Source organism: Oncorhynchus mykiss, chromosome 3 (assembly GCF_013265735.2).
Source record: "Oncorhynchus mykiss isolate Arlee chromosome 3, USDA_OmykA_1.1, whole genome shotgun sequence".
NCBI lineage: Eukaryota > Metazoa > Chordata > Actinopteri > Salmoniformes > Salmonidae > Oncorhynchus > Oncorhynchus mykiss.
This window is the reverse complement of record NC_048567.1, coordinates 38222313-38294401: the sequence shown is the minus strand read 5'-3', so window position 1 is coordinate 38294401 and position 72089 is coordinate 38222313. Positions and strand designations below refer to the sequence as shown.

Here is a 72089-nt window from a genome sequence, read left to right as displayed (position 1 = left end):
TACTTAAATGTCTGAATTTATAAACAGAAACACAGGCCTAAAAAGGTCTGTGTCACGCCCTGACCTTAGAGAGCCATTTTATTTCTCTATTTGGTTAGGTCAGGGTGTGATATGGGGTGGGCATTCTATGTTTTGTATTCTATGTTCTTTATTTCGATGATTTATATTTCTGTTTGGCAGGGTATGGTTCTCAATCAGGGACAGCTGTCTATCGTTGTCTCTGATTGGGAATCAGACTTAGGCAGCACTTTTTCCCACCTGTGATTGTGGGTAGTTGACTTTTGATAGTGGCACTATAGCCCTGTAAGCTTCTCGGTTGTTTCTTTGTTTGTTGTTTTGTTGGCGACATTTTAAATATAAAGGAAAATATACGCTCACCATGCTGCACTTTGGTCCACTTCTTTAGATGGCCGTGACAGCCTGTCAATAAAACATTCCGCCATCTCTGACTGTAAAGCACATTTTCTATATTTGCGGGTTAGGGTCGGGCCTCAGATTTTCACTACATTACATAGAGTTGGGTGGTTACGGATGGGTTAATAACAACTGCGGGCAGCTGCGGGTGAACAAACAGCTGACCCGCGCATAGCTACCCCACACACACACACACACAGACACACACACACACACACACACACACACACACACACACACACACACACACACACACACACACACACACACACACACAGACATAAGCACGGAAATATGCCTGAACACAGACAGACAGACACACACACATAGGGGTTCACACAGTGTCTACCCTACAGGATGTACTGGGTATTTTCAGAATCTATTGTGGTCTGCAGACAGGGTGGAGGGCAAGAGGGCTGCAGCTTTGATGGCTGTTAGATGCAGTATTCACACTCTGAAAAGCATTAATCACATTTTCTATGCGTGTAGTGATGTGGCATTCAGCTAGCTGACATTTAAATGAAATTCAATTAATGGAATTAAGTACAGTGGAGTCTGAAATTATTGACACCCTTGATAAAGATGAGCAATGATGACTGTATAAAAACATATAATTCAAATACTGTGGTGTATTGTATGCTTAAAAAAATGGGACATTTATATTATTTTACACTAATACAATTGCCCAGAAATTGAGATTTTGTTTTTTTCTTAAAAAGGTATGGGTACAAAATTATTGACACCCCTAAAGATTCTTATAAATAAAGTTGTAAAAAGTTTAGTATTTGGTCCCATATTCCTAGACTCTATAAACTTGTTGGATGCCTTTGCAGTTTATTTTGGTTGTGTTTCAGATTTTTATGTAATCGAAGTCAATAATTGGTAAATAATCCAATCAATTCAGATTGTATTTGTCACATGCGCCGGATACAACAGGTGTTACAGTGAAATGCTTACTTACAAGCCCTTAACCAACAATGCCGTCTCAAGAAAATACCTAAAAAAAGTAAGAGATAAAAGTAACAAATAATTAAAGAGCAGCAGTAAAATAACAATAGTGAAGCTATATACAGGGGGTACCAGTACAGAGTCAATCTGCGGCGGCAACCCGTGTCGAGGTAATTGAGGTAATATGTATACATGTATGTAGGTGGAATTATTTAAGTGACTATGCATAGATGATAACAGAGAGTAGCAGCAGCGTAGAAGATGGGGGTGGGGCAATGCAAATAGTCTGGGTAGCAATTTGATTAGATGTTCAGGGGTCTTATGGCTTGGGGGTAGAAGTTGTTTAGAAGCCTCTTGGATCTAGACTTGGCGTTGCCAGTAACGCTTGCCGTGCGCTAACAGAGAGAACAGTCTATGACTAGGGTGGCTGGAGTCTTGACAATTTTTAGGGTCTTCCCCTGACACCGCTTGGTATAGAGGTCCTGGATGGCAGGAAGCTTGGCCCCGGTGATGTACTGGGCCGTACACACTGCCCTCTGTAGTGCCTTGCGTTCGGAGGCCGAGCAGTTGCCATACCAGGCAGTGATGCAACCAGTCAGGATGCTCCTGATGGTGCAGCTGTAAAACCTTTTGAGGATCTGAGGACCCATGCCAAATCTTTTCATTCTCCTGAGGGGAAATACATTTTGTCATGCCCTCTTCACGACTGTCTTGGTGTGCTTGGACCATGTTAGTTTGTTGATGATGTGGACGCCAAGGAACAAGAAGCTCTCATCCTGCTCCACTACAGTCCCGTCGATGAGAATGGCGGTGTTCTCGGCCCTCCTTTTCCTGTAGTCCACAATCATCTCCTTTGTCTTGATCACGCTGAGGGAAAGGTAGTTACCCTGGCACCACACGGTCAGGTCTCTGACCTCTTCCCTATAGGCTGTCTCATTGTTGTTGGTGATCAGGCCAACCACTGTTGCGTCGTCGTCAAAATTAATAATGGTGTTGGATTCGTGCCTGGCTGTGCAGTGATGAGTGAACAGGGAGTACAGGAGGGGACTGAGCAGGCACATTTTAGGGGCCCCTGTGTTGAGGATTAATGTGGCGGATGTGTTGTTACCTACCCTTACCACCTGTGGTGGCCAGTCAGAAGTCCAGATTCCAGTTGCAGAGGGAGGTGTTTAGTCCCAGGGTGCTTAGCTTATTGATGAGCTTTGAGGCCACTATGGTGTTGAACTCTGAGCTGTAGTCAATGAATAGCATTCTCACATAGGTGTTCCTTTTGTCCAGGTGTGAAAGGGCATGTGTCATTTCGGAGTCACTTTTATTGTAAATAAGAATAAAATATGTTTCTAAACACTTCTAAATTATTGTGGATGCTACCATGATTATGGATAATCCTGAATGAATCATGAATAATGATGAGTGAGAAAGTTACAGAAAGATCATACCCCAAAGACATTCTAACCTCTCACCAGAATCAGTAACAGGGGATCTTTGATCACTTTTACCCCTAACTTTTCAAGAAAAAAACATATTACTTGTTAAACACAATCTCTTTCTCTGAGCAATTGTATTATAAAATAATATAACTTCCCAATTTCTTTGAGCATACAATATAGAACATTATTTTAATTATTTTACAGTCATTATTGCTCATTTTTATCAAGGGTGTCAATCATTTCAACCCCACTTTATGTCATATCAATAAGACTAGGACTGAGACATTGGTCTCAGACAGGTTAGGTGGTTTGAGGAACTTGGTAAAAAAGGGCTACTGATGAAAAGCACCAGTATTCTGTGAAGCCATATTATTTAAATAGTACCAAAATAGCAACATTAGGGAAATATTTTTTTTTCTCCCAGTAACTGGAAACCATGTACAGTAAGAACAAATTCTAATACAGAAAACGAAGATATTCTGTCTGATATGTTGGACTATTATTAGATACTGTACATACTGTAGAATCATATGATATTTAGCATGATTTTCTTTTTTAAGGCGTGGTTGTTGATATACAAAAATTGTATCATGAAGCTTTTTGGCTTGCATGGTGTATTGGCTTGTCTGTATGGTACAGTATATAATGTAATATGGGACTTCTGTCTTTGTCTTCTGTGTTTGTGTCTAATGGCAGCACACATAAACCTTATCATATGTCTATTTCATGTAACCTTACAACAGTATCACATGTTACAGTATAGAATATAGAATATGGGACTAACTCTTCTCTGTCTGTCTACATGGCAGCATACACAGACCACAACAGCTTGTCGCCGCGGCACATCAAGAGTGACAGTGACGATGATGACCTGCCCAATGTCACCCTAGACAGTGTCATCGAGACCGGATCTACCGCTCTGTCTATAGCACGCGCCGTACAGGAGTAAGTACTAGTGTGTGTGTTGTGTGTTCTCTGTGTGTGCGCGTTTGTTTTGTGTGTCCTGTGTGTGTGCGTTTGTGTGTGTGTTTAAGTATTATGTATCCTTCTGTATAGCCTTATACCACCCTATTAATGTTTCTAGTCCTTCTGCGTATAATAAGATGAGTCAGGGCTTCCCCATCCATCCTAGCCCAGTCTTATAATCAGAATCAGGGTTTCAGTATGCTCTCCTCACCCCTAAACCTTGAAACCTCCAGACCCAGTACTCATAATTTAACCACCAGACTCAGCACATCCTACACATACACACACACACACACACACACACACACACACACACACACACACACACACACAAAAACAAACAAACAAACATTCCCTCACTTGGAATGCATCCCAAACAGAGTATGTGAGCGGAGTGGAGCTGGAGCGGAAAGAAGAGCAGGGTGTGCCTAATTTGAATGGAGAAAGGAGCGACATTCCCAAAGGCTGGATTGTCGGCCTTCTCCCTCACTCCAATTTTGTAGCGCTCACTACATGAGCTCAGGGCATGCCCAGACCAGCATGCATTTGTGGCCTAGGTGGGTAGAAAAAAAGTAAAGTATTTATAAACAAAACATCTGATCTCTTAAAAGTTTCATTTATTTTTGTTCTATTATCATTTAGTCCATATTTGATTTTGGCCTAAATGATAATAGGCCTGGCATAGTCCCACTTTCAAGGAGCTTTTGTTTAGCATCCCCAGTGGCTCTGCAAGTGCAGAGAGGATGGCCTGCTCTCCGGGCACCATAGCATGAGCCTGAAGCAACAGACTAGCCAAACTTAATTTGTATTTAATTCTAAGTAAGTCATAGCCTTTACTTGCAATTTAATACAATAAAATGTTGTTTAAATGCTGATAGCTTTATGTCCCTTACCATCCTATTTTGTGGCACTTGCAAATCCTTCACAATGTATTTCTTTGTAGGCCTTGAAATAATCCATATAATATCGCCTAAATAATTCATTTTCATTCCTTATTAGGCTCCCTGTCTCCTGACCTATTTAGTGTTTATATCCTGTTTAGTATGACATGTAGCCTAGTTCATTCAATAGATAGAGGATTCCTGATATCTCCAGGAGTGATAAGTACCTTTCTTTGTCTTTATCTGTTGTGGTCTAAAACTGTTTTTTGCTGACTAGGGCCATCTACTTTAAGTGCTGCCTGTCTTCCCAGTGGCCTACTTGGTGTGTGAACTGCTGACCGCTCATAGTTTGCAGATAGTTGATAACACATCAACCAGGATCAAGGGGCAGGGCAATATGTGACTTGTTTTGGTAATCAGTGGCTGTATTGGGGGGAGGGGAGGGGGGGGGGGGTTATTTTACCTCTCCTAGGCAATCAGCAATTAGTACAGAGGTGTGCTCTCCACCTCTGCTAGGCAATTAGCAATTATTGTTAGTTCTTCCGTCTCCCCTGGTTTCTCAGCAGCAGCTATAATCAGCGGTCATGTCAGTGGCGGTTTTGTCGCAAGATTAAGACTGTCGCTGAAACAAAGACGGTTCTTCCTGTCACACCTGCTCCCACTGGAGGTTATATTGTCGTCAAGGGCTTATATAGGAAGGGAGAGGAGGGAATGTTTGAAAAGTTGTATAGCCCATGTCCCTTCACAGGGACGGGCCACTGATTGAGCAGAGCCCTATCTAATGAAAACCCAAATCTCACATTTTAGAAGCTAAAATCACATTTCATCCCATCAAAAATAATTTCTTATTCAAACATTTAAATTGAACAACAATGCCATGTGAATCCGATAACTCTGATGTGTAGAATTTCCACTGTAGAGTTTGTCATCTTATCATTGATGAGAATGTCTCAGATGACAACCGAACTGACATCATGTTCATTAATTAACCTACCAGGTAAAACCCTAAATCCATAAACACGGGCACCCTCATAGATATCAACCTAACCAACCTGCCCTCCAAATACACCTCTGTTGTTTTCAACCAATATCTCAGCGATCACTGCCTCATTGCCTGCATCCGTAATGGGTCACTGTCAAATGCTCCCAAAAACACTTCAGCTAATTTGTCCTGGGATATAAACATTGAGTTGTTATTTTACCTGAAATGCACAAGCTCCTCTACTCCGACAATTAATCCACACATAAAACGGCGAACCAAATCATTTCTAGTCATCTCTCCTTCTTCCAGGCTTTTTCATCGTTTAACTTATGTGGTGATCGCATTTAAACTTTCAATGTTTTACCACAACTACCGGCAAAACAGTTCGTCTTTCAGTCACCCACGTGGGTATAACCAATGAGGAGATGGCACGTGGGTACCTGCTTCTATAAACCAATGAGGAGATGGGAGAGGCAGGACTTTCAGTGCGATCTGCGTCAGAAATAGGAATAAGTTATATTTTAGCCCTTGGTGTCGCAGACGCTCGTTGGCGAGCGCGAGCAGTGTGGGTGCAATAATTGAATAACATGGATTTCTAAATTTTATTTGCGACGCTCGAGCACGCGACGTGTCCGGTCTGGTCAGCATGTTAGATCACTCCAGACCTGACTGCCCTTGACCAGCACAAAAACATCCTGTGACGTTCTGCATTAGCATTGAATATCCCCCGCAATATGCAACTTTTCCAGGAAGTTAGGATCCAATATACACAGGCAGTTTGAAAAAGCTAGCTTTTGCTTCCCTAACAGAAATTTGCATCCTGTAGCACAAATTCCCAAACGTTCTGCGACACTGTAAAGTCCATGGAGAATAAGAGCACCTCCTCCCAGCTGCCCACTGCACTGAGACTAGGAAACACTATCACCCCCGATAGATAAATCCACGATATTTGAGAATTTCATTGAGCATTTTTCTACAGCTGGCAATGCTTTCCACCTGGCTACCCCTACCCTGGAAAACAGCTCTGCACCCCCCACAACAACTTGCCCAATCCTCCCCATTTCTCCTTCATCCAAAACCGAATGGCCGATGTTCTGAATGAGCTGCAAAATCTGGACCCCTACAAATCAGCCGGGCTAGACAATCTGGACCCTCTCTTTCTAAAATTATCCGCCCCCAATTGTTGCAACCCCTATTACTAGCCTATTCAACCTATCTTTCGTATCGTCTGAGATCACCAAAGATTGGAAAGCTGCCGCAGTCATCCCCATTTTCGAAGGGGGAGACACTCTAGACCCAAACAGCTACAGACCTATATCTATCCTGCCTTTTTAAAGTCTTCGAAAGACAAGTTAACTAACAGATCACCGACCATTTCGAATCCGACTGTACCTATGCAATCTGGTTTCCAAACTGGTCATAGGTGCACCTCAGCCACGCTCAAGGTCCTAAGCGATATCATAACCGCCATCGATAAGAGACAATACTGTGCAGCTGTATTCATCGATCTGGCCAAGACTTTCCACTCTGCCAATCACTACATTCTTATCGGCAGACTCGACAGCCTTTGTTTCTCAAGTGACTGCCTCGCCTGGTTCACCATGTACTTCTCAGACAGAGTTCAGTGTGTCAAATCGGAGGTCTTGTTGTCCGGACCTCTGGCAGTCTCTATGGGGGTGCCACAGGGTTCAATTCTTGGGCCGACTCTTTACTCTGTATACATCAATGACGTCGCTCTTGCTGATGGGGATTCTCTGATCCACCTCTACGCAGATGGCAATATTCTGTATACTTCTGGCCCTTATTTGGACACTATGTTAATCTCTCTGGGGTAGGCGGTACGCTTGCGTCCCACATGGCCAAAAGCCAGGGAAAATGCAGAGCGCCAAATTCAAATACATTTCTATAAATATCTAACTTTCATTAAATTACACATGCAAGATAGCAAATTAAAGCTACACTCGTTGTAAATCCAGCCAACATGTAAGATTTCAAAAAGGCTTTTCGGCAAAAGCACAACAGTAAACAATGAGAGTAGCATATTTCAACTCTGCAGGAGCGACACAAAACACAGAAATAAAATATAAATCATGCCTTACCTTTGACGAGCTTATTTTGTTGGCACTCCAATATGTCCCATAAACATCATAAATGGTCCTTTTGTTCGATTAATTCCGTCTATATATATCCAAAATGTCCATTTATTTGGCACGTTTTTATACAGAAAAACACAGCTACAAAATATCTCAAAAGTTACCTGTCAACTTTGCCAAAACATTTCAAACTACTTTTGTAATACAACTTTAGGTATTTCTAAATGTATATAATCGATCAAATTGAAGACGGAATGATCTGTGTTCAATACAGGAGCAAAACAAAAACGTGATTTTCTGGACACATTCCTCTATCAAAAGGTACGCATGAAGTAACGTTCGTTCTGAGCTATGGTACTTCTTCATTACACAAAGGAAAAACCTCAACCAATTTCTACAAACTGGTGACATCCAGTGGAAGCGGTAGGAACTACAGGAAAGTTGATTAGAATTCTGGATTCCCCATGAAAACATACTGAAAAGACAGTGACTTAAAAAAAAATCTGAATGGTTTGTCCTTGGGGTTTCGCCAGCTAAATAAGTTCTGTTATACCCACAGACATGATTCAAACAGTTTTAGATACTTCAGAGTGTTTTCTATCCAATACTAATAATAATATGCATATATTAGGATCTGGGACAGACTAGGAGGCAGTTCAGTTTGGGCACGCTATTTATCCAAAAGTGAAAATGCTGCCCCCTACACCAAACAGGTTAACTAACCTCCAGACGAGCTTCAATGCCATACAACTCTCTTTCCGTGGCCTCCAACTGCTCTTAAATGCAAGTAAAACTAAATGCATGCTCTTCAACCGATCCCTGACTCTACCTGCCAGCCCATCCAGCATCACTGCTCTGGACGGTTCTGACTTAGAATATGTGGACAACTACAAATACCTAGGTGTTTGGTTAGATTGTAAACTCTCCTTCCAGACTCACATTAAGGATCTCCAATCCAAAATAAAATCTAGAATCGTCTTCCTATTTCGCAACAAAGCATCCTTCACTCATGTTGCCAAACATACCCTCGTAAAGCTGACTATCCTACCGATCCTTGACAACAAATTGGATGCAGTCTATCACAGTGCCATCTGTTTTGTCACCAAAGCCCCATATACTACCCACCACTGCGACCTGTATGCTCTCCTTGGCTGGCCCTTGCTTCATATTCGTCGCCAGACCCACTGGCTCCAGGTCATCAATAAGTCTTTGCCAGGTAAACCCCCGCCTTATCTCAGCTCACTGGTCACCATAGCAGCACCCACCCGTAGCATGCCCTCCAGCAGGTATATTTCACTGGTCACCCCCAAAGCCAACACCTCCTTTTGCCGCCTCTCCTTCCAGTTCTCTGCTGCCAATGACTGGAACGAACTGCAAAAATCACTGAAGCCGGAGACTCATATCTCCCTCTCGAACTTTAAGCACCATCTGCCAGAGCAGCGCACCTGTACATTGCCCATCTGTAAATAGCCCATCCAACTACCTCAACGCCATACTGTTATTTATTTTTTGCGCCTTTGCACCCCAGTATCTCTACTTGCACATTCATCTTCTGCACATCTATCACTCGTGTTTAATTGCTAAATTGTAATTATTTCGCCACTATGGCCTACTTATTGCCTTACTTCCCTTATCTTACCTCATTTGCACACACTGTATATCGACTTTTCTATTGTGTGTTTGACTGTACGTTTGTTTATTCCATGTGTAACTCTGTGTTATTGTTTGTGTCGCACTGCTTTGTTTTATCTTGGCCAGGTCACAGTTGTAAATGAGAACTTGTTCTCAACTGGCCTATCTGGTTAAATAAAGTTGAAATAAAATACAATTAAAATAAAGGCAATGCTACCAAATACTAATTGTATGTAAACTTCTGATGCACTGGGAATGTGATGAAATATTCTGACAAATTATTCTGACATTTCACATTCTTAAAATTAAGTTGTGATGCGAACTGACCTAAAACAGGGATTTTTTACCAAAAATCAGGAATTGTGAAAAACTGAATTTAAATGTATTTGGCATTACAATAATTCACTTCAACTGAGTTTACCACTCCTGCTCCTGGGACATCAATGATTACACATTGTAACTATGCAATAGACTAGAAACATGATTGATTTGTAATTCATATATAGAAAAAGAACGATGCATTTCTAACTCCCCTCATTTGCATTAATCTGAGGACACAGGATAGTATTTCAATGAGATACTTAATTTCAACCAGTGGAAAATGTGAAACACTTTATTGAAAGAAGTTCATTATTCAGGTGTTATAAATACATGCATTATAATTATGATAATTGTAATATATTATAAAAACAAGTTCAATCTGTACTTCAATGCAGATATGGTGTGCATTATAAAACGAGGTGGGGAGAGAGGTGTAGAAGACAGAAAGGGAAAGAGGTCAAAACAGAAGCAGACAGCGTATGATTAATTAATTACAGTGCTACCCTAATATTCTCTCAGTTCATCACAATTGCGGTGTCTCCTAACCAGCCTTTGGCCCTCAGTTTGTCCAACGGTTATCTTAACCTGTCTGGAAACGGGGTTCCGCTAGCGAAACCCCATTCCTCTAGCGGAACCCCTCGCCAACAGACAGTGAAATTGCAGGGCGCCAAATTCAAACAACAGAAATCTCATGAATCAAATTTCTCAAACATACAAGTATTAGGCACCATTTTAAAGATACAATTCTCGTTAATCCAGCCACAGTGTCTGACTTCAAAAAGGCTTTACAGCGAAAGCTCCACAAACGATTATGTTAGGTCAGCACAAGGTCACAGAAAAACACAGCTAGTTTTGCAGCCAAAGAGAGGAGTCACAAAAAGCAGAAATATAGATAAAATGAATCACTAACCTTTGATGATCTTCATCAGATGACACTCATAGGACTTCATGTTACACAATACATGTGTGTTTGTTCGATAAAGTGCATATTTATATGCAAAAATCAAATTTGACATTGGCGTGTTATGTTCAGTAGTTCCAAAACTTGCAGTGATTTTGCAGATTTTGCACATCAATTTACAGAAATACTCATCATAAACATTGATAAAAGATACAACTATTACACATGGAACTTTAGATAAACTTCTCCTTAATGCAACCGCTGTGTCAGATTTCAAAAAAACTTTACGGAAAAAGCATGCCATGCCATAATCTGAGTACGGCGCTTAATGCCCAAACCAGCCAAAGAAATATCCAATTGTGCAGCAACATGTCAAACGATGTATAGAATCAATCTTTAGGATGTTTTTATCATAAATCTTCAATAACGTTCCAACCGGAGAATTCCTTTGTCTGTAGAAAAGCAATGGAACGCAAGCTAACTTTCACATGACCGTGCATCACGAGCTCGTGGCAATCTGCCAGACACCTGGCTCATTCCCCTCTCAATCGGCCCCATGTCACAGTAGAAGCATCAAACAAAGACTGTTGACATCTAGTGGAAGCCTTAGGAAGTGCAACATGACCAATATACCACTGTATCTTCGATAGGCTATGAGTTGAAACCCTACAAACCTCAGATTTCCCACTTCCTGGTTGGATTTTTCTCAGGTTTTCGCCTGCCATATGAGTTCTGTTATACTCACAGACATCATTCAAACAATTTTAGAAACTTCAGAGTGTTATCTATCCAAAAATACTAATTATATTCATTTTCTAGCTTTTATGGCTGAGTAGCAGGCAGTTTACTCTGGTCACCTTATTCATCAAAGCTACTCAATACCGCCCCCCAGTCACCAAGAAGTTAACCAATTGAAAGAGAATCATATCAAAAGTAATGTGAGTAATGCATTGTGAAAGGCAATCCCTTTATATGAACAATAGCAATGTGTGAAACACGTATTTCTAGATGAAACACTGATTAAGTTTGGTGAAAAAGTGACGATTTTATGTGTTGTACTTAGTCAATTGAACATGTGCTTAGAGTTTTCATCTGTTTTCGAGTTTTGAAAATGTATTACATACTTGTGAAATTGCACCAAAGCGATTGAAAAAAAATGTAATACCAGACTAAAAGTATCAGTAACAGTAATAGCAGCAGCAGTAGGCCTACGAAAGCCCCCACAAAATCTGTAATCTAAACAGAATTATGATCAACCTGAAGTCATCCTTCGTCCTTTGTTTTAGAATCTGTTTGATTCAGTGTCCTAAATGATATAATAATCATGGAATCACTTTGGGAAGAAGTCGGAAAGTGCACATCCTCCTCCTCTCTCCTGCTGGATGTCCCTGAGCTCAGTGTTTGCACTGTAAATCCTCAAATCCTTCTCTTCGCTTCTCTTCTTACCTTTCATCCCTAGATCACCATTCCCTTTCCCCACTCAGGTGTATTCTCTGAATGTGTTAGTTGCTGTCATTGTTGGAGTACAGTAGGCTTCTCAATTTTCCTTTAGGTAGTTCATATACAGTGCCTTGCGAAAGTATTCGGCCCCCTTGAACTTTGCAATCTTTTGCCACATTTCAGGCTTCAAACATAAAGATATAAAACTGTATTTTTTTGTGAAGAATCAACAACAAGTGGGACACAATCATGAAGTGGAACGACATTTATTGGATATTTCAAACTTTTTTAACAAATCAAAAACTGAAAAATTGGGCGTGCAAAATTATTCAGCCCCTTTACTTTCAGTGCAGCAAACTCTCTCCAGAAGTTCAGTGAGGATCTCTGAATGATCCAATGTTGACCTAAATGACTAATGATGATAAATACAATCCACCTGTGTGTAATCAAGTCTCCGTATAAATGCACCTGCACTGTGATAGTCTCAGAGGTCCGTCAAAAGCGCAGAGAGCATCATGAAGAACAAGGAACACACCAGGCAGGTCCGAGATACTGTTGTGAAGAAGTTTATAGCCGGATTTGGATACAAAAAGATTTCCCAAGCTTTAAACATCCCAAGGAGCACTGTGCAAGCGATAATATTGAAATGGAAGGAGTATCAGACCACTGCAAATCTACCAAGACCTGGCCGTCCCTCTAAACTTTCAGCTCATATAAGGAGAAGACTGATCAGAGATGCAGCCAAGAGGCCCATGATCACTCTGGACGAACTGCAGAGATCTACAGCTGAGGTGGGAGACTCTGTCCATAAGACAACAATCAGTCGTATATTGCACAAATCTGGCCTTTATGGAAGAGTGGCAAGAAGAAAGCCATTTCTTAAAGATATCCATAAAAAGTGTTGTTTAAAGTTTGCCACAAGCCACCTGGGAGACACACCAAACATGTGGAAGAAGGTGCTCTGGTCAGATGAAACCAAAATTGAACTTTTTGGCAACAATGCAAAACGTTATGTTTGGCGTAAAAGCAACACAGCTCATCACCGTGAACACACCATCCCCACTGTCAAACATGGTGGTGGCAGCATCATGGTTTGGGCCTGCTTTTCTTCAGCAGGGACAGGGAAGATGGTTAAAATTGATGGGAAGATGGATGGAGCCAAATACAGGACCATTCTGGAAGAAAACCTGATGGAGTCTGCAAAAGACCTGAGACTGGGACGGAGATTTGTCTTCCAACAAGACAATGATCCAAAACATAAAGCAAAATCTACAATGGAATGGTTCAAAAATAAACATATCCAGGTGTTAGAATGGCCAAGTCAAAGTCCAGACCTGAATCCAATCGAGAATCTGTGGAAAGAACTGAAAACTGCTGTTCACAAATGCTCACAAATGCTCTCCATCCAACCAAAAAATGTCAGTCTCTAGATGTGCAAAACTGATAGAGACATACCCCAAGCGACTTACAGCTGTAATCGCAGCAAAAGGTGGCGCTACAAAGTATTAACTTAAGGGGGCTGAATAATTTTGCACGCCCAATTTTTCAGTTTTTGATTTGTTAAAAAAGTTTGAAATATCCAATAAATGTCGTTCCACTTCATGATTGTGTCCCACTTGTTGCTGATTCTTCACAAAAAATACAGTTTTATATCTTTATGTTTTAAGCCTGAAATGTGGCAAAAGATTGCAAAGTTCAAGGGGGGCGAAGACTTTCGCAAGGCACTGTACACTGAGTATACCGAACATTAGGAACACCTTCCTAATATTGAGTTGCACCCCTCCCTTTTACCCTCAGAACAGCCTCAATTTGTTAGGGCATGGACTCCACAACGTGTCGAAAGCCATCCACAGGGATGCTGGCCCATGTTAACTCCAAAGCTTCCCACAGTTGTGTCAAGTTGGCTGGATGTCCTTTGGGTGGTGGACCATTATAGATACACATGGGAAACTTGATACAGCAGCGTTGCAGTTGTTGACACAAACCAGTGCACCTGGCACCTACCACCATCCCACGTTCAAAGGCACTTCAATATTTTGTCTTGCCCATTCACCCTCTGAATGGCAAACATCCACAATCCATGTCTCAATTGTCTCAGGGCTTAAACATAATTATGTAACCTGTCTCCTCCCCTTCATCTACACTGATTGAAATTGATTCACCCGGTCAGTCTATGTCATGGAAAAAGCAGGCATTCTTAATGTTTAGTATACTCAGTGTACTTCATTTTGAGTGAGTTAATCAGTTTCGGCTGAGTATGTGTTGACTATGTTTATGTACTGTACAGTTTATATTGTACAGTATGTTTGCCAATAGTCTGAACCTTAATTGTGTCAATAGTTGTTCTGTTGTTTGCTACACTGAGTCTCCTCTTTGCTCAGAAGAAGTGTACCTTTGGGGGAGAAAGAAAGAGGGGGAGGAACTAAAGTGAGAAACAGAGAGAGTGGAAGTTAGTTTGAGTGAGAAAGAAGGGTGCAGAGAGAGCAAGGGACAGAAAGAGAGAGAGAGAGAGAGGGAGAAATAGAGAGAGAGAGAGGAGAGCTGGAGTTCAGTCTCATATCTGACCCATGAGCTCATTTCCTGTTCAGCCCCACGGCCCCAGCATGGCAGCTAGCCAAGAGCAACAGGTGTGTGTGTGTGTGTGTGTGTGTGTGTGTGTGTGTGCGTGTGCGTGTGCGTGTGTGCGAGATTGTGGGTGGATCAGCGAGACAGGAAGTGGGAGGCGGGTGGTTGAGACAGTTCACCGGAGGGCCTCTCTGGCCAAGCCTCCTCGCTCCTCCACCACACAAAAACACCTACCCCGGTCCCCAGCAGCCACAACTGCTGCTCCCCTCTCTCCTCCCCTCTCTCTTCTGTCCTCTTCTCATTTCCAACCTCGAAAGAGCACTGTTATGCACCCCTACAGAAAAAAACAGATGTGACACTGTGACTGCTCTTCTTGTTCCTTTTCTCCTTCCTCTTCCTAGCCCCCAAATAGACTTTGGCTGCTCCTCGTTCTCCTGTATCCCCCCCAGTGTACTACTAATTTGAAACGAAATGTCATGACCAGTTATATTGATACAATATAAACAACTCAACAGAAATTATGTTCATTGAACTGCATGGAAAAAAATAGATATGACATTGTCTTTTGATGATTGATAAATCAATGGGAATGGTAAAAATAACAGTCTTACCTCATCCAGTTTCCTGTGCCTTGTAGTGGTTTCTACCAAGGTGCTAGAGCACCATCTAAAGGCCATTGAAATTCTTTCACAATTTCTCAGATTGAACATGTAATAAAATGTGAAATTTGATCTTGAATCTATTTCCTTGAATTTCTAGTGAAGAACATGGAGCTTGGGGGATGTTGAAATATGTTATATGTAACATAATTACATTACATAAAAGTACAATGCTATTGTAGTGTAAGTGTACATGACAAAGCCTACAAGAGAAAGAAGAGCTTGAAAAATCTAAATATTATTTTAGTGATTTTCATACTTCAAAATGTTTGAGTCCACATTGTCCACCAAATGTTGAGTATAGACTCCTTTTTGTATTATAAGGAATCTTAATATACATGAATGACACCATTGATGGAATTACAATAGTCAATGCATACATAGTTTCATGTTGGGTTTTGCCCATTAAGAATGGATCATACAGTTGTTGATATCCAAACTAATAATATAAATGAAAGATGCTGAAAATGCTAAGTGTGCTAAATTGTAATGAGCCACCTCTTCCTCTCCTGTTGCAGTTCCATGTCACCATTCAGTATTGAGAGCATACGGCGCCCTCAGAGGTCAGAGTCGCCAGACTCCAAGAAGAGACGCATCCACAGGTGTGACTTTGAGGGCTGCAATAAGGTCTACACCAAGAGCTCCCATCTAAAAGCACACCGGAGGACGCACACAGGTCAGTGTGTGTGTGTGTGTGTGTGTGTGTGTGTGTGTGTGGCTTCACCAACTCATTACAGTTGTCTTCATCAATTAAAGTATATGTCTCACTATCTTCCTGAATCAAATTATTTCCCTCGCTCAAATAAGCATGGAAAGTGAATACACGTGTAAGGTTCTTCACAAGCAACAAGATCTCACGTTCTGACTGCAGTATTCAACGTTTGTCGATAAACTTTGAATTTGACCGTTAAATGTAAGCATTAGTTCTGAATAGTTAAGATAGGGATAAGGTTTGGTATAGGGTTAAAGCAAAAATATAAAAAATGAGTGCCTATTACTGGGATTGAAACTGTGATTCTCTGAGTTGGAGCTTATACCCATCTACCATCCCCGTCCACTACGCCATAGCAAGCCGCGAGCCTACTTGATGGTAATAGCGCTCACCATTGCCTCTAGTGACCGATATTGAAGCCATCTCCCGACATCCTGGGAACCTAGAAAAACGTTGAATATAGCTTTAGATCTAGTCTGACTTTGCTGGTCACAATAGCACATTTTTTGAGACATGTTATTGACATGGCAGCACAAACTCTATTCACACACTTACACTGTTACTCTCGCGCACACACACACACACACACGTTGACCCCACACATACATACACAAACCATCACACATGCACAAACACATTTAACTATACACGATGCTGCTACCTATTGTTATTCTATAATTTCACCCCAAAAAATCTTAACTTGGTTAAATAACTGAAGCATAGATTGGTAACATTTTTACTAATTTGGCACACAGAAACTAGATGCCATGAGTAACTTGGTCAAAAAGAATTGCACAGATTGTCCTAGAAGACTTAAGTGAGACTGCTGTTATAAGTAGTCTTACTTAAACCCTCATATTTGTCGCCCCGTTTGACCTAGAGACTCTTTCCTCATGATGAACAAATTTGCTTCAAGGACCCATAAATCGGTCACGATAGATTTTCCATAATTTTGGAAATTTTGGAAAAGCTTTGAAAAACGTCTTTTGACATTTTCAATCATAGTCTGCTGCTGGAAAAAAGCGTATTCTGGCTTAATGCCCCTGATATATTGCGGATAAAGAGAATACAGAGGGTGTTATGTAATGGAAGCTTCTTTAACGTAATCCAGGTGTAATCAGACATTCCCCAGGGCAGCTGTCTAGGCCTCTTACTTTTTAAAATCTATACTAATTACCTGCCACTGGGTAAAGCCAGTGTGTCTATGTATGCAGATGACTCAACACTATACATGTAAGCTTCTACAGCGAGATAAATCACTCCAACACTTAAACGTATTAAGGCTAGGGGGCACTATTTTCACGTCCGGATGAAAAGTGTGCCCAAAGTAAACTGCCTGCTACATATAATTGATAGATTTGGATAGAAAACACTCTAAAGTTTTAAAAACTGTTAAAATGATGTCTGTGAGTATAACTTCTTGAGTGTAGGGGGCATTATTTTCGTTTTTGGCTAAAAAAACATACCCATTTGAAACTGCCTATTTCTCAGGCCCAGAAACTAGAATATATACATAATTGTCAGATTATGATAGAAAACACTCTAAAGTTTCTAAAACTGTCAGAACATTGAGTATAACAAAACTGATATTGCAGGCGAAAACCTGAGGAAAATCCAACAAGGAAGTGCTGTTTTTCCTGAAAGCTCTCTGTTCCATTGGATGCCATGCCTCCATTTAAAGGGATATCAACCAGATTCCTTTTCCTATGGCTTCCTAAAGCTGTGAACAGTCTTTAGATATAGTTTTAGGCTTTTATTTTGAAAAATGAGCGAGAAAGAACCCATTTCGTCAGTGGATGGCTGAGTTTTTCATGAGCATCAGCCATTTTCTCTCTCTCTCCTATGGAAGAAGCTACATTCCGGTTGACATATTATCGATTTTATATTGTAAAAACAACCTGAGGGTTGATTATAAGAAACATTTTACATCTTTCTACGCACTTTACAGATACTATTTGGAATTTTTGTCTGCGATGTCGTGACCGCTCGAGCCTGTGGATTTCTGAACATAATGCGCCAAACAAATGGAGGTATTTTGGATATATAAAAATAATCTTTATGGAACAAAAGGAACATTTATTGTGTAACTGGGAGTCTCGTGAGTGCAAACATCCTAAGATCATCAAAGGTAAGCGATTTAATTTATTGCTTTTCTGACTTTTGTGACCAATCTACTTGGCTGCTAGCTGTTTGTAATATTTTGTCTACTGAGAGAGATGTGCTTACATAAACGCTTGGATAGCTTTAGCCGAAAAGCTTTATTAAAATCTGACACACCAGGTGGATTAACAACAAGCTAAACTGAGTTTTACTATATTGCACTAGTGATATCATGAACATTTAATATTTTTAGTAATTTAATTTGAATTTGGCGCTCTGTAATTGAGTGGATGTTGATGAAAACGATCCCGCTAACGGGATGGGTGCGTCAAGAAAATAACAGAACTTATTTAGCAGGCGAAACCCCGAGAACAAACCATCCAGGAAAGTGTTTTTTGAGGTCAGCCTCTTTTCAATGGTCTTTCTATGTGGATCTAGATTTCTAAGGCACTTGCTTGCAGTTCCTATCACTTCCACTAGATGTCAACAGTCTTTAGAAATTGGTTGATGTTTTTCCTTTGAGAAATGAAGAAGTAGCCATTTCCTATCTGGGTGGATAACCAAGTGTACTGTTGTGGTTGGGGCACACAACCTGAAAGCTCGCTCCACTTTGTTTTTGTTCGGTATTATTCCGTCTTAAATTTATTGATTATTTACACTTAAAAATACCTAAAGTTGGATTAGGAAAGTTGTTTGAAATGTTTGGATCAAGTTTACAGGTAACTTATTAGATACTTTGTAGTCATGTTGCGCGAGTTGGAACCGGTGTGTTTTCGGAATCAAAACCGGCAAATAAATGAACATTTTGGGGATATAATGACAGAATTTATCAAACAAAAGGACCATTTGTGATGTTTAATGGACATATTGGAGTGCCATCAGAAGAAGCTCTTCAAAGGTAAGGCATGAATTATATCATTATTGCTGACTTTTGTGCGGTTTGAATTATTATTTTCATGTGTTTGTTTGATGGGGTACTGTCGTCAGATAAAAGCGTGGTCTGCTTTTGCCGTAACGCCTTTTTGAAATCTGACACTGTGGTTGGATTAATAAGAAGTTAATCTTTAAACCAATGTGTAACACTTGAATGATTTATGAATTATTATTATGAGTACTCTGTTTTTGAATTTGGCGCGCTGCTATTTCACTGGTTGTTGTCAAATCAATCCCGTTAACGGGATTGGTGCGTGAAGGGATCACTAAGAAGTTTTAACAAAGAGCTGCAGTCAGTTTCAGAATAGGTGGCAATAAATGCATTTGTCCTAAATATTTCTAAAACTAAATGCATTGTATTTGGGACAAATCATTCACTAAACCTGCAACGTAAACAATGGGAGTCGAGAAGCAGGTCAGTTTAATACAACAAAGAACGATACAACCTAGGAGTAACGTCTTGACATGAAACACATGAACAATACTGCCTGGGGAATGATGCTAAGGGAGTGCCAGATAAAAGGGAATTAATGAGTGAGGTAATGGAGTGCAGGTGTGGCTCATGATGAAGCGCAGGTGCGCAAAATAATTGATGATGGTTGCCAGGACCGGTGCTTAGTAAACTGGCGCCGTCGAACACCGAAACAAACATCTCATCTCTCTGGTAAGAAGAAGGGCGGGGAAGAAGAATGCCTTATGATTAACGAGTCGTGGTGTGATCAAAACAACATACAGGAACTTTTGTTCACCTGACCTAGAATTCCTCACAATCAAATGTTGACCGCATTTTCTACCAAGAGAATTCTCTTAGATTATAATCACAGCCATGTATATCCTCCCCAAGCAGACACATGGACAGCCCTGAAATAACTTCATTGGACTCTATGTAACCTGGAAACCACATATCCTGGGACAGCATTTATTGTAGCTGGGGATTTTAACAAGGCTAATCTGAAAACTTCAACATTTTATCAGCATATCGAATGCGCGACCCGGGCTGGATAAATTCTGGATCACTGCTACTGAAACTTCCATGATGCATACAAAGCCCTCCCATGCCCTCCTTTCTGCAAATCTGACCACGACTCTATTTTGTTGCTCCCAGCCTATAGACAGAAACTAAAACAGGAAAAGCCCATGCTCAGGTCTGTTCAACGCTGGTCCGACCAATCTGATTGCTTCGATCATATGGTCATTCTGGTCCCAACCAGAAACTGTGGTTTGATGGCAGCATTTGCGCAAAAGTGAAATCGTGAACCACTGCTTTTAATCATGGCAAGGTGACCGGAAATACAAACATGACCGAACACAAACAGTGTAGCTATTCCCTCCGCAAGGCAATCAAACAAGCTAAGTGTCAGTATAGAGACAAAGTAGAGTCAACAGCTCAGACATGAGACGTATGTGGCAGGGTGTACAGTCAATCACGGATTACAAAAAAAACCCAGCCCTGTCGGTGTCCGTACCATGCAATAATCTAAAACGGCGCTAAGACGTAAATATATTTCTCCGCCATGTTGGAGTCAACAGAAATACGAAATCACATCATAAATATTCCCTTACCTTTGATGATCTTTCATCAGAATACAGTGCAAGGAGTCCACGTTCCACAATAAATCGTTGTTTTGTTCCATAACGTTCATTACTAGTGTCCAATTAGCTGCATTTGCTACCACTTTCAGCTCACGTACCCAAAAGCTGACTCTGGTCCAGGCGAACTCGGACAAAAACTTCAAAAAGATATATTCCAGGTCGAATAAACTGTTCAAACTAAGTAGAGAATCAATCTTCAGGATGTTATTTTCATATATATCCAATAACGTTCCAACCGGAGCATTCGTTTTCGTCTGCAGTCAAATGGAACGCAGGTGATATCAAGAGACAATTGCGCAACCAGGAAATGGCATTCTGCCAGGACAGTGACTCATTCCCCTCCCATTCAGTCAAAATTTAAACCAGGATGTTCATTCCACGTTCTACTGAATGCTGACATCTAGTGGAAGGTGTAGGAAGTGCTAACAGATCCATATCTTTTTTTGGAAGTGAATAGGCGATGACTTAAAATTAGACACACCTTCAGAATTTCCACTTCCTGTTTGGAAGATTGCCTGCCCTATGAGTTCTGTTATACTCACAGACATAATTCAAACAGTTTTAGAAACTTCATAGTGTTTTCTATCCAATAGTAATAATAACATATTATTAGCAATCTAGGACAGAGTAGGATGCAGTTCACTATGGGCACGCAATTCATCCAAAGTGAAATTGCTGCCCCCTATCCGTAACAGGTTTTAATTAAACAATGCAACTTTATTTAATGTTTACATACCCTACATTACTCATCTCATATGTTTATACTGTACTCTATTTCATCTACTGCATCTTGCCTATGCCGTTCGGCCATCGTTCATCCATATATTTATATGTACATATTCTTATTCATTCCTGTGTATAAGATATTTCTGCACGGTCGGAATCAGAAGCACAAGCATTTCGCTAAACTCTGATTAACATCTGCTAACCATGTGTTTGTGACCCATACCATTTGATTTGATTTGATGGGAGGAATGGGAGTAAACATGACGGCCCTGAGGATGAGGAGCGGGACTGTCCGGGCGAAGATGGAAATCATGATAATGTTGGGATCCTGAATGTCCACCACCGGAACCCAACACCGCTCCCCAACATCGGGTCCGTATCCCTCCCAGTCCACCAGGTACTGGAGCCAACCCCCATGACATCGGGAGTCCAGTAAGGATCTGACGATATAGGTGGGATGTCCTTTCAACGTCCAGGGGGGCGGATCGGTGTTGTGGGGGACAGCATCAGCCAGGGGAACCACCGGCCTGAAAAAGGAGACATGAAAAGATGAGATGTGGGAGTCACTGGGAAGCTGTAACCTATATGTCACCTCGTTGACCCTCTGGTGAACCGTGAACGGCCCTACAAACCGGAGGCTCAGCTTCTTGCAAGGCAGGCGGAGTTAGAGTTTCCTGGTAGAGAGACAGGCACGATCCCCAGGATGGAAAACGTGAGTCTCACTTCGATGGCAGTCTGCGTCCTCCTTCTGACTGTGGATGGTGCGCTGGAGTCGCTCCACAATTATTCTCCGTGCCTAAACCATTCATCCACCGCAGGAGCTTCGGTCTGGCACAGCCATGGCCAGCTGAAAACCCAGAACACATTGGAACGGAGTCAGCCCGGTCGAGGAGTGACGTAATGAATTCTGGGTGTACTCCGCCCATGGCAGGAATCGGGCACACTCTCCCTGATGAAACTGGCACTACTCTGCCTTGACAAACAGTTAGTTAGCCAGGAGGCATTCCAGGACTACTCGGACATGAGCGATGTGATCCTCCAAGGTAGCCTAGTAGACCAGGATGTCATCGATATACACGACCACCTGGCATCCAAGCATGTCCTTATTTTGGAGCTAGTGTACATATACATTCATATATATATGTTTTATACATGTTGAAATTTCATGATATGATTGCATTTTAGAACCATTTTAATTGATCCTAAAGAAATTCTCCACACAAACATGTTCAATGCACCGTTCAATGCAAAACAAATTCGGCCATTGTTTCAAAACATACTCCAAATGTTCAAAAGCTAAGCTTTCCACATTACCGGAGCTTATATTGTTTCTATTTCTACGGCAGATTCATTGCCACAATTTAGATGATGCATTGATATATATACTATAGCTAGCTAGCATGCTGAAATGATAAGAGAGAACAAAAAATATAGCTATTTGTTTATGTCCGTGTGCATGTCCAAAATTGAATGACGCCTGGAATCAAATAAAATAATCAAACAGCAAGAATCAGACAAATGTCAACCCTCAACATGTCAACAACTTGTATAGAAACGGTTTACCTGAGACTCATTTCTTGACAGGTAGGCTGGTAGTCTTTTTCTGAAATAATTATTTTCACCTGACTTAAAGTATGACTATCTTAACTGAAAGGGTGCATGCATAACTTTCATTAGCTAGCTAAAGTTAGCATACTAGCAAGTTACACTGACAGCTGTCTGTCAGTTCCCTATTTGTTGTTGTTTCTCTGCTGCATGTGAAAATCACCACAACGTTCCCACCCCCAATTCCTGAATATGTATTAGCAGCCTGTGTCAGTCCTCGAAGTGGGACCTAAACGAGAGTTTACGAATTACTCAAAATAGTTGCGGCAACTTCCTCTGAGGTGGGAAGTTGTCCAGTGATTTTCTTTTTAATACATTTTGGAAGTTTGCATCTACAGTGAGTTTCCATCAATGATGTATACAAACCTTGGATTGCTGATGCAATGTATAGGCCATTGAGAGGCTTTGAAGCCACTGGTCGACCACATTGCCACTCCCTAGTAAGAGAAGTAATCCATAGGAATGAATGGAATTCTACAGTATTTTAATGAAATGTTTCAAGGACAGCGTTATATGTAGTTTAAGCATTTTTTTGCATTAGAACAAACAATATATAATTTAAGGAAAATGCTTTCATTTACTATTTGTATGTTTAGCTAACATAATATAATTTAAAAGTATGCATTAAGGTGTTTGTAATAGAATAAATGCGTCAAAACCTAGACATTCAAAATCTAGACTTTCAAAAATGCATTTCTATAGCTTCCAAAATCTGTTTCTACAATGGAGGAGAAGTAACAAGATGGCTGTGCGGTGGCTTCATCCAGGTTTTATACACATCACTGAATTACATTGAACTGTCTTGTGTTGATAAAAACAGCTGGAAGTAATGAGGTCACACCTAAAAAAAAAATGACTAGAAGAATAAGTGGTTGAAGTTTTTCCATCATCAGTTTAGAAAAATTGTGCGACAGCCTACAGGCCTTTGCTCCTACCATGTACCAGGGAGGTAGCCCCCAGAAGCCAGCATGGATAGAATGCAAGTATTTACTTATATTTGACATATTCTAAACATTTTCACATGTCAGTGTATCACCATGGTCCTTTTTGTGGTGAAACTTGCACTCCTGTATATCTGAAATAATTGGATGGTGAAAAGTTCATCAAGCCACCCAGAAAAGCAAAGCAAAGCAATTCAGGCATTCTTGAAAATCAGGAGAATCTTTATCCTGCAAAGATATTGATTTTTAGCAAGAAGTTGCATTTAGAATTACATTTGGAGTGGAGATTTATTTACATACAGCTTAAAAATTATTCAGAAAGTCTCATTTATTTGAAAAACACAATTTCCGTCATGATTTGTCACTATAAAGAAAGATAGACAAAAGAAAAATCCACCCCTGTCTAGCAGATAAAATTGTTGTCAATCTTTAGAACATTTCTCCCATAGCTGCCGTTTCCATTACTTCTTTCAATATTGTTGTTTTTTAAAAACTTTTGTTGAATAAACCTGGGCCAATGGAAACCTGCCAAGTGTCTCCAAAACAGTTTACTTTTTGATGCTTGTGATGTCTACACTTTCCAAGCATATTATAAGACTGTTTTAGTAGAACATGGGCAAATAATTAGCCAATACAATAGCGAATGCACACAAATTGTATGTTGTGAAAGTCACAGTTTCACCCAGTCTCTGTTTCTGTCTGTTTGTGTTGACCTGTCCAGGTGAGAAGCCATACAAATGCACCTGGGATGGCTGCACGTGGAAGTTCGCCCGCTCTGACGAGCTGACTCGCCACTACCGGAAACACACAGGCATCAAGCCCTTCAAGTGTGCAGACTGTGACCGCAGCTTCTCCCGTTCGGACCACCTGGCCCTGCACCGACGGAGACACATGCTGGTGTGAGACAGTTTCAGGGTGACGATGTCATCAGATGAAGCAGAAACACACATTTACACACACACACACACACACATATCGCCGCAGGGGGGAGCGGGGTCTCTCCCTCAATGTGGTTCAGCTGGACTGGACACACACTGTTGTCTTTCCGTGAGGCAGTGGGAAGAGCGGAGCGAAAAGCACAGAATGGTGTCTGTCTGTCCACAGAGCAAAACAAAAACAGGGTCGGTTCTGGATCCTCACTGACTGAGGAGGGTTGGAACCGGAGAAGGCTCTTTAGTGGTCATTTTGGAGTTTTTACGACAATCTGTCTTTTTTCCTAGCACTGTTCTTAAATGGTTTCACTTCTGAGTTTTTTTGGAGGGATGTTCTTCGTTCATTTGGAAGGAATTTGGTGTCTTTGTTTTGGTTATATTGTTCAAAATGGCTGCTTTTCTAGCGTCTATAATGTGAAAGAACTCTATGGATTGGATGGCTGGATGACTGGATGGAAGGGCTGTATGCATGTGTTTTGAAGCATAGGGCCTTGGATTGGACAATGGAATTAAAAGACACAGATTCCAATTTGCCTATGGAAAGTATTGTTGCACAGTTCCCGCCGTATAGTAGCTTCCTGCATCTCTGTGTTTCAGGACAACCCGTCACCAGAGGGTGCCATCCACACATAGGTTGTACCTATAAAAACTGGTTTGAGTGTTCTAGAATCAGTATTGAAGAACACGTTCTAGTACCAGTGTTCTAGATTAAGAAGCATCCGGAGCATCTCAATGTACCAGTGATATAGATGCAGAGTTGTTTTTGCTATTTGTTTTGTTTTTCATTCAATGCATCTTGTTAACACACGAGATCGACCCAACCACATTGAGGCTCATCACCTTGAGCCTCTTCTGAACTTTTTCTTTAAAAAACTTTATTGGTGCATTTTGTGCAGTGATTAGCAATCAGTAAAGTGCAATCTCATTGGGTAAATATAGTTTTAATATGGAGACTTTTATTGTTTTCAGTTTATTGTATCTTGCTGTGTATGCCTGCTTTTGATACATTTCACAAAGAAACATCAATCCACACCCCAATGTACAATGAAAAATCTAATGAACATAACCGGTATGTGAAAACAACTTTGAAGCACCTTACAGATTCACACATATGATGATTCCATAATATTCAAGGATTTTGTTTCATATCCCTGGTATTTTCAGTGAAAGGGATTGGCATTGTGATCATCTGTGTGTTAGTAGTCTATAGGTAAAGCATATTTGCTTCAGTTCAGAGGGCTTACTCGGTTACTCTAGTTCAATTGGAAAGCAATACATTCAGAACAGGGAAATGTTGTTCTTGTATCCTTGTTCTGGTTGCTGATACCCAAAATGACCCTAAATTCCTCTGTTACAGATATATTTCTACCAGTGCCACTTCATACTCTATAGTACAAATTTCTATATTTCTACTGGGTTTGTAACTACAGCACAAAGATTCTAGGCAAGCTCACTGTAAACAGTTTGGAAAATGTCACATTAAGGATGGGCGGTTGAGGAGGAACAGGTTTTTAAAAATGTATTCATGAACAGTTTGTGAAACTTGGAACAAAATCTCCCCTTCTCTTTTCTACATACTGTAGTACACGATGCACACAGACAGTTGGCCCTGTAGCTTTGTCTGGCGGTTTGCGAGAGAGCGGTGTCTTTTTTAGTCATACATACACCAAACATGATGTGAGGTTTTCAGATCCAGCTTCAGGTCTACCTTTCCTTGCAATTTGTCTTGCATGTCCCTCAATGACAGATATCCATAATACGGTTTCTACTGTCTCATCTACCATATCTCAGAGTAAAAGGTTATTCAACACAGTAAAACCACATTTTGATCAGTCTCTGTACATGGATCAAAAAGAGATCTATGGCAATATAGAGATTTTTATATAGCCGTAGATTTACAGCTGTAGGCTGCCTTACAAATGTATTCGGACCCCTTGGATTTCTTCAAATTTATTGTGTTACAAAGTCGAATTAAAATGGATTTAATTGCATTTTTTTTGTCAACCGTATACATACAAAACTCTGTAATGTCATTTTTTTTATTAATAAAATATAGTCATTTCATAAATGTTCAGACCCTTTTGTTTAGGCAAGCCTAAATTAGTTCAAGAGTAGAGTTTGGCTTAACTAATCACATGTATATGGACTCACTCTATGTGAAATAATAGGGTTTGACATGATTTCTAAAGGACTAACCCTTCCTCTGTCCCCCATACAACATCTGTAAGGTCCCTCAGACAAGTATTGTATTTAAAGCACATAGTCAACTACAAAGTCCAGGAAGATTTTCGAAAGCCTCATTTGTAGGTGGGTAATAATAACAAATCAGACATGGACTAGCTCTTTAAGCATGGTCTAGTTCATAATTATGCTGTGCATCATGTATTAAACCACCTAGGCACCCCAAAGAAAAAGTAATTATTCTGAACTGAGCTGCAGGATGTGAATGAAACTACTCAGGTATCTAACCATCAGACCATTGTGGATTTTAAAACAGCTACAGAGTTTAATGGCTGTGATGGGAGAGAACTGAGGATGGATCAAATAAAATTGTATTGGTCACATACACATATTTAGCAGATGATCAACAAATAATGACCTAAATGATAGAGTGAAAAGATTAACACAAATATACAAAATAATATAATACTTGAATAAAACACGGCAAATGAATACAGTTTTTGGCCTAAATGCAAAGCCCTATTTTGGGGCAAATCCAACACATCACTGAGTAACTGTCTCCTTATTTTCAAGCTTGGTAGTGGCTGAATCATGGGATAGGGCTATAGAAAGAAATGGGATAGGGCTATACACAGTCAAAATCCTGGAGCAAAACCTTCTTCAGTCTGCTTTACACCAGACACTGGAATGCACCTTTCAGCAGCACAAAAACCTACAACACAAGGCCAAATCTACACTGGAGTTGCTTACCAAGAAAACAGTGTTTATTCCTAAGTGGCCAAGTCACAGTTTTGACTTTAATCTACTTGAAATAGTAAGGCATGACTTGAAAATTGCTTTTTGAACATAATAATTGGCAAATATTGCACAATCCAGGTGTGCATAGCTCTTAGAGACTTACCCAAGAAGACTCGCAGCTGTAGTTGTTGTCAAATGTGTTTTTTATGGACTCAGGGAGCTGAATACATACGCAATGACTATATTTCCTTTATTTCTTTTGAACAATAAAATAAATAAATATATGTATCTTCCACTTTGACATTACAGAGTATTTTGTGTAGATTGTTGAGACAATAAAATCCAAGGGATCTCAATACTTTTGAAAGGCACTGTAACTGGGGTATTATAAAAATAAAAATATGGCTCAACTTCTATTTAGTCTTAGCTATGACATCAACCACTTATGTTTTGCAGGTTGTTTGACGTCAACTTTAAATTACCAATTTATCCAGCCGGTTGGAAATAGATGCCTATGGACATACAAATAACACTACATAAATCTTTCTGAGATACATGAAAGCAATATTGTCAGCTTTTCCTATCAGCGAATTTATCAGATTTCACTTTTTGCAATTACGTGACACAGATCTGATGGTGTTTATCATTATCAAAGCCGTTCATAACAGAATCCCACATGTATGATAACTGTATTAGTTCAAAGTATTTTTACAACTTGCATTTTATACACAGAGGTTTTAGCTGGATCCCCGCTTACAGTTTCAGGAGCACATTTCAGAAGGACAGAATATGCTCAGTGACTTTAATAACACACACAGACACACCAGCGTAGTGGTCCTGTACTAGAATTCAAAACCACATCCTTACCTGAAACAAAAATGTATTTTGCAGAAACATGCCCAATTTGTCTCTTTCCCTTTTGGTATTATGAAGTATTATAATGTATGTCATATTATGTTGCTACAGTATATGTTGTTTGTGTACATGTGAATATTTACAATTGTATTGCCTTTTTTGGCTCAAGCATATCATCAGCACCTTGTTTGTTATGAAGTATAGTTTTTAAATGAATTCATTTGAAATGTTAAATCCATTGATACATATTAATAATTATCAACATGTTTTATTATTCATATACTGTACTTTTCTGAAATGAGGGGCACTTCATCTTGCATATAACAATTTTCTGTAAATATATATATATATTGAAATTTTGTAAAATATGTGATAGTGGAAATAAATAAAAAGTATAACTCAGTTCTACAGTCTGTATATACATAAAAAAAATAGGGCTTTTCATTATTAGACAATAGCAAATACATTTATACATGTAAAGTCTTTTTCAGAGACACTCATTTATCTGATTTGATATACAGTACAATGGAGCTATTGATAATAAACAATGTTGTTATCTAAAATACTCATATAAATGATCAAACGTGGTGTCAGAAATTTGCCATTTAGCATTTTGGTTTGTGATTGTTTTCTTTCTCAAAACAAGAGAAGGTTTCCATATAAATATTGTCAAACATTTTATCAGATAACTGCTGTATAGATCAAACACAAATACGTTATTCTCCCCCCAGCCATGTTCAATTGAACAATCTTACAATTAGAAGTGCAGATTCATATCAACATTATATCAAACTATTTTATTCAGGGTTTAATTCACAATAGCATAGTTATTTTTTTTATTTTTTAACTTCACTTGAAAGTTAACTAATATTTTGCAAGTGTACACAGAGGCTTATTGTATGCATGCAATACCACTCCCCTTTAGCATTATGAAAACCTTTTACAAGCATCCTTTTGTAATGGTAAGCAGGGTCAAACTTATGCAATAATGAATAGTGCCTCCTATCACAGCAAATCTCTGAAAAGCATCCACTTCAAAACTATTTCACAACTATAGCATCCACTTGAAACTATATGTCATATTAATTCAAATAATAGACCTTTGAATTGATACTCAGCCAGAGAAGTATTCGTAAAAAATAAAAGCACATCAACTCTGAAACCATTATGCAAACAGGCCACCTCCCATTTTCAGTTTATATTCAATGCACTGAGCCTTACCACATTGTTTCAATACAGTATCCCCATACCAGCCTTTTACATGCTGTATTAATCTCCCATGGAAGCTGAATATGATTTGCATGGATGCATTTTCTTGAAAACCTCGCTTAAAGAATTGAATTATTTTATCGTCATCATTTGGGTTTTGACCTCTCTGATACTGGTTATTTGTGCAACTACTTTCATTTTTTCATAATCATATTGCAGCATGCAAAAGCACAGAAGAGCCATTTGATATAACTGATTTTACACAGTGTTGAATGTATTGTGGTTCACAGGGAAAGCTCTATTGAATGTGTAAAAGCCGGAATACCAACCCTTGGGGAGCACCCTGTGAAATAATTTTGATTACACTTATATCTGTATGCGTTCAATATTAATTTAATTTCTGTTTAAATTATGTGTTTCTTTTATCTGCTTTTGAATAATTATTTAGTGATGCGAATGCCTTTGTTTCAAGCTTACTGCTATTATGTACAGTAATTGTTGTTCCTGTATTTATGTATAGTGCCTGTATTGTAAATTTATTCAGAGCTTTTCATTCTTACAGTAAAGTTGAGTTACTGCCCCACAATGTTTCAAAGGGAGACCCTAGTTCAAGGAATTCTACGAACAGATTTGGAATCCCAATGTTTTTCAAAGGTAGAAATAACAAGTGTTTTTCTCATTCTTTTTCTTTCTTCTGTTCTTTCTTTTCTGTTCTTCAAAAGTTGTCTAAATATTCTGTCAATATTCTTGATATGGATGGAGCTGTGAAATGAAACCGAGTTCAAACATAATGTATATTAATATGAACTGAGGCATGAAGGTTAATAAAGTTACATTTTGTATGTAACACGGTCGTATCAGAACTCATTTAGACGTGAGGCTGTTGTGGTTAGCATGTGGTGTTGATTTCACAGGGACATTTGAGTGCGCTACTCACATTTGCTGGCATTCAGAAACCAAAGTTTAGTATTAGGAGAGTCATTCCGAATGATAGCTATAAAAAGTTGTGCACAGCTATCAGAGCTAATTTTATCGCCAAAATTGTAATACAGTATGTCCTTGAATGTAATGATAAAATGGGCAATGATCTTTGTTGGGCGTTGAATCATCTGTCCAAGTGTCCACACAGGCAGTTGTATTCAAAGTCGGGGTCGGTCGGGTTCGAGGCAGGATTGCAGTAGGAATGCCAAATATTTTAAAAATATATGTTTATAAAAAACAAATATAGAAAAAATGAACAGTACAGATTATTGTATGGGACAATATACAAATGTTTTGGAGAAAGATGATTTAAATGAGAGAAGTACATTTCCATGAAGAATAGAATAACACGTGAAAGTTGGTTTGGGGTCTCTATCTTGAACAGTAGTGGCGTGGATCAGAAAACCAGTCACTATCTGGTGTGACCACCATTTGCCTAATGCAACACATCTCCTTCACATAGAGTTGAACAGGTTGTTGATTGTGGCCTGTGGAATGTTGTCCCACTCCTCTTCGATGGCTGTGCAAAGGTGCAAACTGCTCAATGGGTGACAAGTCTGGTGTGTATGTAGGCCATGGAAGAACTGGGTCATGTTCAGCTTCCAGGAATTGTGTAAATAAATGGCAAGAACGGCACGACAATGGGCCTCAGGATCGATAAAATGCAATTGTGTTCGTTGTCCGTAGCTCATACATAACAATGCCATAACCCCACAAAGGCCAAATTGCAGTCAGGTCAAGACCATGGTGAGGATAACGAGCACGCAGATGAGCTGAGATGGTTTCTGACAGTTTGTGTAGAAATTATTCAGTTTTGCAAACTCACAGTTTCATCAGCTGTCCGGGTGGCAGGTTTCTTAGACGATCCCACATGTGAAGAACCCGGATGTGGAGGTCCTGGGCTGGCATGGTTACACGTGGTCTGCGGTTGTGAGGCCTGTTGGACGAACTGACAAATTCTCTAAAATGACATGGTAGAGAAATGAACATGAAATTCTCTGGCAACAGTTGTGGTGGACATTCCCGCAGTCAGCATGCCAACTGCACACTCCCTCAAAACTATATTGTGTTTTGTGACAGCACAAGGTGTACCTGTGTATTGATCATGCTGTTTAATCAGCTTCTTGATATGCCACATCTGTCAGATGGATGGATTATCTTGGCAAAGGAGAAATGCTCACTAACAGCAATGTAAACAAATCTATGCATACAATTTGAGAGAAATATGCTTTTTGTGCACATGGAACATTTCTGCAATCTTTAATTTCAGCTCATGAAACTACATGTTACGATTATATTTTTGTTCAGTGTAATTGATAAACACTTTTAAGATTTGGAAGTTTTGAAGACACATGTTTTCTATGCAAATGTATATAGATATAGTTTATAGAAGTTTGGATAGCCTGAACATGTTTAGTGTCTCTAGCTTGAAAAGTTTAATAATTACTATTGGTAGATTATTCTATGCAAGTGTATGCAAATATATAAAGTTATAGTTTTATTGGAAGCTAAAATAGTCTGAACATGTGAAAGTAGTCTCTAGCTTGAACGGATCAAGACCTGCTATGGGTTGATAATTGTATGGAAATGTGTGCTCATTTATATAATGATAGTTAATTTATATAATTATAGTTGCTAAAAGTTTAAGAATTTAGAGGTTAGGATAGCCTGAATGTTTTAAAGTTGGTCTGATAGCTTAATTGGCCATTTTCAATATCTAACACTGAATTCCTATGTACACTGCTCCAAAAAATAAAGGGAACACTTAAACAACACAATGTAACTCCAAGTCAATCACACTTCTGTGAAATCAAACTGTCTGCTTAGGAAGCAACACTGATTGACAATAAATTGCACATGCTGTTGTGCAAATGTAATAGACAACAGGTGGAAATTATAGGCAATTAGCAAGAAACCCCAAATAAAGGAGTGGTTCTGCAGGTGGGGACCACAGACCACTTCTCAGTTCCTATGCTTCCTGGCTGATGCTTTGGTCACTTTTGAATGCTGGCGGTGCTTTCAATCTAGTGGTAGCATGAGATGGAGTCTACAACCAACACATTAGTGGCTCAGGTAGTGCAGTTCATCCAGGATGGCACATCAATGCGAGCTGTGGCAAGAAGGTTTGCTGAGTCTGTCAGTGTAGTGTCCAGAGCATGGAGACGCTACCAGGAGACAGGCCAGTACATCAGGAGATGTGGAGGAGGCCGTAGGAGGGCAACAACCCAGCAGCAGGACCGCTACCTCTGCCTTTGTGCAAGGAGGAGCAGGAGGAGCACTGCCAGAGCCCTGCAAAATGACCTCCAGCAGGCCACAAATGTGTCTGCTCAAACGGTCAGAAACAGACTCCATGAGTGTGGTATGAGGGCCCGACTCCCACAGGAGGAGGTTGTGCTTACTACAGCCCAACACCGTGCAGGACGTTTGGCATTTGCCATTGAACACCAAGATTGGCAAATTCGCCACTGGCACCCTGTGCTCTTCACAGATGAAAGCAGGTTCACACTGAGAACATGTGACAGACGTGACAGTCTGGAGACGCCGTGGAGAACGTTTTGCTGCCTGCAACATCCTCCAGCATGACCGGTTTGGCGGTGGGTCAGTCATGGTGTGGGGTGGCATTTCTTTGGGGGGCCGCACAGCCCTCCATGTGCTCGCCAGAGGTAGCCTGACTGCCATTAGGTACCGAGATGAGATCATCAGACCCCTTGTGAGACCATATGCTGGTGCGCTTGGGTTCCTCCTAATGCAAGACAATGCTAAACCTCATGTGGCTGGAGTGTCAGCAGTTCCTGCAAGAGGAAGGCATTGATGCTATGGACTGGCCCACCCGTTCCCCAGACCTGAATCCAATTGAGCACATCTGGGACATCATGTCTCACTCCATCCACCAACGCCACGTTGCACCACAGACTGTCCAGGAGTTGGCAGATGCTTTAGTCCAGGTGTGGGAGGAGATCCCTCAGGAGACCCTCAGCCACCTCATCAGGAGCATTCCCAGACGTTGTTGGGAGGTCATACAGGCACGTGGAGGCCACACACACTACTGAGCCTCATTTTGACTTGTTTTAAGGACATTACATCAAAGTTGGATCAGCCTGTGGTGTGGTTTTCCACTTTAATTTTGAGTGTGACTCCAAATCCAGACCTCCATGGGTTGATAAATTTGATTTCTATTTATAATTTTTGTGTGATTTTGTTGTCAGCACATTCAACTATGTAAAGAAAAAAGTATTTAATAATAATATTTCATTCATTCAGATCTAGGATGTGTTATTTTAGTGTTCCCTTTATTTTTTTGAGCAGTGTATATTCTTCAAACCCATGTTAATTTATGCACATTTAAAATGGTTATAATTTTGAAATTATAAATATTATCAGAAATCTGAACGCAAGCTATCTAAATTGGATCAGTCTAAACATATGTAACGGTCCCATAACTACAGACACTGAGAGACAGGAAGCAAGTACAGGGTGAGGATTTAAAAATAAACAAGAACAGTGTCTGGACAAGAGAAACAAAACAACATCTATGCAGACATGGGAATGAAACTGAGGAAGCGACAGATATAGGGGAGGCAATCAATGACGCGATGGAGTCCAGGTGAGTCCGATGAAACGCATAAAAATGGTGACAGGTGTGAGTAATGATGAGCAGCCGGGCGACCTCAAGTGCCAGAGTGGGGGAGCAGGAGCCCCCTCCCATACAGAAGTATGGAAAAACACACTGGTAGGCTTGACGAGACAAGCACAAGACAGGTGAAACAGATTAAATTGCCTAATTTATTTATTTCAATTGACTGATTACTTATTTGAACTGTAACTCAGTAAAATCATTGAAATTGTTGCATATTGCACTTATATTTTTGTTCAGTATAGTTATAGTTGAGAGAGATCTTAATTAAAGAATTTGAAGTTAGCCCGAATGGTTTCATAGCTTACATGGAGCAGGACCATTTTAAATAGCTACCACTGTATTACTGTGGTTCTAATTCAAACCCATGTTATATTCTGCACATTTTAAATACTTATAGTTTAAAATATATATACAGTGCATTCGGAAAATATTCAGACCCCTTGACGTTTTCCAAATTTTGTTAGGTTACAGCCTTATTCTAAAATGGATTCAATAGTTTTTCCCCTCATAAATCTACACACAATAACGCCATAATGACAAAACAAAAACAGGTGTTATCATATTTTTGCTAATTTATAATTTTAAAAAAACGGAAATACCACATATACATAAGTATCTTGGCTGTAGTCAATGAACAGCATTCTTACATAGGTATTCCTCTTGTCCATATGGGATAGGGCAGTATGATGGTGATTGCATCGTCAGTGGACTTATTGGGGCGGTAAGCAAATTGGAGTGGGTCTAGGGTATCAGGTAGGGTGGAGGTGATATGCTCCTTGACTAGTCTCTCAAAGCACTTCATGATGACAGAAGTGAGTGAAACGGGGCGATAGTCACTTAGTTCAGGTACCTTAGCTTTCTTGGGAACAGGAACAATGGTGGCCATCTTGAAGAATGTGGGGACAAGAGACTGGGAATGGGATTGATTGAATATGTCTGTAAATACACCAGCCAGCTGGTCTGTGCATGCTCTGAGGACGCGGCTAGGGATGCCGTCTGGGCCGGCAGCCTTGCGAGGATCAACACGTTTAAATGTTTTACTCACATTGGCCACGGAGAAGGAGAGCCCACAGGCTTTGGTAGCGGGCCATGTCAGTGGCACTGTATTGTCCTCAAAGCAGTTGTTTAATTTGTCTGGGAGCAAGACATTGATGTCGGCGACGTGGCTGGTTTTCTTTTTGTAATCGGTGATTGACTGAGACCCTGCCACATATCTGAGCCATTGAATTGCGACTCTACTTTGTCTCTATACTGACGTTTTGCTTGTTTGATTGCCTTATGGAGGGAATTGCTGCACTGTTTGTATTTGGTCATGTTTCCAGTTGCCTTGCCATGAATTAAAGAGGTGGTTCACACACTTTTAGTTTCGTGCGAATTTCTGGTAAGGAAATGTTTTAATAGTCACAGTTGGTATGACGGTGGGGCAGCTGGTAGCCTAGTGGTTAGAGCGTTGGACTTGTCACTGAAAGGTTACAAGATCAAATCCCTGAGCTGACAAGGTAAAGAAATTGTCGTTATGCCCCTGAACAAGGCAGTTAGCCTAGGAACAGTGGGTTGTCATTGAAAATAAGAATTGGTTCTTAACTAACTTGCCTAGTTAAATAAAGGTAAAAAAAAAAAAAATTAATACATCTCTGATGCACTTGCTAATAAACTTTCTCACTGAGTCAGCGTATACATCATTGTTGTTGTCTGAGGCTATCTGGAATATATCTCAGTCCACGTGATTGAAGCAATCCTGAAGCGTGGAATCTGATTGGTCAGACTAGCATTAGACGGACCTGGGCATGGGTGTTTCCTGTTTCTGTCTATAGGCTGGGAGAATCAAAATGGATTCACATTGCAAAAGTTAGAGTAGCAATGATCCAGAATGCCAGCAGCCCATGTCGTGCATTTGATATGCTGATAGAATTTAGGAAGTCTCGTTCTCAGGTTAGCTTTGTTAAAATCTCCGGCTACAATAAATGCAGCCATAGGATGTATGGTTTCCAGTTTACATAGAGTCCAGTGAAGTTCTTTCAGGGCCGACAAGGTATTTGCTTGGGGGGGATTTATATCCCCCCCAAGCAAATACCTTGTCGGCCCTGAAAGAACGGCTGTGACTATAATCGAAGAGAATTCTCTTGGAAGATAATGCATTCGGAATTTGATTTTAAGTAATTCTATGTCAGTTGAACAAAATGACTTAAGTTCCTGTATGTTGTTGTGATTACACCATGAGCCGTTAATCAAGCCGTTAATGCATGGTATTGTAACAAACATGTGAATGCAAGCAATCTAGGTTGGGTCAGTCTGAACATCTCAATGTTAGTTTGGCATTAATTGCTTAAACGTTTTAATAGCAGTTGTGAATCCAAATATTTCCCATTCACGCCTATGGAACATTTATTAAAATGTAAAATGGTCATAGCTCAAAGTACAAATGTTATCGAAATTCTGAATGCAATCAATCTAAGTTGGGTCAGTCTGAACGTCTAAACATTGGTTTTGAGTTGATAGCTTTAACAATGCACTGTGTAGAAATCATTCCGCCATATCCTGAATGCTAGAATTCTAACAATTTGCCTAATTTCAGCTTACGTTACAAAACAAGCAGTCATTCTGTTGAAAATCATTGTACCATCTGAACCGCTCTGAAATATATTTTCCACAACCCAAAATATTGTATATTCAGCTGTTTGAAGCTGGTGTACAAAACAGAAAGTATAAGATGCAAAAACAAAACTTCAGAACGGGAAGCATAGAAATAGCACACATAGAACAGATCTACTGCTTCTTAGCCTTGCGTTCAACTTTAAGGAAAGATATATTAGGGAAAGGGGAAAGGGGATATCTAGTCAGTTGTCCAACTGAATGTATTCAACTGAATGTATTCAACCCAACCTCTCCGAATCAGAGAGGTGCGGAGGGCTGCCTTAATCGACATCCAAGTCTTTGGCGCCTGGGGATCAACGGGTTAACTGCCTTGCTCAGGGGCAGAACGACAGATTTGTAACTTGTCAGCTTGGGGATTCGATTCAGCAACCTTCTGGTTACTGGCCCAAAACCTTTTATGTGAATTTGATTGAGTCGCCCAAAAAGTTACATACTGTAGTTTTAAATGGTGAAGAAGGAGATAGGTATAGAATGGACCATTTTTCACAAATTAAATTAATTGGGAGCTCAAGTGAGAAATGTAGTATTGTTTAGAAAAGAGATGCATGTCAGCTAAGCTAACAGCAGCTTAATTCTTTATGATGGCAGTCATTTTGTTTATGCTTGACAAGCAAAAACTCCCTAATCCCAGAATGCCATTCACTGTAAAACGCAAATAAACAATCTCAAAGTCACAGATGGCTGCACCCACTGCCCAAAAAATATTAACTTAGTTTTGCCCTTTTCAGCATATTGCAACTCTTCGATGTACATGTTACTGTGTATAAAAGAACTGGAACACATGACTCGACAAGTCGTCTACAGTTTTTGACAAATCACAAAGCAAATAAAATGTTATCACCTGACAGGTACAGCGGTAGAGTTATAGCTAGTAGAGTTAAAGCTAGTCAGTTTTGTTTGAAACCATTTTATGGGGGTTTGTGGGGGTGTTCATTAAATGTGTGGGGGATTTCAAGTCCAAGGGGGATAGAAATGGGAGAAGGTATCGTGGGGGGATAACGATGCAGGTAATATTACTATGATGGCGGATTTATCAATAGATTGGGGGAAAGATAGGAGAAGTTTCTGAGCTAACTAAAAATAAAACCCATGGAAAGGGGGGTCTGAGTTGGCAACACTGAGTAACGATAGTTATATTCTAAGTCAGTTGAGTGAACAATCCCTTCACCTTGTTTTATTGTAACAGACGTTTACGTGACAACCAGAATGCAGTGTATGATGTTAACACCTTTTTGGGATAGGGGGAAGCATTTTCACTTTTGGATGAATAGCGTGCCCAGAGTGAACTGCCTCCTACTCTGTCCCAGATGCTAATATATGCATATTATTATTAGTATTGGATAGAAAACACTCTGAAGTTTCTAAAACTGTTTGAATGATGTCTGTGAGTATAACAGAACTCATATGGCAGGTGAAAACCTAAGAAAAATCCAACCAGGAAGAGGGACATCTGAGGTTTGTAGTTTTTCAAAGCTTTGCCTACCGAGTACACATTGAGATATGGATTAGTTTGCACTTCCTAGGGCTTCCACTAGATGTCAACTGTCTTTTGAAAGTTGAATGAGGATTCTACTATAAAGAAGGGGCTCATGAGACCTGTTTGAGTCAGTGGTCTGGCATAGTGCCTCGGTCTCATGACGCGCTCCCGACAGAGTTACCTCTTGTTCCAGTGCCTTTTCCGAAGACAAAGGAATTCTCCGGTTGGAACATTATTGATGTTTTATGTTAAAAACATCCTAACGATTGATTCCATACATAGTTTAACATGTTTCTAAAGGAGTGTAATGGAACTTTTCGAGTTTTTGTCTGGATGAAATGCTTGCGCCTCATGAAGATAGATTACTGGGCTGAACACGCTAACAACAAGTTGCTATTTGGACATAAATTATGGAACTTTATGGAACAAATCAGTCATTTATTGTTGAACTTGGATTCCTGAGAGTGCCTTCTCATGAATATCATCAAAGGTAGGTGAATATTTATGGTGTTGTTTCCAAAATGGCGGATATTCCTCTGGCTGTTTTGGGTTCTGAGCTCCGTTCTCAGATTATGCTTTTTCTGTAAAGTTTTTTAAAAATCTGACACAGCGGTTGCATTAAGGAGAAGTCTATCTTTAATTCTGTGAATAACACTTGTATCTTTTATCAATGTTTATTATGAGTATTTCTGCAAAATCACCGGATGTTTTGGAATCAAAACATTACTGCACGTAAAGCGCCAATGTAAACGGAGATTTTTGAATATAAATATGCACATTGTCGAACAAAACATACATGTCTTGTGTAACATGATGTCCTATTAGTGTCATCTGATGAAGATCATCAAAGGTTAGTGTTAGGAAATTATGATTAATATGACTGAACAAATCATTTTAAATGGAACTGTAACTAAGTAAACTTATACTCTGTTTTATTATATCAGATTAACAATATGAGTTCATAAGAAGGGATTGTGTGACACGGACAAGGAGTAATAAAAGTTAATGAACACCATTCCAACTAGGAATAAAACGAATGGGATGTGGACTGTGAAAACAGATAAGGTCGTTAGCCTATGGTTGACCCTACAGAAACGTAGCTCTGGGGTTTTTAGATAAGGCAGTGAGTGCATTCCTAGGTTTTCTGTTAATTAAAACTGTCAGTTCAGTGGTGATCGATAATGTTGAGGGGTCAAAAGTTATCTGGGAGTGTGTTAGTAGGTTAGAATGAACTTTTCACCTCACTTTGTCCCGGTTGAGAGGAGGGGATTCTGTTAAAGCAATGAAATGACGTCATGATCTGTATATAAACTGCTCCACGTGATTAACAGTTAGTGATTAATTTTATCCGCTAGCGGAACCCCTGCGCTAGAAAGGTTAAAGAAACACTAATAACCGTAACATTCCAGGCAAAACATATCAATAGTTGTATTACAATCCGAAAGCCTAATTTTAGTCTAATTTTAGTCTATAGGCTGGGATACAAACCCGAGACTTCCGCATGGTAGGCAATCATTTTACTGCTGGACCACCATCACTATTGAACTGACAGAGCCTCCACGCAAACAACCCTATTATTATAATTGTCTGTAGTCGTAAACTCCGGCACGTACTACCGAGACAATTCCCAGAAAATAGCCCTAATTTAAAGGTCCAAGCTTTTCCCCAGCGAGGCTTCTCCTTACTCTCTCTCTCTCATAGTCTCTCATTCACATGCGTTCCCTTTCCTTGTCTTTTCCTTACCTCTATTGATCGGGCTGTGGGCGCCTGTTGTTCTTCTCTCCCTTATGTCTGCAGTCTCTGTGATTGTGTCCTACTTTGTTAAAGTATTTGCAGGGTTTTTTACAGTCCCTGGCTAAATGTCCAGTTTTATCGCAATTTAAACACCGCTTCCCTCCGTCTCTGTCATCGCGTTTCTCTGTTTTTCCCCTTCTACTTAAAATCTTTCCTGCTCGTTCCCCAAGACCCTCTCTCCTATGTTTTCTGTCCTCTTTCTCTCTACAGTCTCGGTGATTGTGGGCCACCTTATCACAGTGCATGCATGGTTCCTCACACTCCTTAGCCAAATGCCATGGCTTGCTACAGTTGTAACATTTTCTGTTCTCGGGTTCTATCCATTTTCTACTCTCCATGTTTCTTCTCCTCACAATCTATATGTATGGATTTCTATGATCTATGTATGTGCTTTTTTCCATTATTATCCTTAACCTATGTTGATAAATACCTCCCGTTAATCTTTCCTAGAATTTTATATGAATCCTGTATGAATCCTGATAGATTATTTAGATCTCACACTTTATATGACCATAAATTCTACTTATTCTTAGTTGTTCCTTGTGACTGATAGATATATTTATCTGCTTATTCTATGTGTGTGCTTTTAAAATTCTGATTAAATTACTCCTATGTGTCTATTGATGTATATGTCACTACTCCCTATGTGTTCTCACACTCAATGTGTATTTTGCTATCTCTTAACCTATGTGTGCTTTTCCTTTCTTGAAACTTTATCTATAGTGGTGTCGGTCGGACATTAGGTCTCACCGTTTACAACCTACAGTGCCTTGCGAAAGTATTCGGCCCCCTTGAACTTTGCGACCTTTTGCCACATTTCAGGCTTCAAACATAAATATATAAAACTGTATTTTTTTGTGAAGAATCAACAACAAGTGGGACACAATCATGAAGTGGAACGACATTTATTGGATATTTCAAACTTTTTTCAAAAATCAAAAACTGAAAAATTGGGCGTGCAAAATTATTCAGCCCCCTTAAGTTAATATTTTGTAGCGCCACCTTTTGCTGCGATTACAGCTGTAAGTCGCTTGGGGTATGTCTCTATCAGTTTTGCACATCGAGAGACTGACATTTTTTCCCATTCCTCCTTGCAAAACAGCTCGAGCTCAGTGAGGTTGGATGGAGAGCATTTGTGAACAGCAGTTTTCAGTTCTTTCCACAGATTCTCGATTGGATTCAGGTCTGGACTTTGACTTGGCCATTCTAACACCTGGATATGTTTATTTTTGAACCATTCCATTGTAGATTTTGCTTTATGTTTTGGATCATTGTCTTGTTGGAAGACAAATCTCCGTCCCAGTCTCAGGTCTTTTGCAGACTCCATCAGGTTTTCTTCCAGAATGGTCCTGTATTTGGCTCCATCCATCTTCCCATCAATTTTAACCATCTTCCCTGTCCCTGCTGAAGAAAAGCAGGCCCAAACCATGATGCTGCCACCAACATGTTTGACAGTGGGGATGGTGTTTTCAGTGTGATGAGCTGTGTTGCTTTTACGCCAAACATAACTTTTTGCATTGTTGCCAAAAAGTTCAATTTTGGTTTCATCTGACCAGAGCACCTTCTTCCACATGTTTGGTGTGTCTCCCAGGTGGCTTGTGGCAAACTTTAAACTACACTTTTTATGGATATCTTTAAGAAATGGCTTTCTTCTTGCCACTCTTCCATAAAGGCCAGATTTGTGCAATATACGACTGATTGTTGTCCTATGGACAGAGTCTCCCACCTCAGCTGTAGATCTCTGCAGTTCATCCAGAGTGATCATGGGCCTCTTGGCTGCATCTCTGATCAGTCTTCTCCTTGTATGAGCTGAAAGTTTAGAGGAACGGCCAGGTCTTGGTAGATTTGCAGTGTTCTGATACTCCTTCCATTTCAATATTATCGCTTGCACAGTGCTCCTTGGGATGTTTAAAGCTTGGGAAATCTTTTTGTATCCAAATCCGGCTTTAAACTTCTTCACAACAGTATCTCGGACCTGCCTGGTGTGTTCCTTGTTCTTCATGATGCTCTCTGCGCTTTTAACGGACCTCTGAGACTATCACAGTGCAGGTGCATTTATACGGAGACTTTATTACACACAGGTGGATTGTATTTATCATCATTAGTCATTTAGGTCAACATTGGATCATTCAGAGATCCTCACTGAACTTCTGGAGAGAGTTTGCTGCACTGAATGTAAAAGGGCTGAATAATTTTGCACGCCCAATTTTTCAGTTTTTGATTTTTGAAAAAAGTTTGAAATATCCAATAAATGTCGTTCCACTTCATGATTGTGTCCCACTTGTTGTTGATTCTTCACAAAAAAGTACAGTTTTATATCTTTATGTTTGAAGCCTGAAATGTGGCAAAAGGTCGCAAAGTTCAAGGGGGCCGAATACTTTCGCAAGGCACTGTATAATGTGTGATATCATTCTTAAACAAGATTTAAAAAAATATTACTTAGACTTCCATTTGTACATGATATACAGGATTTAAATGTAGTCGTAGTCATACTTACACGTCAATAGTAATACATTAAAATATTTTGCCTTGAAGTACCAATACTAAGTAGAAAAGACAGAGATAATACTGTAAATTGAGAACCCCAACTGTTTCACTTTTTCGATCTATAACGATGTAATTTAGGCTTACGCGTGTTTTAACAATGTATCTTTTCGAAGATGTAACATGCGTTTCCCAAAACACCATGCAGAGAGAACGGTCGCTAAGTCATTGGAGCATGTGTCGATACTGATAGGATCTAAAGAAAGGGAGTGCTGCTCTCGGATCAGCTTTCTCCATTCAAATTTTACACAAACATAATAATTTCACAATACTGACTACGGATCAGCTCATAGAGAGAAACAGTATTACCACCTACGACTGCAAATATTGAGGCGGCTTATTCTAATGCTTACCCAATAAAAATGCACTAAAATCACAGATTTGGTAGATCATGATAAATTTGGAGACAAATTACAGACAGTAGCCTACAAGTAGCAAAATAGAACTAAATTAATTGAACATTTTTATTTCACCTTTATTTAACCAGGTAGGCTAGTTGAGAACAAGTTCTCATTTGCAACTGCGACCTGGCCAAGATAAAGCATAGCAGTGTGAACAGACAACACCACAGAGTTACACATGGAGTAAACAATTAACAAGTCAATAACACAGTAGAAAAAAAAGAGAGTCTATCTATATACATTGTGTGCAAAAGGCATGAGGAGGTAGGCGAATAATTACAATTTTGCAGATTAACACTGGAGTGATAAATGATCAGATGGTCATGTACAGGTAGAGATATTGGTGTGCAAAAGAGCAGAAAAGTAAATAAATATAAACAGTATGGGGATGAGGTAGGTAAAATTGGGTGGGCTATTTACCGATAGACTATGTACAGCTGCAGCGATCGGTTAGCTGCTCAGATAGCAGATGTTTGAAGTTGGTGAGGGAGATAAAAGTCTCCAACTTCAGCGATTTTTGCAATTCGTTCCAGTCACAGGCAGCAGAGAACTGGAACGAAAGGCGGCCAAATGAGGTGTTGGCTTTAGGGATGATCAGTGAGATACACCTGCTGAAATGTATTTCAACGGACAAACAATGTGATTCTATGTTTAGCGGATATCTTCTGTGTATAAAGTGAGGCCAAAAAAGAATAATGGCACACTTAGCTGTCCTACGAGTGGTCTGAGGCAGGCATTATGAGTGTTTTCAAGTACAACGTTAATAACGATAGTTTGGGAAACAGCTCTGAGATTTAACGATGCTCCAACGAAGGTTCTAACAATGAACATAGCCTTGAGCTGCTTTTGGGAAACCGGGCCGTCAACTTACAATCAAATGATTAGTTGAATCAGGTGTGCTAGTACTGGAATAGATCAAATAGGTGATATGGCTGGGGGTACACAAGCAGTGGTTTGGGAAACACTGCTGTAGATAAATCATAGAGATACTGAAATTAGCTTTGTTTCCAACTTTGTGCTCTTATTCAAAAATCAAACCATGGCAGCGTTTACTGAAATAGATACATGGAAAAGCTACAATCCATATTGCAGTCAATGTAAGATACATGGGTACAATAAAACAAATCCATGTGTGTTTCAGCACCACATTTATTTCTCAGTAAGGACAGAGAGCCTAATCCTGTGAAACAATTGTCTGCACAATAGTATTGTGAAAGTTTGAGATTTACTTAAGTATATTTAACATAAAGTTTCATTTGACTTTGATCTAATAAAAAAAAGGATATACTGTATGTGGGCTTCTCTAGCTCCGGTGCCTCTTCATGTGTAGAGCCAGGTGGTCAGACCGGGAGAAACAGCGGTTACACACAACACACTGGAATGGCTTGGCCCCTGTGTGTTTCCTAAAGTGGCGTGTCAGCTCGTCAGAACGAGCAAAGCGCCACTCGCATTCCTCCCAGGAGCATTGGTACGGCTTCTCTCCTGGAATGCAGCACACAATGACATTATTCAACAGCAGAAACAGGGTTGATTATGGTGTCACAAATGTACAGTACTAACTAAATACTTAACTATAATATTTGTTTTTATAAGGTCAGTAAAGATATTTCATATTTTACACAATTATTAAATAATAGATAGGCATAAAAGCACAAACAAGGCAACATTTAGGTTTTAGTTGTTTAATTTAGCCGTTTAAAACATGTTCGACAACATGTGGCAACATTTGGTGGGCCAGATCTCATTTAGCATTCAGAATGCATCTGCATGCCAAAAGCATTATTTTGCCTGGCAACATAACATACTGGCCCCCCAAAATAAGAGACGAGTTGCCCATAACAGGACTTTTATAATGTTACCAGTACCATTTACCCGTATGTGTCCGCAAATGGGCCTTTAAATGGGAGGACTTGGTGTAGACTTTCTTACATCCTGACGAAAAAGAATGGAACCAAATGCATGTCATTACAACATAACTATAATTGATTAACAAGAATAACATCCTACATCTGACAGAGTGGTGTTAATGGTCATGATTGAATTATAAACCACACAATGCATTCAATTCATGCTTATAAATCAAGTTAGACTTTTATGGAACCGTTTAATGTTCTGTTTGTTTGATCTTTCTGATTCAATTCCATGGGTTTCAAGAACATAATCATCTAATCTCCAACTAGTCTTTATTACTCAAAAGCAAACCAAAGCCTCTCTCCCACTGCAGATGTAGGATCTTAATTTCAGCCAGTTTGCTACAGGTGGATAATATTCCTGCAGCAACAGAACATTGGAATTATTGAATTTATTATTTCTTATGGATATTTTGATACATTTTTCGTAAGGGAAAGTCAAGTCTGGAACTTCAAAGTGGAAATAACACACTTCAAAAGCCTTTTAAACCTTAAAATACCCAACTTCGACTACCGAGTTTAGACAGACTTTAGTGCAGGAATAATCAACTAGATTCACCTGCGGGCCATTTTTTTCTTGAGCAGATGGTCAGTGAGCCGAAACGTATTTACAAATAATTTGTAGACTGCAAATTGACCACAAGAAGCCCAAAAAGATACAGTATAATATTTAACTAAAACAATAATTTCAAACCTTCCTTCAAAATTGTATACGATTAAAAGTATCTCTATTATGCATGGGAATATCTGGGAACAAGTTTCCAAAATACTACTCATTCAAGGGGTTTTTCTTTATTTTTACTATTTTCTACATTGTAGAAAAATAGTGAATACATCAAAACTATGAAATACACATATGGAATCATGCAGTAAGCAAAAAAAGTGTTAAACAAATCAAAATATCTTTTTGATCTTTCAAAGAAGCCACCCCTTGCCTTGACAGCTTTGCACACTCTTGGCATTCTCTCAACCAGCTTAACTTGGAATGCTTTTCCAACAGTCTTGAAGGAGTTCCCACATATGCTGAGCACTTGTTGGCTGCTTTTTCTTCACTCTGTGGTCCAACTCATCCTAATCCAGCTAGCCAGCCTAGTGGTTAGAGTGTTGGGCTAGTAACCAAAGGTTGCAAGTTCAAATCCCCGAGCTGGCAAGGTACAAATCTGTCGTTCTGCCCCTGAACAGGCAGTTAACCCACTGTTCCTAGGCCGTCATTGAAAATAAGAATTTGTTCTTAACTGACTTGCCTGGTTAAATAAATGTAAAAAAAAAAAAAAAATTAAATGGGTAGAGGTCAGGTGATTGTGGAGGACAGGTCATCTGATGCAGCACTCCATCACTCTCCTTCTTGGTCAAATAGCCCTTACACAGCCTGGAGGTGTGTTGAGTCATTGTCCTGTTGGAAAACAAATGATAGTGGGACAAAGTGCAAACCAGATGGTGTGGCGTAACGCTGCAGAATGCTGTGGTAGACATGCTGGTAAAGTGAACCTTAATAGTGATCTCTAAATAAATCACAGACAATGTCATCATAAAAGCTCCCCCACACCATCTCACCTCCTCCTCCATTCTTCACGGTGGGTCCCACAAGCGGAGATCATCCGTTTACCTACTCTGTGTCTCACAAAGACACGGCGGTTGGAACCAAAAATCTCAAATTTAGACTCCAGACCAAAGGACAGATTTCCAACGGTCTAATATAATCTGCTCATGTTTCTTGGCCCAAGCAAGTATCTTTTTATTATTGGTGTCCTTTAGTAGTGGTTTCTTTGCAGCAATTTGACCATGAAGGCCTGATTCACGTAGTCTCATCTGAACAGTTGATGTTGAGATGTGTCTGTTACTTGAACTCTGTGAAGCATTTATTTATGCTGCAGTTTCTGAGGCTGGTAACTCTAATAAATGTATCCTCTGCAGCAGAGGAAACTCTGGGTCTTCCTTTCTTGTGGCGGTCCTCATGAGAGACAGTTTCATCATAGCACTTGATGATTTTTGCTACAGCACTTGAATACACTTTTAAAGTTCTTGAACTTTTCAGGATTCACTGACATTCATGTCATAAAATAATGATGGACTGTTGTTTCACTTTTCTTATTTGAGTTGTTCGTACCATAATATGGACTTGGTCTTTTACCAAATAGGGTAAAAGACCAAAGTCTTCTGTATACCACCCCTACCGAGTTTCTTTCTTTCTTAATGCGCTTGAGCAAATCAGTTGTGTTATGACAAGGTAGGGGTGGTATACAGAAGATTTTGGTCTTTTACCCTATCTTGTCATAACACAACTGATTTGCTCAAACGCATTAAAAAGAAAGAAAACCCACAAATTAACCTTCAACAAGGCACTCCTGTCAATTGAAATGCATTACAGGTGACTGACTACCTGACAGAATACCAAGAGTGTGAAAAGCTGTCAGCTAGGAAAAAGGGTGGCTTCTTTGAAGAATCTGAAATATAAACTCACCAAGAAAAGAAATGTCCCTTTTTCAGGACCCTGTCATTCAAAGATAATTAGTAAAAACTAACACTAACTAACACTAACAGCTTACAGACGGTAGACAATTAAGGTCACAGTTATGAAAACTTAAGACACTAAAGAACGATGCCCAGGGTCCCTACTCATCTGAGTGAACTTGCCTTAGGCATGCTGCAAGGAGGCATGAGGACTGCAGATGTGGCCAGTGCAATAAATTGCAATATCAGTACTGTGAGACACCAAAGACAGCGCTACAGGGAGACAGAACGGATAGCTGATCGCCCTCGCAGTGGCAGACCACGAGTGACAACACCTGCACAGGATCGGTACATCACACCTGCTGGACAGGTACAGGATGGTAACAACAACTGCCCGAGTTACACCAGGAACGCACAATCCCTCCATCAGTGCTCAGACTGTCCGCAATAGGCTGAGAGAGGCTGAACTGAGGTCTAGGGCCATTCCCCCCAGAAATGTCCGGAAACTTGCAAGTACCTTGGTGGAATAGTGGGGTAACATCTCACAGCAAGAACTGGTAAATTTGGTGCAGTCCATGAGGAGGATATGAACTGCAGTAATTAATGCAGCTGGTGGCCACACCAGATACTGACTGTTACTTTTGATTTTGACAACCCCCCCCACATTATTCAATTTCTGTTAGTCACATGTCTATGGAACTTGTTCCGTTTATGTCTCAGTTGTTGAATCTTGTTATGGTCATTCAAATATTTACAAATGTTAAGTTTGCTGAAAATAAACACAGTTGACAGCGAGAGGACGTTTATTTTTATGCTAAGTTTATTTTGATTTGTTTAAGACTTTTTTTGGATACTACATAATTCCAAATGTGTTTTTTCATAGTTTTGATGTCTTCACTAATATTCTACTATGTAGAAAAAGGTTAAAAAAAATAAAGAAAAACCCTAGAATGAGTTAGTGTGTCCAAAGCTTTGACTGGTACTGTATATACACTGCTCAAAAAAAGGGAACACTAAAATAACACATCCTAGATCTGAATGAATGAAATATTCTTGTTAAATACATTTTTCTTTACATAGTTGAATGTGCTGACAACAAAATCACACAAAAATTATCAATGGAAATCAAATTTATCAACCCATGGAGGTCTGGATTTGGAGTCACACTCAAAATTAAAGTGGAAAACCACACTACAGGCTTATCCAACTTTGATGTAATGTCCTTAAAACAAGTCAAAATGAGGCTCAGTAGTGTGTATGACCTCCCTACAACGCCTGGGCATGCTCCTGATGAGGTGGCGGATGGTCTCCTGAGGGATCTCCTCCCAGACCTGGACTAAAGCATCCGCTAACTCCTGGACAGTCTGTGGTGCAACGTGGCGTTGGTGGATGGAGCGAGACATGATGTCCCGGATGTGCTAAATTGGATTCAGGAATGGGGAACAGGCGGGCCAGTCAAATAGCATCAATGCCTTCCTCTTGCAGGAACTGCTGACACACTCCAGCCACATGAGGTCTAGCATTGTCATGCATTAGGAGGAACCCAGGGCCAACCGCCCCAGCATATGGTCTCACAAGGGGTCTGAGGATCTCATCTCGGTACCTAATGGCAGTCAGGCTACCTCTGGCGAGCACATGGAGGGCTGTGCGGCCCCCCAAAGAAATGCCACCCCACACCATGTCTGACCCACCACCAAACCGGTCATGCTGGAGGATGTTGCAGGCAGCAGAACGTTCTCCACGGCGGTCTCCAGACTCTGTCACGTCTGTCACATGTGCTCAGTGTGAACCTGCTTTCATCTGTGAAGAGCACAGGGCGCCAGTGGCGAATTTGCCAATCTTGGTGTTCAATGGCAAATGCCAAACTTCCTGCACGGTGTTTGGCTGAAAGCACAACCCCCACCTGTGGACGTCGGGCCCTCATACCACCCTCATGGAGTCTGTTTCTGACCGTTTGAGCAGACACATGCACATTTGTGGCCTGCTGGAGGTCATTTTGCAGGGCTCTGGCAGTGCTCCTCCTGCTGCTGCTGGGTTGTTGGCCTCCTACGGCCTCCTCCACGTCTCCTGATGTACTGGCCTGTCTCCTGGTAGCACCTCCATGCTCTGGACACTACGCTGACAGACTCAGCAAACCTTCTTGCCACAGCTCGCATTGATGTACCATCCTGGATGAGCTGCACTACCTGAGCCACTTGTGTGGGTTGTAGACTCCGTCTCATGCTACCACTAGAGTGAAAGCACCACCAGCATTCAAAAGTGACCAAAACATCAGCCAGGAAGCATAGGAACTGAGAGTGGTCTGTGGTCACCACCTGCAGAACCACTCCTTTATTAGGGGTGTCTTGCTAATTGCCTATAATTTCCACCTGTTGTCTATTCCATTTGCACAACAGCATGTGAAATTTATTGTCAATCAGTGTTGCTTCCTAAGTGGACAGTTTGATTTCACAGAAGTGTGATAGACTTGGAGTTACATTGTGTTGTTTAAGTGTTCCCTTTATTTTTTTGAGCAGTGTATTTATTTTCTATGCTCAGAAAACATGGGGAGGGCCACATAAAACAACCCACGGGCCAAATTCGGCCCACGGGCCGCCAGTTTGGGAACCCTGCTTTAGTGAATTGAGACTACCTGCCATGTCTCCTCACCTGGAATGTCACAGTGATGTATCCTCCTCCTCTCCAGGTCAGTGTTATTCCTGCGGTTAAACCTCTCTGGAACCGATTGAGCCAACTTTGGGGAGACTGGCCCAACACCAGGGTTCTGGCCTGTTCCAAGACTAGAACTTTGGCTTTGTCCAAGACCTGGACTCTGAACTAATCTAAGACATTTGCTCAGAACTGGTCCTAGACCAGAGCTTGGGACTTGCCTAAGAACAGGTCTTAGTTTCGAAGCAATACTGGCTGCATAAGATGAAGGCAGAGAACGATTCTGGATCAGCTCTTTCCCTCTGTCTGGGCTCCCTGGCTCAGAGTTAGGCGGGGACGGAGGAAGATAGTCTGGTCGCTGCTGCGAATGGCTTGCAAACTGGGTTGTCAGACGATTGCCAAAATGTTGTGGGCTTCCCATAGATTTCACAACAATCTGGGGGGATGGTATGTGGACGTTGCCGAAAGGGACCGACAAGGAGGACATAGGGACCCTACTATGGAGGTTGGTGTTCACCGGGTGATCGGGCACCAGCTGCTCCAGCTCAGAGTTCAACAGCTGGAACAACGGAATGTCTGGGAAGTCCAGGGAGGGAATTTCCTGTTTAATGAACAGACTACTTCCTGTGTCTGTTGAAGCGCCATAAAGCCCAGGGTGTTCTGGAAGGGTTGTTGGACCAGGGTTGCACTGGCAACTGGGATGGATGAGGGAGTGGGAGAGAGGCTCTGTCTTGATGGGTCTCATAGGCCGACACAGGTTGGGGCACAGGTAGGTAACGTCAGGTAGGAGGGGACTCATGTTGATGCTGTATGGGGAACCAAGGTCCTCCGTTAAAGATGGCTGTCTGATGTCTGGGATATTCTGAGGAGGTGACAGATATTTGTCCATCTTGGAATTACCCTGCAAGGGGAAAAAAATAATGGAGTATTTGTGAGTTACATTTAATCCTAGGGCTGTGAAAGTTAACACGTGACATGTTAGTCGCAGTAAAAAAAAAAAGTGACACCGTTAATCACATCTCCATTTCTTCACCGCACGGAAACCTTTTAAGTGCACGTGTTTCCGCATGGACCCAGAACACAGCTACAGTCAATGCTTGCACCTTTAAATAGCTGAAGACAGTGTGCCTCTAGACAAAATCATGTGAAAGTTAGCATATGTTTTTTATTTCTGCCTGGGAAGAACTGAAAAGGAATAGGTTCATTCCCCACGATGAGGTAATCAATATAATAGTCAATAGCATGAGAGTAGGAGTAAGTGATAGAGAGAGTGGGTGTAGACCTACGCGTGTAAAGTTATCTAAACAGTACAGATGGTTACAATGTTTTCATAACATTGCTGGACAAGTTAAAAAGCTCTTTGTATCCATAGGCCAGTTTTTTTCTCCTATAGTCACACTCATTTAGAATGCCTGAAGTTTTAAAAGTACTTAAAGCTTTGTTTGTGTCTGTGTGTGAGAGAGAGAGTACATAATTACAGACATTGACCCTTTCTTTCTCAGCTTTTTCACCATCAAGCCACTAACACCTGTCTGATCACAGCCAAATTGCATTGTTTCTCAAAAGAACAGACATGGAAACAACCACACATTCACAGCCCAGTAAACTGTGATCATTCTACAGTGGTCAGTACGCTCAAACCGGTGTGACTAGAAAACTTATTTAGAACTTCCAGTTTCGATTGATGCAACAGTCAGCATTTGAGAAGGCCACACTGTTTCTTCACAGAAACATTTTGCACAAACACACTCCTTACAAAGTTATGTCCAGAATGTGACCAGTTATGTCCAGTTTATTTTTGGATGCAATGTTCAGACATTCACAGAATTAGCTACAGCATAACACAATAACCCAAACCGGAAAATGTAGGGTACAATTGTCCTAGCGCTTACTGGGGAAAGATTGACGCAACACAAGTGGTCATATTTTTATAACTCTCGGCTGAGAGAAACTACAATATGAATTAGCTAATAGCAATTACTATTTATAATTAATCACATCACAAGTGAGCTCACCATTGATCAAAATAATTGAGTAAATACTTTCTAAAAATCGAAAGTAATCCGACGATGGGTAGTTTGTGCGCGCCTCCATGTTTGTTTTTTCGCATCAACCAAAGATAAGAGACAAGAGGAGTTTGGTCTGTTTATAGTATGCATGTTGAAGGGGTGTGTCATCTACGATCATTCACTTCCCTTCATTCACTTCCAGACGTTTACCCGAAAGATGAGTGAACTATTCATGTACCTCAATATAACATCTTTGGTCTGACAGATTACGTGACACCCAGAATGCATGGTATAATGTCAACAAACATGGCGCCACACATACACGTAGCTGGCAAATAGCTTAGCATTAGCTCATTATAAATCAGCACAACCATCAAAAAAGTATTTTACACACATCATAGGTTTCCATTACAATCTATGCAATAATCGGAATGCATTATTCGTTACCAGTACTTGAAAACATGTGAATACAACTCTAAATACATTATGCTCCATACATACAGTTGAAGTCAGAAGTTTACATAAATTGAGTTTAAATCTATTTGGCTAAGGTGTTTCACAATTCCTGACATTTAATCATAGTAAAAATGACTTGTCTAGGTCAATTAGGATCACCACTTTATTTTAAGAATGTGAAATGTCAGAATAATAGTAGAGAGAATGACTTATTTCAGCTGTTATTTATTTCATCACATTCCCAGTTGGTCAGAAGTTTACAAACACCCAATTGGTATTTGGTAGCATTGTCTTTAAACTGTTTAACTTGGGTCAATCATTTCGGGTAGCCTTCCACAACCTTCCCACAATAAGTTGGGTGAATTTTGGCCCATTCCTCCTGACCGAGCTGGTGTAACTGAATCAGGTTTGTAGGCCTCCTTGCTCGCACATGCTTTTTCAGTTCTGCCAACACATTTTCTATAGAATTGAGGTCAGGGCTTTGTGATGGCCACTCCAATACCTTGACTTTGTTGTCCTTAAGCCATTTTGACACAACTTTGGAAGTATGCTTGGGGTCATTGTCTATTTGGAAGACCCATTTGCGACCAAGCTTTAACTTCCTGACTGATGTCTTGAGATGTTGCTTCAATATATCCACATCATTTTCCTCCTCATGATGTCGTTGATTTTGTGAAGTGCACCAGTCCCTCCTGCAGCAAAGAAAAACATGATGCTGCCACCCCTGTGCTTCATGGTTGGGATGGTGTTCTTTAGCTTGCAAGCCTCCCCCTTTTTTCTCCAAACATAATGATGGTCATTATGGCCAAACAGTTCTATTTTTGTTTCATCAGACCAGAGGACATGTCTCCAAAAAGTACAATCTTTGTCCCCATGTGCAGTTGCAAACCATAGTCTGGCTTTTTTATGGCGGTTTTGGAGCAGTGGCTTCTTCCATGCTGAGCAGCCTTTCAGGTTATGTCGATATAGGACTTGTTTTACTGTGGATATAGATACTTTTGTACCTATTTCTTCCAGCATCTTCACACTAAAGCCTCAAAACGTAAAATTGTCCGCAACGCTGAAATGGGCTACTTCTATGTGAATTAATGAGGAGGTGGAACACACCTCAATTCAAACTGTTGACTGAAAATAATTTGAAATTGACAAGTTGAAACATAGCCTATAGATAATTAGCAGGCAGCGTATGTTAACTGTCCTTTTGCGCAATAATCATATTTTGGAACAGTGAGCATATTCTGACATCACGCGCATAAAAAAAAACTCACGCCGTTAGAGATATTTGGAACTGATGTATGATAAGGTTAAAACTGCTTCATTTTATTTCCCTGACATCTGGAATCAAGGACTCAAAACCCCAATCTTTAAGGATGGAGAAAAATTTGACTCTAACAATTAGAGGCATTTGTTTGAACAGTAACCTGGGCAAGGTTTTCTGCAGTATTATAAATGTAAAGAGGTCTAAACTTCCTCAATAAGCACAATGTCTTGATTAAAAGCCAAATTGGATACAAACCGAAACAACGAAAGATGTACCAAAACATTTACAGCCTACACACCCTGATTGATAAACATGTCCACCAAAATAATATGAAAATGTACACTTGCTTTATCAACTTCCAAAAGGCATTTGATTCTATTTGGCATACAGGACCGTTCTACAAAGTTATTTAAAGCTGTGTAGGGGGCATCAAAATTAGCAAGAAAATAACAGAATTCTTTATCCAGGGTCTTCGCAGATGATCTGTGCCTGGTGTCACCCACAGCCCATGGCCTACAGCAGAGCCTGGGCCTCTGGCAGTAAACCCCAAAAATACTAAAATAATGATTTCCCAATGACAATCCAGATATCAGGGAAATAGACCACAGTTCTGAATTGGTACAAAACATATAGAGTACTGCACACACTACAATTACTCAACTGGACACCTTAATGATGCAGTGAATGAACAGAGAGAAAGCACGCAGGGCATTCTACACCGTTAATAAACCATTTAAAATTGAAATATTTGGCTAAAACTAATTGAATGTGTCATTGAAACAATTGCACTTTATGGCAGCGAGATGTGAGGTCCACTTGCAAAACAAGATTTCACTCAATGGGACAAACAACCCATTGAAACCCTGCATGCAGAGTTCTGTAAGATTCTTCTACATGTCCAGAGGAAAACTACAAACAATGCATGCAGGGCAGAATTAGGCCAATATAAACATCATAAACATCTAAAATACAGTGACCCCCCCCTCCTATCCTACCAAACCCTGCAATACCAAAATAGTGCAGTCAATCTCTTTTGTGTTGACACAGCAAAGACCTTGGAAGTAGTCATTCACCCAGCCTTGTCCAAATAATTCAAACCAGAGGGTGGCAGTAGCGTTGTTGGGCAATGCATATTTGTGCGTATTGCTTATGGTCTAGATTCCAATGTTACCACTTAAGGGCTTTCTACAAAATAACAACTTGTTGATACTAGCCAGATGGCCACAGCTAGATAACTACCTAGCAAAATGATGAATAAATAATTGAATTCCCTCTCCATAATCCCAGACTGCCAGTGCCAGCCCATAGCCTAATGTTTAGCTAGGATGCTAACGTTAGCATATTCACTAGCTAACAAGCCAATCCTTCACTGACATGGCCTATAACGTACATACATGTTCAGTATTCACAGACCCATCACTGTTACGGAGTCTAGTTGACAGGTAATCGACTAGCTGATCTGTTCTCTGGACCCCGTATGTAGGGACAATGCTTGATCAAGGCTATTGAACTTGACATTTCTGTGTCTTTATTCTTTAATCTAATATATCATATAGAAAGTTGTTGTTAGCTGGCTTGCTAGCATCACTACCTACCTCGATGGCTGAAGGCAAAGAGACTTCCTATTTCATCGCTATGGCAGTGAACATTCCACCACCAAAACCAATGGTTCTTACAGGGGACTGGAATACTAATTGGGACAGGGATGAATTCGAGGACTATGTGCTGGCAACAAGTCTACACGAAAAATCCAACAAGGTCCAAGCGGCAACTCTGAGGAGCTTAATGGGCAGCGAATGCAGGCATATCTACCGACACAATCTCACCCTCACAGCACAACAGGTTAATGCAAAGGCCATACTGAATGCATTGGAGAATTACTTCAAGCCCGCCAGGAACGTCATTTACGAGTGGTTCGTTTTTGGCGCTGCAAACAGGAAGAGAGTGAGTCAGTATACAACTTTGTAACCTGTTTGAGAGAAAGATCTGCTTCTTGTGAATAAGGGGGATTGAAAGATTAACTGATGTGTGTCAAAATAGTACTGGGATTTGCAAATTGTGACACGCGCTGGCATCTACTAAAAGAGAGGCGCTTATTAACATCAGTAACTGCCACTGAAATGTGCCGCACTGCCGAAGTCACTGACATGAGAATGAGAGTAATGGAAATGGAAACCCCACGCACCGACGCTGATACTGTTCATGCTGTTGCGAGGCAGACATTCAGACAATTCACCACGAATGGTGAACACAGACAGCCCCATAGCATGCAAATACTGTGGAATTGCAAACACACGAGGCAAAGACCACTGCCCTGCCTACGAAAAACCATGCAGAGCTTGTGGAACTAATAATCACCTTGCAAAAGTGTCTCAAAAGCAAAAGAAGGGTGAGTGAGGGCAAGATTCGCTGTGTTGATGGTGTCACTCAGTGTTCAGAGCAGAACAGTGAAAGTGACAATTACATGCATGAATCCATTGGGGCTGTACACTCAAGAGGGAAGAAATGGTTTGTGCCACTACGACTACACAACAAGCTGCAACAATGTCAACTGGATTCCGGTACTACGTGCCAGAATCAAGTTGTTAACATCTTCTCCTCTCAGACTCTAAATGTAAACGCCTGGGACTGATGCAGTTCCCCGTACCAAATGACCTGCACATTGTGGAGCATGTGCAACATGGATCTCTGTCCAAAGAACAACTACTCAGTAGATATGACGATGTATTCAATGAGCACAGTGAATCAGTACCTGGGGAGGTACACCTTGAATTGGATGAGAGTGTCAGTCCAGTGTGCTCCTCACAATGTGCCCATTGCATTGAAAGTGGCTGTGAAGGCCCAGCTGGACAAGTATGAGGCCGATGGCCACATGACATCTGTGACTGAACCAACTGACTGGATCAGCAATATGGTCATAGTGAAAAAGCCAGAGAAGTTGAGGGTCTGCATCGACCCAAAGCATCGGAACCAAGCACTAAAACATTCCTACTACATCATTGCCGACACTGGAGGATGTCCTCTACAAACTTCCCAAGGCCAGGATTTTCACCTTGGTGGATGACCGAGATGCATTCCTGCAATGCAAGCTGGACGAAGAAAGCAGCTTCATGACTACCTTCTGGACCCCCCGGATTTAGAAACGCTTGTTCAAGCTCATGTTTTGTGTCTCAGTGGCGCCTGAGGTATACCAACGCAAACAGGAAGAGTTACTGGCTGGGCTCAAGGGCATTGAACCCGTCGCTGATGATGTCCTGATCGTAGGCTGTGGTGACACAATGATGTGAAGCTCCTGGCACTGATGGAGCGCCCATGATCAGTTAAACTGTGCCTTGACCTGAAGAAGCTGCAGTTCAAGGTGAAAGACGTCACTTCCATGGCCACATTCTCTCGGCCAAAGGCCTGAAGCTGGAACAAGACAAAGTCAGAGCAATCCTCGACATGCCAAACCCATCTGATGCAAAAGGACTGCAGCGTCTCATCGGTTTTGCAAACTATTTTGCAAAGTTTATGCCACACCTATCAGTAGTCTGTGAGCCTCTGTGCCAGTTGCTGGACAAAGACACACGATGGCACTGGCTACCCAAACATGAGGCCGCAGTGCAGGAGATGAAATCTCTGGCTTCATCCATGCCAGCGCTACTACAACATTACGAAGCCTGTCACAATCCAGTGCAACTCCAGCTAAAGTGGACTTGGATACTGTCCTATGCTGGAAGGCCAGCCAGGTGCATTTGCCTCGAGAGCAAACCTATGCACAAATTGAGAGAGAGTGCCTCAGCACCATCTTCTCCTGCCAGCGCTTCCATCACTACTTATATAGTCGAGAGCTGGTCACCGCTGGAACTGACCACAAACCACTCATTGCCATATTCAGTAAACCTCTCCTCAACGTGCCCCCCAAGAGGTTTGAAAGCATGCTCCTGACTCTGCAAAACTACAGCCTGAAGGTCGTCTACAAGCCAGGACCAGAGATGTACATCTGCAACACACTGAGCATGGCACAATGTACAGGCAGAGGCACTGCCTATCAGCAGCAAGCCATCTGTTCGCTACAGCAGGAACAAGATGTTCAACAGATCAATCAGGCAGACTACTTAATTAAACGTCACAGATCACCGCCTAGCCCAGACCAGGCAACACACTGACAAGGACGAACACCTACAGTCACTGAAGTCCAAGGTTCTCACAGGTTGGCCGTACCTGAAATGAGAGACACCTTTCAGTGAGAGAATACTGGACCTTTCGAGATGAGATCAGCGTGCAAAATGGCATCTTGTTCAGAGGTCAGAAGGTCATTATCCCCAAATCACTACGTCCAGAGATGCTTACACTATACCCGCATACACTCCAGTCACGTAGGAGTTGACGCATGCTACCGCCAGGCACGTGAAACATAAAAAAAACTGTCCAAACATGCAAGAAGAAATTAAAGACCTTCAGCACATGCAACGAGTACGCTCATGAACAGCAAAAGGAAGCCATGATGTCACACAAACTGCCCACAAGGGCCTGGTAAATCGTCAGCATGGACTTATTCAGTCACAGACAAAAGGACTATATTCTCATTGTTGATCACTACTCTGTGTTAACTTGTCCTCTGTTTACATATAATTTAAAAAAATAAGATGACATCTGAAATAAAAAGAAAATGCATTTTCATTTGTTATGACTTGACTGTTAAGAACTTAATGTTGTGCTGTTACGTTTGCACTTTCTATTGAAAAGGATGATGAGTCTAGTTGATAGATAATCGACCAGCTGGGCTGTTCCCCGGACCCATATGTAGGGACTTGTACAACGCTTGAACAAGGCTACTGAACTTGACAGTTGTGTCTGTCTTTATTATTTAATCTAACATATCAATCACCCAGCAACAATCACGGAAATAAACCCCGTGAAGGCTACTGGAAATTGATGTGGCATAGGCTAATCTAGCCATGGTTTGGATACTTGGGGAATTTGGAGTATTGCATCCCTGGATTGAGCTACATGTTCCATCCATAACCAGTGCCAGCTCCGAGCTGCCGTTATAGGGAATGGAACCCGCTCCAACTCAAAAAGAAAAATGTAGTCGGATCTCTGGCTAACGGCTTCATACACTATCTCACTATTAAATTATATTTTTTTAGCAGCCATACCAGTGCTCTAGGAGAGAACGGAGAGAGTGGTGATCACGTTCATATAAACCAGTCAGCAGTAAAGCATTGATCGTGGAGGCTACACTGCTACATCTCCCGTAAAACCATCCATATCCCAAAAAAGACTATGCTGACCAACGGAAAACAAGATCACAATGCGCAACGTTGTCACTCTCCATGTGTCAATCAACATATTTTGAAACACATGTAGTCAGGCCTACAGTATTTGAAAAAACTAAACAAATGGAACCAGTGTGCATCGTTTGTGTGAATATTAGGGCCCGATTGAAGACTATCACATGCATACATGCATGCATAGTACATGAAAGAAATCCCCTCCAAGCAGCCGGGCTTCTGAACTAGTGCTCCTGTCTAGGCGATGGAAATCTACAGCTGAATTTAGACTCCACCTGCTGACTGTATGCGTTATGCATCTCCTTCTATACATTGAGATGGGAAACGTCTAATCTCAGTCCACTATTTGTCTGTACAAATTGGCTATTTTGCCTGGTAATTAGATGGCAGAATATTAGCCTATACTATAGCCTAAATATCAACGATGCCATACAATATCCTCGCTCAAACTGTAAATTCGCTTTCTAATTAAATACCGTACCAGATTGTAGTCGTGAAATTAAGCGCTTTCACCGATTGTATTCTTCATGTTGTTGAGGACTTGTCCATGACCATTATATTTTCCTCGCCCTTCTCTCAGCCTGTCCGCTAGTGGTTTTCAGTGTTCAGGTGCGTCCTGCCCCAGAGCGACCCGAACATCATTGGTTAATAAATCAGTGGTCATAAACGCTGATAATGTTATGTCCAGTAGTCCGCGAAAATGTGTGTAGGGGGGGGGTGTAATTTAGCATAGGACTAATTCTGATTTGAACAAATAGCTGAAACCATGCAGTTGTCTGCTGCCCACTCCCTCCTGTTTTGTGCTTGTCAAATTACGCAACTGCGTGATAGCAGTGTGTCTGTCTGTATAGGGAGTGGCTGTACATGTAGAAAAATAGACAAGATATGTTTCAATTGTAGAATAGACAGAACATAAGACTTAAAGTAATGATTACCTTTGCTTTTACATTCAGTTTCGAGGAGGGAAGACAAGTAAAAAGATACGTGGAAAGGCAGCAACGTGATTTGTGGGAAGATTAACCTCAAGTGTGAGGGAATCTATTAATTAATTCAGTTACTTGTTAACAGCCTCTTAAAATAACATTGTGACTCACAACTGCTCCTTTCCTCCAGCATTTTATCCGAATGTGTTGGATACCTAGGTCAAGTGTTGACCTAAGATATAGGACACCTGAATAAGAATGAATGATTCAGCAGTACAGCAAGTAGTTCCTCTTGTGACTCCAGGCTTTTTGAGGGCCTGTACAGAATCAATCCAACAAGTTCCTCCTCTCTATTCAAGTAGTATTCAAACCAGCATCAGTGCTTTTTAGTCCCTAGCCTATTCAAACTGCCTATAAAGTGTGAAATGTGATGATGAATGCTTGTTTATTTAATGTGTCAGTTTGTTAGGAGATGTGCTTGTTTCAAACTGTTCCTTCTATATGTGAACGGGAAACCATCCCTTATGTTCGTGTTAGTTGTTCAGTCTGTTAAACTGTACATTTTAAATGTAGGTCATTTAGCAGACACTCCTATTTTAATTTTTTATAAATGTTACCCCTTTTTCTCCCAAATTGCATGATATCCACTTGGTAGTTACAGTCATGTACCATCGCTGCAACTCCAGTACGGACTCGGGAGAAGCGAAGGTTGAGAGCCACGCGTCCCCCGAAACACAACCCTGCCAAGCCGCACTGCTTCTTGACACACCGCTCGCTTAACCCGGAAGCCAGCCGCACCAATGTGTCAGAGGAACAACTGGCGACCAAAGTCAGGGTGCATGCACCCGGCCCGCCACAAGGAGTCCCTAGAGTGCATTGCTACCTGTTTTAGTTCTTGCTTGTAAACAGGAATCAGAAGGTTAGAATTATGGTCAGATTTGCCAAATGGACGGTGGTGGAGAATTTGTACGCATCTCTGTGTGTGGAGTAAAGATGGTCTAGTTTTTTTCCCCTCTGGTTGCACCTTTAACATGTTAATAGAAATGAGGTCAAATGGATTTAAGTTTCCCTGCCTTCAAGTCCCCGGCCACTAGGAGCACTGCCTCTGGATGAGTTTTTTTCCTTTTTGCTTATGCTCGTATACAGCTCATATAGTGCGGTCTTAGTGCCAGCATCGGTTTGTGGCGGTAAATAGACAGCTATGAAAAATATAGATGAAATCTCTCTTGGTAAATATTGTGGTCTATAGCTTTTCATGAGATACTCTACCTCAGGTGAGCAAAACCTCAAGACTTCCTTACTATTAGATTTCATGCACCAGCTGTTGTTTACAAATATACACAGACCGCCATATGTGATAGCTTTTTTAGTTATCCCTAGCTACTGTTTAATTGTTTGAATCTGCATTTAACTTACTGGAGGCAGCTGTTCTATCTTGCCGATGCAGTGTAAACCCGACGACGATGAGACACCCTATAGGGAGGAGGTCAGAGACCTGGCCATGTGGTGCCAGGATAACTACCTCTCCCTCAACGTGACAAAGGAGAAGGAGGAGCAAGCACGCCCACATTCTCATCGACAGGGCTGTAGTGGAGCAGGTTGAGAGCTTCAAGTTCCTTGGTGTCCACCAACTAACTATCATGGTCCAAACACACCAAGATAGTCATGGAAGAGGGCATGACAAAGCCTATTACCCCTCATGAGACAGAAGATCTGGCATTGGTCCTCAGATCCTCAAAAAGTTATACAGCTGCACTATCGAGAGCATCCAGACTGGTTGCATCACTGCCTGGTATGGCAACTGCTCGGCCTGCAAGCGCAAGGCACTACAGAGGGTCGTGTATACGGCCTAGGACATCACTGGGGCCAAGCTTCCTGCCATCTAGGACCTCTTCACCCCCAATCCTCTTTATACGCTGCTGCTACTCTCTGTTTATTATCTATGCATAGTCACATTAACTCTACCTACATGTACATATTATCTAAATTGTCTCATCTAACCTGTGCCCCCCTGCACATTGACTATCGGTACCCCCTGTATATAGCCTCGCTACTGTTATTTTACTGCTGCTCTTTAATTATTATTATTTATTTTTTTTTACTTATCTATTTTTTACTTAACACTTATTTTTCTTAAAACTGCATTGTTGGTTAAGGGCTTGTAAGTAAGCATTCCACTGTAATGTCTGCACCTGTTGAATTTGGCGCATGTGACAAATAACATTTGATTTGATTTGATTTAAGGTGGATTTAACAATAAGCGATCATAGCTTTTACCTGGATTCACCTGGTCACTCCATGTTGGAAAGAGCAGGTGTTCTTAATATTTTGTATACTCAGCATATATCTCAGTGGCTGTAGTCTATTTTGTCCTGTATTGTAATAGACCAAGACTTAACATAGTTGACCATTGAAAAATCTTTAATCCTACGCATGACTTTGAAGGTTTGTGTACGTTTTTAAGTGCATCTGAGGCAACAGCTTTATTCATCATCTGTAGTTAAGATAATAAAAGTAACATGTTAGATTCAGTTACCACACACTTGACTTGTGGCAGTTGAGTAATGGTAAGCATTAGTGTAACCTGTTGAAACAGGAAACACAGGTATGACCATGTGTTGGCACAGCATAACAAACTTGAGGTTGAGGGAACAGTTAATTGCCCAAAACACCCAAACACACACACAGAGACAAAAACGTGCATGCATTCACACGCACGCACGAGCAAACACCCCCCCCACACACACACATTTTCACTTATTTTATTTATTTTTATTTCACCTTTATTTAACCAGGTAGGCTAGTTGAGAACCAGTTCTCATTTGCAACTGCGACCTGGCCAGGATAAAGCGTAGCAATTCGACACATACAACAACACAGAGTTACACATGGAATAAACAAAACATACAGTCAAAAATACAGTAGAACAAATTAAAACAAAAAGTCTATATACAGTGAGTGCAAATGAGGTAAGTTAAGGAAATAAATAGGCCATGGTGGCGAAGTAATTACAATATAACAATTAAACACTGGAATGGTAGATTGGCAGAAGATGAGTGTGCAGGTAGAGATACCTAAATAAATAAATAAATACCATTATGGGGATGAGGTAGGTAGATAGATGTGCTGTTTACAGATGGGCTATGTACAGGTGCAGTGATCTGTAAGCTGCTCTGACAGCTGGTGCTTAAAGTTAGTGAGGGAGATGTGAGTCTCCAGCTTCAGAGATTTTTGAAATTCGTTCCAGTCATGGGCAGCAGAGAACTGGAAGGAAAGACGACCAAAAGAGGAATTGGCTTTGGGGGTGACCAGTGAGATATATCTGCTGGAGCGCGTGCTACGAGTGGGTGCTGCCATGGTGACCAGTGAGCTGAGATAAGGCGGGGCTTTACCTAGCAGAGACTTGTAGATAACCTGTAGCCAGTGGATTTGGCGACAGGTATGAAGCGAGGGCCAACCAACAAGAGCGTACAGGTCACAATGGTGGGTAGTGTATGGGGCTTTGGTGACAAAACGGATGGCACTGTGATAGACTGCATCCAGTTTGTTGAGTAGAGTGTTGGAGGCTATTTTATAGATAACATCACCGAAGTCGAGGATCGGTAGGATGGTCAGTTTTACGAGGGTATGTTTGGCAGCATGAGTGAACGATGCTTTGTTGCGATATAGGAAGCCGATTCTAGATTTAATTTTGGATTGGAGATACTTAATGTGAGTCTGGAAGGAGAGTTTACAGTCTAACCAGACACCCAGGTATTTGTAGTTGTCCATGTATTCTAAGTCAGAGCCGTCCAGAGTAGTGATGCTGGACGGGCGGGCAGGTGTGGGCAGTGATCGATTGAATAGCATGCATTTAGTTTTATTTGCTTTTAAGAGCAGTTGGAGGCCACGGAAGGAGAGTTGTATGGCATTGAAGCTCGTCTGGAGGTTAGTTAACACAGTGTCCAAGGAGGGGCCAGAAATATACAGAATGGTGTCGTCTGCGTAGAGGTGGATCAGAGAATCACCAGCAGCAAGAGCGACCTCATTGATGTATACAGAAAAGAGAGTCGGCCCGAGAATTGAACCCTGTGGCACACCCATAGAGACTGTCAAAGGACCGGACAACAGTCCCTCCGGGTTGACACACTGAACTCTATCAGAGAAGTAGTTGGTAAACCAGGCTAACTCATTTGAGAAACCAAGGCTGTCGAGTCTGCCAATAAGAATGTTGTGATTGACAGAGTCGAAAGCCTTGTCCAGATCGATGAATACGGCTGCACAGTAATGTCTCTTATCGATGGTGGGTAGGATAGATATGAACAGGTTCCACTGTTCCTAGGCCGTCATTGAAAATAAGAATTTGTTCTTAACTGACTTGCCTAGTTAAATAAAGGTAATATATATATATATATATATATATATATATATATATATATATATATATATATAGGTCTGTAGCAGTTTGGGTCTAGAGTGTCACCCCCTTTGAAGAGGGGGATGACCGCGGCAGCTTTCCAATTTTTGGGAATCTCAGATTATACGAAAGAGAGGTTGAACAGGCTAGTAATAGGGGTTACAACAATTTCGGCAGATATTTTTAGAGAGGGTCCAGATTGTCTAGCCCGGCTGATTTGTAGGGGTCCAAATTTTGCAGCTCTTTCAGAATATCAGCTATCTGGATTTGGGTAAGGAGAAATGGTGGGGGCTTTGGCGGGTTGCTGTGGAGGGTGCCGGGCAGTTGACCCGGGTATGGGTAGCCAAGTGGAAAGCATGGCCAGCCGTAGAGAAACGCTTATTGAAATTCTCAATTATAGTGGATTTATCTGTGGTGACAGTGTTTCCTAGCCTCAGAGCAGTGGGCAGTTGGGATGAGGTGCTCTTATTCTCCATGGACTTTACAGTGTCCTAGAACTTTTTTGAGTTAGTACTACAGGAGGCAAATTTCTGTTTGAAAAAGCTTGCCTTAGCTTTTCTAACTGCCTGTGTATATTTGTTCCTAACTTCCCTGAAAAGTTGCATATCACGGGGGCTATTCGATGCTCATACAGAACGCCAGGATGTTTTTGTGCTGGTCAAGGGCAGACAGGTCTGGAGTGAACCAAGGACTAAATCTATTCCTAGTTCAACATTTTTGTAGAGGGGCATGCTTATTTATGATGGTGAGGAAGGCACTTTTAAAGAATAGCCAGGCATCATCTACTGACGGGATGAGGTCAATGTCATTCCAGGATACCCCGGCCAGGTCGATTAGAAAGGCCTGCTCGCAGAAGTATTTTAGGGAGCGTTTGACAGTGATGAGGGGTGGTCGTTTGACCGCAGACCCATTACGGATGCAGGCAATGAGGCAGTGATCGCTGAGATCTTGATTGAAAACAGCAGAGGTGTATTTAGAGGGCGAGTTAGTTAGGATGACATCTATGAGGGTGCCAGTGTTTACTGATTTGGGGTTGAACCTGGTAGGTTCATTGATAATTTGTGTGAGATTGAGGGCATCAAGCTTAGTTTGTAGGATGGCCGGGGTGTTAAGCATGTCCCAGTTTCGGTCACCTAGTAGCACGAGCTCAGAAGATAGATATGGGGCAATCAATTCACATATGGTATCGAGGGCACAGCTGGGGGCAGAGGGAGGTCTATAACAAGAGGCAACAGTGAGACTTGTTTCTGGAAAGGTGAATTTTTAGAAGTAGAAGCTCAAATTGTTTGGGTACAGACTTAGATAGCCTGCAGAGTTCTGTATTACTATCTCTGCAGTAGATTGCAAGACCGCCCCCTTTGGCAGTTCTATCTTCGTGGAAAACGTTATATTAGGAATTGAAATTTCAAGGTTTTTGGTGGTTTTCCTAAGCCAGGATTCAGAAATGGCTAAGACATCTGGGTTGGCAGAGTGTGCTAAAGCAGTGAGTAAAACAAACTTAGGGAGTAGGCTTCTAATGTTAAGATACATGAAACCAAGGCTTTTACGTTTACAGAAGTCAACAAATGAGAGCACCTGTGGGGTTGGAGTGGAGCTAGGCACTGCAGGACCTGGATTAACCTCCACATCACCAGAGGAACAGAGGAGAAGTAGGATAACGGTACGGCTAAAGACTATAACAACTGGCCGTCTAGCACGTTCAGAACAGAGAGTAAAAGGAGCAGGTTTCTGGGCACGATAGCATAGATTCAAGGCATAGTGTACAGACAAAGGTAAGGTAGGATGTGAGTACATTGGAGGTAAACCTAGGCATTGAGTAATGAAGAGAGAGATATCGTCTCTAGAGATGTTTAAACCAGGTGATGTCATCGCATATGTAGGAGGTAGAACAACATGGCATCAAGCTTAGTTTGTAGGATGGCCGGGTTAAGGCATATTGAGCAGGGCTAGAGGCTCTACAGTGAAATAAGGCAGTAATCACTAACCAGGACAGTAATGGACAAGGCATATTGATATTAGAGAGAGGCATGCGTAGCCAAGTGAACATATGGGTCCAGTGAGTGGTTGGGCTGGCTGGGGATACAGCGATTCAGACAGTTAGCAGGCCGATGCTAACAAGCTACCAGTTAGTAGGCCGGGGCTAAACAAGCTAGTAGCTAGTAGACCGGGGCAAGATAGCAGTTAGCAGGCCGGGTTAGCAAGCAAGCAGTTAGCATGGACTAGCAGTTACAGACCGGGCAGGTAAGCTAGCAGTTAGCAGGCCAGGGCCGGAAACTAGCAGTTAGTAGACCGGGGCAAGCTAGCAGTTAGCAGGCCGGGTTAGCAAGCAGTTAGCAGGGGCTAGCAGTTAGCTGACCGGGTTAGCAAGCAAGCAGTTAGCAAGGGCTAGCAGTTAGCCGACCGGGTTAGCAAGCAAGCAGATAGCAGTGGCTAGAAAGTTAGCCTTTGGGGGACGTTGTGATGGGGCTAAGTCTGTTTTTGCCTCTTCGTTCGGTGACGTCGATAGACCAGTCATGGAATTAGTAGGGTTCCAAGTAGCTCTAGGTAGCTAGCAGGTCTAGCTGGTGAGCATAATGGGCCTTCAGCTGGCGTCACGCCTGAGTCCTCGGGCAGATTATGTCGGTATTCCAGTCGTAGGGGATCTGCGGGGTTCCATGCCCCGTACCGGCTGTAGAAGGGGTCCGGATATTGTAGCCCAGGAGTATGCTTCGGTGGTAGCACAGGAGCCCTGGCCGGGCTAGCTTCAAGCTAATTTGTGCTTGCTCTGGGATGGAAATGCTAACCAGGAGTAGTCATCCGGGATTGCGGTTAGCTAGTTGTGAAGATCCAGATGAAAATGTTCTGTTTGCGTTAGGAATCCGGGGATAAAAATAACAGGTCCGTTATGCTCTGGTTAGAGTCACGTTGTTCAAACTGACGAGAGCCTTCCGAGCTGAAGGTTAGCTGATGACCGCTGGCAATGGTTTGCTGACTGATAGCTGGTAGTTAGCTGGCTAGCTTCAGTTGAGGGATTCCAGATCCGAAGTAAATATAAATACTTTAGGAAAAAAAAGAAAAATCCACGCCACATTGGGTGAGGCGGGTTGCACTCACTCCTGTTAAAATAATGCTGTACATTACTGTACAAGCCAATTTAAAAATGTCTACAGTGCACTGTGTGTCATAAAGCAACTTTGTAAAGGTATCATCTCCTGCATGTCCCTGAATTAACAGTATGTAACTACAGTTGCTTGCGAAAGTATTCACCCCCTCGGTCGGCATTGTTCCTATTTTGTTGCCTTACAACCTGGAATTAAAATTGATTTCTGGGGGTTTGTATCATTTGATTTACACAACATGCCTACCATCTTGTAGATACACAATATGTTTTATTGTGAAACAAACAAGAAATAAGACAAAAAGACAGAAAACTTGAGCATGCAAACTATTAACCCCCCCAAAGTAAATACTTTGTAGAGACACCTTTTGCAGCAATTACAGCTGCAAGTCTCTTAGGGTATGTCTCCATAAGCTTGGCACATCCAGCCACTGGGATATTTGCCCATTCTTCAAGGAAAAATGGCTCCAGCTCCTTCAAGTTGGATGGGTTCCGCTGGTGTACAGCAATCTTTAAGTCATACCACAGATTCTCAATTGGATTGAGGTCTGGGCTTTGAATAGGCCATTCCAAGACATTTAAATGTTTCCCCTTAAACCTTTACTGCTTTAGCAGTATGCTTAGTGTCATTGTCCTGCTGGAAGTTGAACCTCCATCCTAGTCTCAAATCTCTGGAAGAATGAAACAGGTTTCTCACAAGAATTTCCCTGTATTTAGCACCATCCATCATTCCTTCAATTCTGACCAGTTTCCCAGTCCCTGCCGATGAAAAACACCCCCACAGCATGATGCTGCCACCACCATGATGGTGTTCTTGAGGTGATGAGAGGTGTTGGGTTTGTGCCAGACATAGCGTTTTCCTTGATGGCCAAAAAGGTACATTTTAGTACCAGAGTAACTTCTTCCATATGTTTGGGGAGTCTCCCACATGCCTTTGGCGAACACCAAACGTGTTTGATTATTTTTCTCTTAAAGCATAGCTCTGTGCGGCTTCAAATGGTCCTATGGACAGATATGTCAATCTCCACTGTGGAGCTTTGCAACTCCTTCAGTGTTATCTTTGGTCTCTTTGTTGCCTCTCTGATTAATGCCATCCTTGCCATCCTTGCCTGGTCCATGAGTTTTTGTCCTTTCTTGGCAGGTTTGTTGTGGTGCCATATTCTTTCCATTTTTTAATAATGGATTTAATGGTGCTCCGTGGGATGTTCAAAGTTTCTGATATTTTTTTATAACCCAACCCTGATCTGTACTTCTCCACAACTTTGTCCCTGACCTGTTTGGAGAACTCCTTGGTCTTCACAATGCCGCTTGCTTGGTGGTGCCCCTTGCTTAGTGGTGTTGCAGACACCACTTTAAGAACAGGTGTATATATACCGAGATCATGTGACAGATCATGTGACACTTAGATTGCACACAGGTTGACTTTGTTTAACTAATTATGTGACTTCTGAAGGTAATTGTATGCACCAGATCTTATTTAGGGACTTCATAGCAAAGGGGGTGAATACCAATGCACCCACCACTTTTCAGTTTAATACATTTTTTTTGTTGAGACAAGTTATTTTTACATTTTAATTTCACCAATTTTGATTATTTTGTGTATGTCCATTACATGAAATCCAAATAACAAATATATTTAAATTACAGGTTGTAATGCAGCAAAATAGAAAAAACGCCAAGGGGGGTGAATACTTTTGCAAGGCACTGTAGCATGTGACAGAGAAATGGTTAGCTTTCACACCTTCTGAACACTATCCTTATGAAAAGTGTGTCAGGATTGCACATGCTGTAGCCTACAGTTTACTCTAAGAACCATTCCTCGCAAATATCCAATTCAACATTCGAGGTCATGCCAAAATGTGAGCAATGCTGGTTGTTTCATTTGTACAGTTTCAAAATATTTTTTGTTTATTTGATGATACATACATTTCTCCTTGTCTCTTCAGCAACATTACTGTCATGTCAGCATCATGCCAATAGATTATAAGCACAACAGTATCAGGTCGCCATTGTAATATAGGTTTTTCCTGGTTAAATAAAGGTGAAATAAAATAGCCTTTCATTTTATTTTTGATGCAGGAATGTATATGCTACTGTACTTCAAGTGGCACCTCAGACTCCTTTTCACCTCATTTAACACCTGATTTATTTAACTAAAGGTGGTACAGGTATGTGATGACATTGTGGGGGTGGGCCTCCTATTTTATTTTATTTTGTTCCTCAATCAAATGGGGGAGGTCGATGACATCACAAATTCCCATCAGAACAACTACTTGAATATCCTATTCCTTGAATTTTCCTTGAAAACATGACTTTGTTAAACAATTATTTGTCCCGTTATTGTATTTATACTTGGGATATCACTTTTCAATAGAAAAAGTTTAAAAATCAATGGAGTATATATTTAAATAGTAGATTTTTGATCACAGAATAAGTGGAGTTATGCCCATTGAAACAACTATTATGCTGAAAATATGGAAGATATTGTTTCATTTATACGGAATTACTTCAAAGATAAAAAATGTTTTGCCGTAAGTGCCCCCTCAAAAAAGTAAATGCATTATGTCTCTGAATAGGATTTCAAATTGGTTATTGTCATACAGTACAGTATATACATAATGAAATAGTAATGTATGTACAGTATATATACACTGAATGGTACATTCACAACAAACCTTTTATATTTGCCAATAAAAAAACAACTCTTAACAGACATCATGCCATTTCAAAGACATACTGTATCATCTTGACATATCATATAGCACTGTCTCCAGTATCCCATTTAAATATGCATGTGCTGCTACTTTCTTCTCTGTCCACCCTTGTGGTTGGTCATATTAGTCCATGACCACAAGAGAGAGATTGCATTTGGATGGTTGTGATGCGGTGAACACATGCTGGCATTCTGGCATTTCCTCTGAGCTATGGTCCAGTTGTTAGGCATATTCTAAAGTTGTAATATTGGGGATCTGTGGGAGGGCTCGGCTGACATTCACCATAGAGGAAGACCCAGGGCCAAGTACGCCAGTTGGGCCGCTTGGATGCTCAGATGCTCCAGGATATAAATGGCACCGGGTAAAAGGTAACCCTCCGTGACAGTCAAGCAGTCAGTCCTTAATGAGGGGATCACCATTCAAATACATTTGAGATGTCGGTAGCACTTTATAAAAATCATTTTCACTATTAAGTCAGTTCTATAAATGCTTAGACATGCTTATAAGTGCTTTATAAATTAATATAAATACAATATATGCTCATGAGTTGTAATGACTCTAAATGTTTACAAATAAATGAACTATTTGTTGATTGTATGTATACTATCTATAAATAGTTAGGATAAAGTGTTACTGTGATTTTGAACTTAACCATGTTTTTGACCAGTAAAGAAATGTATGGAAATTCATAAATCATGAAGCGTAGATCAATATAAGTCAATATTAGACATCAATGTGGCAGGTGCATAGCATACCCACCAGATGGCAATGGTAAACTGTAGAGTAGAGGCATCTGTGCATTTTGTACGTTTGGATTAGAGGACGACAATGTTGTAAATCGTCAGTAATAAAAGTATGGACACAGATCTGCTCTTATATATATTAAACCACAATTGGAATTACCTACCAGAATAACTACCAGTGGAATTACCTATGGAGTATTGTTAAAGACTAATAATGATGTAGAGTGAGTTGTATAATGTGGTAGTGGTTGTCCTAGCGGTTAAGAGCGTTGGACCAGGTTCAAATCCTCAAGCACACTAAGTGAAAAATCTGTTGATGTGCCCTTGAGCAGGGCACTTAATATAAACCAAATAAATACAAGCTTCTGCTAAATGACTCAAATGTAATAATACATTTTTTTTATATATATTTTTTTTATATTCTATTATTGAATTTTGTTGGGAAAGAAATTGTATTACTCTATTAATACCAGTATTTACCCAATCATACATAATGTTTTTCCCCGTTTGTTACTCCTACATTGGGAAAGGAATAGGCCTGTAAGTAAATCAAATATTGTTAGATAAAATATGACTTTTGATTGAGACTGTTATTTTATATTGTATACAAATGCATACTAAACAGTGAATATAATATTTTATAAACTGTGCTGCCAGTTCCTAAAGCCCTTTTTGTACCTTGCTCTAACATGTGTGCTATGCAGATCACACACACACACACACATCAAGTGCTCTGTGGGAAATCCCCTATCTGCAATAGATTGATCAGCCTTTAGTCTATTCTATTCTTCTTATTTTCACTGAGAATTGTCTGAGAAGTTCTTTAGTATGTATGTAATCTAACACCATTTCATTTGGCTTCAGTAATTACTTCCACACCACTAACACACAGCTTTACTCTAGCTAATGTTTGTAAAACAGCAGATGAGTATAATGCCGTTCTCCAGAGAGAAGTAAA

At 40.8% G+C, this 72089-nt stretch overlaps 2 protein-coding genes across 4 annotated transcripts in view; one reads left to right on the top strand and one right to left on the bottom strand.

Annotated features, from left to right (window-relative positions):
• The window catches only part of LOC110519945 (Krueppel-like factor 12), a 137491-nt gene extending 106887 nt beyond the window's left edge, over window positions 1-30604 (top strand). The window contains exons 4-6 of the mRNA XM_021596836.2: window positions 3602-3737; window positions 15751-15908; window positions 24564-30604. Of these exons, the coding sequence (XP_021452511.1) occupies window positions 3602-3737; window positions 15751-15908; window positions 24564-24745 (476 nt within the window). The 3' untranslated portion in view covers window positions 24746-30604. The remainder of the gene's footprint in view (window positions 1-3601; window positions 3738-15750; window positions 15909-24563) is intronic.
• Window positions 30605-44379: 13775 nt separating this feature from the next.
• LOC110519944 (Krueppel-like factor 5) lies at window positions 44380-60059 on the bottom strand. 3 transcript variants are annotated; one of them, XM_021596835.2, is made up of 4 exons: window positions 59740-60059; window positions 50257-51157; window positions 45112-45178; window positions 44380-44728 (listed from the first exon to the last, which is right to left on the bottom strand). In XM_021596835.2, the coding sequence occupies exons 2-4, from the start codon at window positions 51143-51145 to the stop codon at window positions 44671-44673; spliced, it is 1014 nt and encodes a 337-aa protein (XP_021452510.2). In that variant the 5' UTR covers window positions 51146-51157; window positions 59740-60059; the 3' UTR covers window positions 44380-44670. The 3 variants fall into 3 exon arrangements, with proteins under 3 accessions (XP_021452510.2, XP_021452508.2, XP_021452509.2); XM_021596833.2 differs by having other exon boundaries at window positions 45119-45178; XM_021596834.2 differs by lacking the exon at window positions 45112-45178.
• Window positions 60060-72089: the final 12030 nt, after the last annotated feature.

Excerpts from the sequence above, each read along its gene's own strand:
- LOC110519944 (XM_021596833.2), bottom strand. The coding sequence starts at position 51,145 with ATGGACAAATATCTGTCACCTCCTCAGAATATCCCAGACATCAGACAG. Across the intron at positions 45,179-50,256 it reads ACATCACTGTGACATTCCAG|GATGTAAGAAAGTCTACACC; the intron begins GTGAGGAGACAT and ends CTTTTTCGTCAG. Across the intron at positions 44,729-45,118 it reads CCATTTGCGGACACATACGG|GAGAGAAGCCGTACCAATGC; the intron begins GTAAATGGTACT and ends GCTGCATTCCAG.